General features: G+C 48.1%; 1 protein-coding gene across 2 annotated transcripts; it reads right to left on the bottom strand.

Annotated features, from left to right (window-relative positions):
* Positions 1 to 17494: 17494 nt before the first annotated feature.
* YWHAZ (tyrosine 3-monooxygenase/tryptophan 5-monooxygenase activation protein zeta) lies at positions 17495 to 49526 on the bottom strand. 2 transcript variants are annotated; one of them, XM_056107058.1, is made up of 6 exons: positions 49395 to 49526; positions 46584 to 46891; positions 24872 to 24995; positions 23970 to 24133; positions 23796 to 23891; positions 17495 to 19534 (listed from the first exon to the last, which is right to left on the bottom strand). In XM_056107058.1, exons 2-6 carry the CDS (start codon positions 46875 to 46877, stop codon positions 19475 to 19477), a joined length of 738 nt encoding a protein of 245 aa, XP_055963033.1. In that variant the 5' UTR covers positions 46878 to 46891; positions 49395 to 49526; the 3' UTR covers positions 17495 to 19474. The 2 variants fall into 2 exon arrangements, with proteins under 2 accessions (XP_055963033.1, XP_055963113.1); XM_056107138.1 differs by lacking the exon at positions 49395 to 49526 and adding an exon at positions 48991 to 49114.
* Positions 49527 to 71678: the final 22152 nt, after the last annotated feature.

Genomic DNA, 71678 nt, shown 5'->3' with positions numbered 1-71678 from the left:
GGATGGTCATGGAGAGTATCAAGCTAACTGAAATGAGTCAGAAAGAGAGGGACAAGCATAGAAGGACTGCACTCATTTGTGGGATAGAGAAAAACATAACATGAGACCGACATCCAAGGACAGTAGAGACAAGGGCCAGGAATATTGCCCCATAGTTGGAAGCCTGCCTCATGAGCTGGAGGAGAAGGCAGCTGGGGTAGAGAAGGATCACTAAGACAGTGATGGTCGGAGGAATCATCCGGGATGGGTGATGTGTGCTGAAAGTAGATAAAGGACCAAACATGATAACCTCTCAGTGTCTGTATTGCAAACCATAATGCCCCAAAGTAGAGAGAGAGTATGGGGGAACTTGTCTGCCATGGAGGCAGGGGGAGGGTTGGGATGGGGGGCGTACAGGGGACATTGGTGGTGGAGAATGTGTACTGGTGGAGGGATGGGTGTTCGATCATTGTATGACTGAAACTCAAACATGAAAACTTCGTAACTATCTCATGGTGATTCAAGGAAAGAAAGAAAGAAAGAAAGAAAGAAAGAAAGAAAGAAAGAAAGAAAGAAAGAAAGAAAATAGAAAACGCAGCTGCACCCCTCAGACCCCGTACCCTGGTCCTGGTGGCTATGATACACACTGACACATAATGCCGCCATGCCCTGCGCTTTGGTTAAAAGGACAGTTAGTGGGGGCAGGGGGAGAGACGCTCGTTAAAACACATAAGGAGGGTCAAAAGGACAGGAGTTGCCTTGCTCATGGCCACCTGGGTTTGACCGCCAGCATCCCCGGAACACTGCCGAGAGTGATTCCTGAGTGCGGAGCCCCCGTTATCCTGGAGCACCACTGGCCCCAAACACAAAACAAGGCAATGAAAAAAGGAGCCCAGATCTGCCTGTGATGGCGGAGGGTGGGGCCAGGAGGCTGGGGGGATAACAGAAGTCCAGCCAAGACCCTCACCTGCAGTGCCCACAGCAACCGCTTACTTTCAGGCTCTGAGGTGACTCTGCAGGGGAGCAGGGGGCCACAGGGGTGAAGCCTTTGTCTGCTGTGTGCAAGACCCAACCTGTGCTACTTGAGGAAGGGGATGAGCACTCCTGGCAGTGCTCAGGGGTTACTCCTGGCTTGGCTCTGTGCTCACTCCTGGTGTGCTCAGGGAGCATTCTGGGGGTTTTAGGGGATCATCGGGGGTGCCGGGGATCAAGGCAAGTGATCACTCTTCCAGCCACACCCGGCGATGCTCAGGGTTGCTCCTGGCTCTGCACTCAGGAATTACTCCTGGCGGTGCTCAGGGACCACTGGGGATGTCGGAAATAGAAACCGGATCGTCCCTGTCCACCAGGCAAACGCCCTACCCGCTGTGCCGTCGTTTCAGCCTCTATGTAACTTTCTACCCAAGGCAGTGCCCTACAAATGGAGCTTGGTCTGGGGGCTACACCCCCGCTGTGCTCTGGGGCTACTCCTGGCTCTGTGCTCAGGAATTACTCCACGCTCAGGGGAGCATATGGGATGCCAGGGATCGAACCTGGGTCAGTCGCGAGCCCGGCAAACGCCCTCCCCGCTAACCTCTCGCTGCGGCCCCACCACACCAGCCTTTTATTTCCAGGCTTGGAACACGAGCGCCCAACCTGGGCATCTACAGCAGCCAGGGGCCGAGAGGCTGGTGGCGCGGGGGCCCGGCCTGCAGTTACCCCTGCCGGCCACCAGATGTCTCTGGGCCTCACAGCAACGCCGCGTCCTAGACGCGTCTCTGCGCATCCCCGTGCACCCACGTCGCTTCCAGTTTCATAACGCTCTTATGTAAGGCTGCCTCCCTGCCACCCTCACAGCAGATGCGAGGGGCGCGGGGGTGAGCCCGGGGGTCTCACGGAAAGGGGGCTGGGCCTGTGCGAGGTCGCAGGGCCCCCTCCCCCTGCGCTCAGCCCTTGCACCTGCATGCACGCCTTGTGAAGGGAACTGCGCCAGCCAGGCTTTTCCTTGCAGTTCAGAGCCAGCAGAGGGGCTCGTGGGCTGAGCCGAGCTCCATCCCGCCCTTCCCCGAGGATGCAGGCACCACCCAGAACCCCGGTGCCTCTGTCACCTGTCCACCATTCTCCACCTCCCCGTCCCAGCCGCCTCCTCCCCCCAAAGAAAGACCCCCCAGATTCTCCTCCCCTTCAGCTGCAGCTCCTCCACATCTGTCCCCGCTGTGCTCCCAAAGACTGTCTGCCAGCTGAAACAGGGGTGTGGGGGCGCACAGAGCACCCTTTTCACCCCTCCCCCCACCCTGTTCCTATGCCGTAGGCGCAGTGAGCGCCTGCTGAAATCCATGGGTCGGCATAGAAGGCATAGGGCAAGAATCAATTTAGCCTTACAGAAAAAGAAACCACGGTGCCTCAATAAAGAGTGAAAACGAAAATCAAAGCAAACTCCTGGAGGGCCAGGGAGAGAGTCCAATGGTTAGGGCACTTGCTTCTCATGCCAGTTGACCTGGCTTTGATTCTCCCCTTCATCCCCCCTCCCATGAGCACTGAGTGATCCCTGAACACAGAGGCGGGAGTAAAGCCTGAGAAGAACCAGGCGGAGCCTAAAACCAAACCAAGTACAAAAAAATAGCTCCACACCTCCAGCAGTCAAGACCCCCCCGCCCCCAAACACACACACACACACACACACACACACACACACACACACACACACCTGCCTGCCTGCTCCCAGCACACACAGAATCTTTGGGGGCTCCTGGCACCTGTCACTGGGGTGTCTGGTTGGGGGGGGTGGAGCAGAAGCACCCAGAGTGAAAACTCTGCTTCCCTGCTTGTGAGTTCCAGGCCCGGGCAGGGCTGCAATCTTGCGCTCTCTCTCCGCCTCTACAAAGTGGACGCGGTTCCCCGGGGCATGGACACAGGGAAGGCTCTTGCTTCCGAGAGCAGCGGGGGGGGGAAGTGTTCTGGCGAAACCTGCATTCTGCCCAGGAACTGGCCCTGGGCGGGTGCATCCAGCCCCTGGGAAGACCGAGTCCCATCTCAGCCCCCACAGGTCACCCACCCACCCACCCATCCATCGGGGATCTGCCTGGGGACCCCACGCCCCGGCCAGCTTCTGTTAACACGCCTCAGTCTGGGCCTTTAGACATCACTGTTCCATCCACTGCGGGCTTGAAGAATCACGTGACAGCGGCTCCTGTGACAGCCCCCCATGGGACCTCGGCCTCCCCATGCGCCTCCCACTCACCCCCAGAACCCCAGGGGCTCCGCAAGCCCTCACCTTCTCATCGCCTCGCCCGCTCTGCCTTGGTCTCTCCTCCCAAGCCTGCACCAAAGGCGCTGCCAGAGTTTTCCCAACTTGCACGTTGCTCTTCAGCGCTGAGTAATACGCCCTGGCACGCCTTAGGCCCCTCATTTCTCCAGTCTCCCCCTGAGGACCATGTCCGTTTTGTCCCCTGAGCGCAGGAAGTGGGGGGACAGATTAGGATTCGCTTAATCAAAGGTTCCCCATTTGCCCCTTGGGTTGGGCCCAGGGCGGTTGTGCTGACCCCAACACCACCCCCCGCCACCCCCACCTCCGGCCCTCCGAGTCACAGGCAGAAAACACTGAGCTGATTTCGGCCCCTGGCAGGCTCCAGTTTGGGGGCCTCTGGGGGGGGCGGCCCTAGATCCTGTGGGTGCTGGCATCTGGGTCCTTAGCCCCCGCCCAGAGCCGCCCTTCCAGCGCCTCTTCGTCTTTAAATAGATCCTTGCTCTCAGCACCGGCTGGGCCTGGTTAGTCATTTCATTCCCAAGTGGATACAATAGTTTACCTCGACTCACCCCGGCCGTGGGTGCGCCCCACAGGGGCTGCTGGAGTCTGAGTCACCTGCGCCCCACCTGGCACTCGCGTTCCCCTGGGGGGCTGTGCCCACAGGCTGTGGGTCCCCACGGGACTGGGGAGAGGGAAAAGCGCCTTCTGAGGCGCACCCACGGCTCCCAGTCCTCACCCCGCCCCCAGAGTCAGGGCCGCCCCAACACCCCCTGCTTCTCCGATCCCCAGCGGGGCTGAGTTCTGCGGGAGTGGGGTCAGCTCCAGGAACTGCTGGGGGGCTGTGGGCTGTTCCTTCCAGGGAAGAGAAATCTAGGGTTCCAAGCACCTTGGGGCCCAGGCCCGTGTCTTCCAGATGTGCCTGCCCCCCCCCCAACCTGGGTCCCCAGGAGGTGTGTGCCCACCCCGCTCACTGTTCTACCACACACCCCTTCCTCATTCTGTCTTGGGGATCCTGAGGCAGCACCCAGCTGACAGCAACTTCCCTGCAGGCTTGGAAATGCAAAAGCGGATGCTGACTTTCCTGGAGCAGACGCTAAGCTGTCCACGTCCTTCTTTCTGGGCTGAGAAAAGCCATTCTCAGCCAAATCATGTAATCTCTGACTCTCCCAGTAGCTGGGGGAAGATAAGGCACCCCCCCCAATACACATACACATAAAAAAAATTTTTTAATTGAATCACCATGAGAGACAATTACAAAGCTTTCATGTTTGAGTTTCAGTCATGCAATGATCGAACACCCATCCCTCCACCAGTGCACATTCTCCACCACCAATGTCCCCAGTATCCCCCACATACATTCCACCCCTCCACCTACCTCTATGGCAGACACTTTCCCCCATTCTCTCTGCTTTTGGGCATTATGGTTTGCAATACAGATACTGAGAGGCCATCACGTTTGGTCCTTCATCTACGTCCAGCACACATCTCCCATCCCGAGCGATCCCTCCAACCATCACTGACTTGGTGATCCCTTCTCTTTCCCAGCTGCCTTCCCCCCCCAGCTCATGAGGCAGGCTTCCAACTATGGGGCAATATTCCTGGCCCTTTACACCCAACTTTTAATTTCTGCTTGCTTGTTTTGGGGCCATGCTTGGCACTGCTAGGGAGTAACCCCCATCTCTGTCATGGTGGTGAGGCCACTCGGACCCGGGCCTGTGGCATGCCAAGCACTCAACTCTCCAACGCTACACGTGGCTCTTTTTTTGGTTTGTTTTTTCCCACCTGTATTTTTTCATAGAGTTGTTCACAATGATTTATTACATTCAATATTCCAACCCCAATCCAATCACCATGACAACTTCTCCCCACCATTATTTTGAATTTTCCCACCACCACTCAAGCCTGCCCCAAAAGCATATCCTAAGTAATTTATTTTGTATTGCTTGTTAGGAATAATCCACTAAAAATGATCCGAAAGATTTCCGTAGAAGAAAGTGTGGGAAGGTTGTTGAATCTCACCTGGAGTCATTAAGCTCTAGGATGAGATTACTAACACGTCTACACACGGATCATAAAGAAAATCACGGTGGCCCCGGCTGCATCGAGTTCCTCCTGAGTATTGAGGAAGGGACCCCTTATTCCCCGGATAGGAGCGGCCCAGAGAGCAGACAGGGGGTGCAGGAAGAGAAAACGGACCATCGGAACCAGCCAGGAACCGGAGAGGCTGCAGCCTCCGGGACACCCCTGCTCGACCAAGTCCAGCTCCGGCCTTTGTCATAGAGAGACTCACCGTGCACTGTCTCCCCCTCTTCCTCCCAGGTTCTGAACCAAGATGCCCCCCAGATGGTTCGTCTGTGACCCCATCTGGTCTCCTTTGAGGCTCCAGGAAGATTCATTAGTTACGGCCGGAAGTATCAAGACCAAATCCAGAGATGGTCGGTGGGGAGAAACGGGGCTGGCGCGGATGTGTGGCTGAGGCGAGGGAGGGCCGGGGCTCCCCCAGAGAGCATTTGTCTCTCATCATGTGCCACTAGGTCTGCCCAGGACGCTGGTGCAAGCTGGGCCTTGGAGACGGGGGACAAATATGCCTTTCTTTTTCTTTTTGTCTTTCTTTCTTCCCTCCTTCCCTCCTTCCTTCCTTCCTTCCTTCCTTCCTTCCTCTCTCTCTCTTTTCTTTTTTGTTTTTTTTTTTTTTTTGTTTAGTTCTTGGGCCATACCCACTGATGCTCAGGGGTTTTTCCTGACTCTGTACTCAGGAATTACTCCTGGCAGTGCCCAGGGGCCCATATGGGGGGGGGGGCACATGCAAGACAATTACCCTACCCATTGTACTCTCTGGCCCCAACAGCCTTCCCACTCCTTTCTTAAGGCGCCCCCAGCCGCCCATGGCTCATCAACACTGCACAGCCTCTAAGCTGTGGTCTCGGCATCTCGCTCACTTCCTGCATTTCTTCTCCCCTCAAATGCTCCACAGGAGCCAAGGGCCCATGTGGCAGGGGAGAGGCAACGGATGGAGGGTTTCAAACCGCCACTCTGTCCTTTTGGGCGTGTCATTCAAGTGCCTCTCTCTTGAGTTTCCGAGCCCGCCAGGAGTGATCCCTGAGCACAGAGAAGGGTGTAAGTCCTGAACACTGCAGTCTGTGCCCTTCCCACATCCAAAATAATAAAAATTCGCTAAAACTGATAGGTAAATAAGGAGAAGGGGGGAAAGTCCCTTTTCACAGTTGCATGCCAGTAAAGGCTGAAAGGAAAAAATGGAATTAGAAAGTCACTGTGGGGGCTGGAGCGATAGCACAGCGGGTAGAGTAGTGTGATCGCACGCAGCTGACCTGAGTTCGACTCCCAGCATCCCATACGGTCCCCCAAGCACCGCCAGGTGCAATCCCCGAGTGTGTGACCCCCCCACCCCCCAAAAAAAAGAAAGTCATTGTGGTAAGAGATTCATCAATGGACTCATGGGTGGATGTTAAGTATCGTGGGCCAGAATGTTCGAGATGCCAGCTTCTGAGTTTTTCCAGGAAGGTCTGGACTCCACCAAACCAACCCCTCTGGACCCCAGGCAGGATGGGGCTGGCCAAAGGCCCAGTGCTCCACCCACCCACAGCCAGCTCCCTCCACTGTGAGACAAATGGTCCAGCTTCAGGACTGGTCTCAGAGAGGCCAGAGAGACGCCTGCGCTGATGGGCTCAGCCCCGAAGCCCGGACGTGAACAGCCGAGTATGTGGCTGCGTCCCACGCACCGGACTTCAGCAAGCCGACAGCCCAGTAGAAGCGCAGAAAACTAGTGGGACATTGAGTAGCAGCCCCTACGCTCAGCGAGTGAAACAAGCGCACAGAGGCCCCGCTCCCACCTAACAGCTCAGTGACCCTCAGGCTGTGACTTTTGCCCCTCCCCCCATTATGACATATGTGCTGTAATATGCAATAGGAAGTAAATTAATGAGCGCCTGCTAGGGAGGCAGGCTTTGGGGGTGGGAAACTGGGGACATCGGGGAAGAGAAGGGCCCACTGCGGGTGGGACTGGGGTTGGAATATCGAACACCCGAATAACTGTGTTGTGAACAGCTTTGTAAACCACGGTGTTTAAATCAAGTGAAAAAGAAAGAACATTGACAATCTGAAATAACTGTCTTATGAACAGCTGTGTAAACTGCAGTTGTTAAATTAAGTTTAAAAAAATTCTCAAGAACAGCATAGTGGCTGGCCTCTGCTTTTTCTCTCTGTGTGGTACTTAATGGGAAAGAAAATCACAACTTTGCGTGGCTAGAACTATCCGTCGCGATTATGAGCAAGGGCGACGTTGGGATCACCAGCGAGGGGACGAAGCATCACTGCTTGCCGCATGTCTTCTTTCCCCAGGCGAAAGCACAGCGTCCCGGGACTGGGAGGGCTCAGCCAGCAGAAGGGCATGCCTGGTGACTCCTGCTCCGCGCTCAGGGGCAACATGGGGTGCCGGGACCCCAGTTGGGGTTGGCTGTGTGCAAAACAAGAGTCTTAATGCCTGTGCCACCAAGGCTCGGAGACAAGCATTTAAAAGTGTGACTTGACTGCAGAGGAGCTGTCTGTCCGTCTCTTAGACACGGATCGCTGGTTTCCTCAGGGCTATTTCTGGGCCCTTCAATGTTTGGGGCCCGAGTTTCCTGTGACTTCGTAAGTCAACTCCTCACCACAGCCCACGTTCCCCCTAAAGCCGATCAGTTAATTAAGGAACTTATAAATGTACCGTGTAGGTGCCAGATTGTATAGCACACAAGGCACTTCCCTGACACACGGCTGACCAGCACCCATCATTGTGTTAGAGCCGCCTGAGCACCTAGGAGCCATCCCTGAGCACAGAGCCAAGAGCAAGGTCTGAGCCCTGAGCACTGCTGGTATGGTGTGAGTCTGTGTGTGTGTGTGTGTGCATGTGTAATTCAGGAGCATATAATGCATACAAGTATATTCTTTATATGTGTATATAACGTCAGAGCTGGAATCCTGCCTGTTGGCGAAGTACCTACTTTGCACGTGGGAGGTCTGGTTTCAGTTTTCCACACTGGAGGATCCTGGGAGCATCAGGCAGGAGTAGTCCCTGAGCACTGCCAGGTGTTGCCTCCAAATAAAAAATAATAGCAGCAGAAGAACAATAAAAACGGTTGTCTTGGCGCTAGACAGCTAGTACAGCTGGTGAGGGGCTTGCCTCGCACAAGACCATCCTGGGCTCAATCCCGGCATCCATATGATCCCATGGCACCATCAGGAGTGACTCCTGACTATAGAGCCAGGACGACCCTGCATATTGCCAGGTGTAGCCCCCAAATCAAAAACCAAACAAACAGGAACAGCTGTGCTCCATTAAACGTGGCCTTTTCCTCGCATCGGTAACACGGTTAGTAAAGCAGGAAATTTACTGGAGTGGTAAACTTTTGCACAAGTGGTTCCTCAGTAATCTCTTCCGGTGGTGATGCACCATGAACTTCCCTCTTCCTCACGGCAAATGGCAACGGAGGAGCAGGGCTGGGGGTGATGTGCAGCTCTGCGGATCCCAGCGGAATCTCCAGCCGCACAGGGTGTGGCAGGTGCAGAGGGGACATTCGTAAGAGGGTAAAGACAGCTGTGATGGTTTATTTTTTAATTTTTTACATTGAATCGCTGAGACAGACCCTTACAAAGCTGCTCATGGTTAGGCTTCAGTCATACAGCGTTCCAGCACCCATCCCTCCACCAGCGTATGTTGCCCAGCAACAGTGTCCCCAGGTCCCTCCCATCACCCCCACTCCCCCCACCCTCAGCCTTCCTCTATGGCAGGCACTTTTCTTCTCTCTCTCCCTCTTTCTCCCTCTCTCCCTCTCCCTCTCTCCCTTTACCTCTCTCCCTCTCCCTCTTCCTCTCTCCCTCCCTCTCCCTCCCTCCCTCTCCCTCTCTCTCCTCTCTCTCTTCCTCTCTCCCTCCCTCTCTCTCCTTCTCTTCCTCTTTTCCTCTCCCTCCCTCCCTCTCCCTCCCTCCCTCTCTCTCCTCTTTCTCCCTCTCTCTGTCTCTCTCTCTCTCTCTCCCTCTCAGCACTGAAGTTTGCAATATTGATACTGAACGGTCACTATGTGATGGTTTCTTTGACATTGTTTTGCTGGCATGTTCGCACACAGCTTCGTTGTGGTGTGGCCGGCTGAGCCTTGCCAAGATGACCTGCCCTCCCGCATGCTCTTTGCCAGGTGCTGTTATGATCCTTCCACTGGGCATCGGGGCTATTTCTCCACACTCTGGCCTGACCTGCTGTGGTCAGTATCTTAGGGCGAGGTGACCTGGCACCAGTTCTCATGACAGTCCCTGACTGAGGGGTTCTTCCTCTCCTGCCTCTCAGGAGCAGCTGCCACATAAGAAATGCAGCTACCCCGAGCCCCACCTCCTGGAGAAGGTGGGGGTCTCACGGCCCCGGAGGGTATCAGTATCTGCTCCACAGCAGAGATCCAGGGCGCTGAGCTGGCAGACATGGAGCCCTTGGGAAACGCATCTTCCCGCTGCCCCCGGTGTCCTGAGTAGAGCGGAGATGAACTATGCTGAGCCCAAAACCCATTAGCTGAATCGTCATTTCAAAGAATTAGGTATCGCAGCATTTAATTTCCTCGCTATTGATCGCCGGAAGACTAAGAAATATTTCTGTGACCAACAATTCACTTTTAATTGCCTTGGCTTTAGGAAATTAGTCAGAGGTTGCAGTCTTCTGTAGGTGGAGACCCAGAAAAGCTGGATTAAATCTGGGTCCCGAATTTCAGAGCTCAGTCTTCCCAGCTCCCAGGGTACTCCCTGAAGACGCCCCCGCCCCCGGGGAAGTTGAACTCTCTCTCTCTCTCTCTCCACTCCGTACAAGGGAGCGCTTATGCCCTGAGCCTGCCCTGTCAGCGGCAATCACCCTGGAGCCTACAAAATTCCTTCTCTACACCCCAAATCTCAGGTGTTGACCCACAGAGACTGGCATTGTCACAGATGCTGTACCAGGAGCTGTGGGGAAGACGGGTCAGCTGTCAGAGCGCCCCCTGGATCCAGAGTCTCACAAAGCCACTGGGTCAGTCCCGGCCCCCACTCACAGAGCAGGCATGCCCACACACACATGCACACAGGACTCACACATGCACACACACACAATGCATGCCTGCACAATGCATACACATGATGCACGCATGCACAGGACACACAATGCACAATGTATGACACACATATGTACAACACACGCATGCAGAGTGCATGCCCCACTCTTCTACTAGCAGCTCTGAGTCTGTGGAAACAGTGCAGTGCTTGTCTTGTGTGCTGCTGACCCAGGTTCAATCCTCTCTCGCCCATGGACCTCCAGGAATGAGCCCTGAGCACAGACCCCAGGCTCAAAGATATATGCACTGTAGCACTGTCCTCCCATTGTTCATCGATTTGCTTGAGTGGGCACCAGTAACGTCTACATTGTGAGAATTTTTGTTTCTGTTTTTGGCATATTGAATACGCCATGGGGAGCTTGCCAGGCTCTGCCATGAGGGCGGGATACTCTCGTTAGCTTGCCGGGCTCTCCGAGAGGGACAGAGGAATCAAACCCGGGTCAGCTGTGTGCAAGGCAAATGCCCTACCTGCTGTGCTATCGCTCCAGCCCCAAAGTAGTGCCAAGCTGTGGTTGTATGAAGTCATTGGAAGCAAGGGAAAAATAAGCAACCAGCACCCCACCTTAGGTGCAAGCCCTCGTGCCTGCTGACAGCCCTCTGAAGCGTAGTGGGGACCTAGAAGCACCCCCAGATCTGCCTTTCCTTAGCCTTCCGCAGCTACGCTCGAGGCAGGAGGCAGGATGGAGGCGTGGGGAACTACCAGACAGCCCTGGAAATGAGCACCTCCCGAACGGCCAGCGAGCAGCCCCCAAGAACTAGCAGAAAGAGAAGGAATGAAGAGCAGAGACTGGAAGGTGCCCAGCCCAGGCGCCGGGCCCAAGAGTCCTCAATAGTGGATGGAGCCTCTTCCTGAGGGCTGAATTATTAGCAGCAAATATACGACCTGCCCTACAGCCGACAAGCAAGCCAGCAGCAATTTCAATGGACTCTGCTCCCCCAAAGCAGGGGCCACGTTCTGATGGCAGAGATAGTGAAGACCCCTGTGGGCAGGCTGGGGGTCCACAGGGTTCCTACAAGATCTGGAAGCCATGGGAGGAGAGTACGGGCAAAATTCTTGCATGGTAACAGGGTTTTGGGTCTTGCTCTTTGCTGGTGGGAGAGGGGGTCATGCCCAGGATGTGGGGGCTACTCTTGGCTCTGTGATCCTGGATCACTCCCTGCAGTGTCCGGGGAGCGCTATGCAGGGACCGGCGGTCCAGTCAGGGTCCACATAATTCTTGATACAATTTTGCAAACTGTCAATCTGAACAAACTTTATCGTGGTAGCACTGGCTTGTAACATACAGTATTAACGATTAGGTTTTTGGGGTCACACATGGCAGTGTTCAGGGGCTACTCCTGGTCTGTGCCCAGTGGTCACTTCTGGGGTTGCCCAGGGATCGGGTGGGGTGCCAGGGCTTGAAGCCAGGCCTCCTATACGCAAAGGATGTTTTCCATCTCTTGAGATACATATACAGAACTTTTAAAAATAAATTTTACTTTGTAATTATTATTATTATTTTGGTTTGGGGGCCACACCTGTTGTGCTTAGGGTTTACTACTGGCTCTGAGCTCAGGGATCACTCTAGGCAGGTTGGGGGGCCCCATAAGTTGCCAGGGAGAACCCAGGTTAGCTGTGCAAGGCAAATGCCTCATCCACTCCAGCTCCTATGATTTTTTTTTAAGGAAAACAAATGTTTGCTACTATAGTTACCATAAAGGCAAAAGGGCTGTAACCCCCTAAATGACCTGCAACCTCTTGCAACATGAAACATACTTCTTGCTAAGTGATGCAAGCAAGATTTGCAAAATAGATACACCGGCCATGTAGGTATCTTGACGGAGGATTCCAGGGGTGGAGGGAACTTCCTACCGAGCTGGAGCACTAGCTTTGCATGCAGGAGACTCGGGTTTGATGACTGATCCCCAGCACAGCTGGGAGTGCGCCCCTAAGCACTGAGCACCTCTGGGTGTGTCCTCTCCTCCACCCCAAGAAGAGTAATTACTAGACTTGATTCTCAGGGCGGAGAATATAATTGTTGTTCTGAGTCATCAGGTTTTATTTCCCGGGGAAAGTGAGTGTTTCATGGTTCGTGTTTTGCTTTAACGTTCCTTGAAAGAAACAAAAATTTAAAATCAAATGGAGAGTGGGAATTTTTGCTTTATTGCGCTGGGTTTTCGCTCCAAATTAGATTAACTGCTCCATTATTGCATTACCTTGTCGTTTCATTCTTTCCAGTGCCTTCCCTCCGCCCCCTCCCCCACATCAGCTTTCAAGTCTTTCTTTCATCTCAATGCCATTAGATGCATTACATCCAATGTTTCCAGCATGGCTCGTTCCCATGTCCGTGCTCAGCCTTCTTGGGGGGGGGGGGCAGCCATCCCTCTTGTTCCCTGAATCACGCCCAGCGTGCTCAGGGTTCACTCCTGGAGGTGATCAGGGGACCAGACGTGGTGCCAGGGATGGAATCCTGGTTAGCCGCATGCAGCGCAAGTGCCCTACCTGCTGTACTATCATTACGACCTGTGGGACTGTATTTGATATTCAATTCAATCCCATTCATCGTCACTGAGTTACAGGTTCCTTTTCATTCAAGACTTTGTCAGAGGCCAGAGTGGTAGTACAGAGGGTAAGGCGCTTCCCGTGTACTCGCCCAACCCACGTTTGATCCCCGGCATCCCATATGGTCCCTAGAGCACTGCCAGGAGTAACTCCTGAACATCGCCAGGTGTGACCAAAACAACAACAAAAAATTTTTTTTTCATTAAGTAAATAACCAGCCTTTTTTTGCGGGGGAGTGGGTGGGTTTGACACCCAGGAATGCTCAGGAGTTACTCCTGGCTCTGCATTCAGGGACCACTCCTGGTGGTACTTGGGGGCCCATATGTGGTGCTGGGGGCTGAAACTGGGTCAGTCATATGCAAGGCAAGCCCCCACTCACTGTACTCTTTAGGGCTCTAGCCCCTAACCTAAACATTCAGGGTTGCTCCTAGGTTTGGGTTTTTATGGGGGGCGGGGGAGGAAGTCATGTTGCAGGGAGCAAACCCAGGACTCATACGTGTGATGCTTGGATCCCACCACTAAGTCACCCGCATCTCTCCCCGGCTCAGTTGGTTTTGTTTTTTGCTAATTCAGACTGTGCAGCTGTGAACTTTTTAATGATTTGTCGATGCAAGGATGCAAATGTTTGATGAAACACACACCCAGGATAGGAAAAGCGAATGTTGACCTTCCGAAGATGGCATTACACCTCAGAGGCAGGTACTATACTACAGAACTGTCACAATGAGTCCATCCCAACCCATACTAGTCCCACCACTCGCTAATTTTCAAGTCGGCACTTGGAAACTAGGATCAAGATCAGCAACGAATCAAATGGAGGTAAAATCCTGGAAATCTTGTGATCTGACATATTTCCCTGGTTAAGACTCACACATTCATGCTCGTGATTTTTCCTCCTTTAGGAAAAGCCCCTAAGCGTTTCCCCACTTTGTGTGGTATTTTGTGGGTAGGGGGTGGGTCAAGCCTTCCTGGAGGCTACTCCCTGCAGTGCTCAGGGGATTCAGGGACTGACCTGCTGCGACTGAACTTTGCAAACAAGAGTCTTAACGCCTGTGCTCTCTTTGGCAAATCACAGTTCCTCCTACATGTTTACTATTTCTGTCTTGTCTCAGTTGCTTCCCACTTTTTAAATATCCTCATTTTGGGGGTAGGGGTGGGGATGCAGTGGTTTGAGCCGCACCCAGCGGTGCTCAGGGCTTGTTCTTGGTCCTATGCTCAGGGATCACTCCTGGCCGGGCTCAAGGAACGATACGGAGCACAGAGGATTGAGCCAGAGTTGGCCGCATGCAAGGCAAGTGCCCTACCATGTACTCTCTCTCCAGTCCCTAGATATGCTAACTTTCATGCAGTTGTACTTTGACTCGTTAAGACTTTGAATTTATATAAAATTCTTGTTTCCTACATCTTATGAACATTATCTGAGGTTGGCTATTGATTTCCTCATTCGCTTGAACTTTATTTTTGGTTAGGACACAGATTAGTAACATATAAATAGCATTTTCCTAAATTCAAAAAGTCACCTTGCTTTTTGCCACTTGACACAGAAGTTAGTTATCTGCTCCCAAAGCAAGCAGGGTCAGTCATGTGAAAAAACCCACCTTTAACCCTTACATCTCCTCTGGGAAGCAAAACCAGCTGGGTGGATCCCAATTTTCATTTTCTGGCCTTTGCAGACTCGTTCTTGTCACGCTTCCTGGACTAGAAATGGGCTGCGGTGTTGCAGCCTGTCCCCCACCTCCCCCCCCACTGCCCGTCTTTTTTTTTTTTTTGGCATATTTTTTTTTGCATTTTTTGCAGGTTGCTCCTGGCTCTGCAAAGAAGCTGCGTCAGCTCTTTATTTTTATTTATTTTTTGCTTTTTGGGTCACACCCGGCGATGCTCACGGGTTACTACTCATGGCTCATGCACTCAGGAATTGCTCCTGGCAGTGTTCCGGGGGACCATATGGGATGCTGGGAATCGAACCCGGGTCGGCCGCGTGCAAGGCAAACGTCCTCCTTGCTGTGCTCTCTCTCCAGCCCCCGCCACTGCCTGTCTTAGCTACGTTGGATGGATGTTTTCAAACTCATGTTTCCTGGGTTCCAACAGAACTGTCTTCTGACAGTGCTGGGAATGCCCGGGCAGACCTTGTGTTCCTCATAAGCAAGTGACTCATGTGACTATGACTCCTTCAGGACCTGCTCCTGCTGTCTCCCAGAGCACACTGCGAAGGTGCATGTGTACAGGAGTGGAAGGTCCCAGTGGGGGCTCCTCAGCTCCACATCAACATCTTTGTAGCTGACATACTAAGGCTGGATCGATCGCACAGCGGGTAGGGCGCTTGCCTTGCATGCGACTTGGCTGACCCGAGCTGGATTCTCCTGTCCCTCTCGGAGAGCCCGGCAAACTACCGAGAGTATCTCGCCTGCACGGCAAAGCCTGGCAAGCTCCCCGTGACGTATTCGATATGCCAAACGCAGTCACAAGTCTCACAATATTACTGGGTCCGCTCAAGCAAATTGATGAATGGGCGGACAGCGACGATGACGAATGTCCTACCTGGACCCCAATGATTCTCCGAGTCTTGACTCAAACATTAAAACACTGAGAAGTCTCTAAAAAATCTGAATGTAACCAACATAGAGCATTAAATATTAAGCATCTCAGGGTTTTTTTTTGCCACTCAGCAGTGTTCAGGGCTTAGTCCTGGCTCTGTAGTTAGGAATGACTCCTGGTGGTGCCAGGGGAACTGAATGTGGGTGCAGGGGACCAAACTAGGTCTGCCACGTGTTTAAGACCAGTGTCTTAGTCTTAGATCCTTTATTCCCGGATCCCACCAATACATGCTTAAGTTCTCGAAGTGTAAAGTGGTACTAAAAGGTCTTCAATTGGATATTGGTCATTCACAAAGGGTTCCACTCTCCAGGTCTCTGGCATCACCATCGTGGATAGCAGCTATGCTGGAACACTTCCATGGGGGGCAGTTTGACCACACCTGGCAATGCTCAGGGATCACTACTAGTGGTGCTTGGGAAGACTATGTGGGATACAGGGACCAAACCTCTGGGCCAGCTGTGTGCAAGATCAACCCTATATAAGATCTCTCCAGCCCGAGATACATTTTCTTAACCAAATTTTATGCACCCATGCAGAGCTGGAGTTCATTGGGAGGGCACATGCTGGTCCAGTCCCCTGCACAAAAAGATAAAAGACGGTTTTGCTTAGTTCAGCCTGGTTGTTCAATACCAACAAACTGAGCGGAGTAACATTAGCAGAGGGTTAAGTACAATCTCTCTCCAGTAACCCGTTACTGGAGTTTCGAAGGTGTTAAGACTTTAAAGCATCAAGTAGCATCATGAGGCTTTACACATATATGCAGCCGTTTTCAAGACAAGTTTCCAGAGTTCGTTGAAGTCAGGTCTGCTGAGTTCTCGTGTTCCATTTTATCATGTTAAGGCTTAGCAGTTTCCTCAGAGGACCATTTTGAAGTTTCTGAATAAGCCCTAGCAAACTCTTATTACCTGGCCTCTTATTTTAAAATTCAGTGTTACTTTTAGGATCTCTGAGACAGAACTAGATTATGACTGCTACAGTTGCAAGAAAGAATTCTCCTGTTCAGAAAAAAAAAATCTAGTCATTTTCTAAATGCCCAGTCTTAGCCACCAATTTAAGGTTTTGGTGTTCCTACTCCCCCAGTGTCATTTACTCTGTGCTATTGAAGCAACTTGTGATTTCTTGACTGCGATTCCCCTACAGGGAGGTGCAAGACTGAGCACAAGGAACCCTTTACAGAGGTTCCAAGAGGAAGAACTCTTAACAAAGATTATAAAAATCCTATCAAGATGGATCAATATCCTACCCTCGCTGACCCATTTCTACTGGCAAAGGCAGGGGTTTACCAACCTTGCAGCTGCCACTGTACTTGCATTCTTGGATTCTCTCCTCCATCTCCTTTTCTAGAGTGCTAACAACCGGAAAAGCCAGGCCCACAGATGACAACCGCAGCCTCGCCATCCTTTGAATTAAACACAATGCTGCTCCAACCACAAAGGCCAACTCTAAAGGGGAAATGTAAATTTGAGCACAAGATGCACTGCCTAAATTCTCTAAATTTCCCTACCACACTCTACTGACAAAGCAGACATGAAGCCTGGATTGGGAACCATTAAGGGTACTTTAAAAATTATTCTATGTTGGAATCTACTATTGGACACTAAAGGAAACATGTTTAACAGCTACTATTAATGAAGTATCACAATTTATTTCAAAATCAAATTGATTTAGTGGACAAAGCAAATGTGACAATCTTTAGATTTTATTTATAATTTACTTGAATGTGATCCGCCTCCTCAAACTTAATGTAATTCTTCTTAGCTATAAATTGGTAACTTCATGTTCTGGCCGGGGGGTCAGGAGAAATCAATACAAGAAGAGTGAAGATGCAGTATACTCCCCAAAGCGTTAAGAGATCTCTTCTCCTTCAAAGACCCCAAAGCCTCCATTGCACTTTTATTCGAACGTAATTATTTGGGACAATCATCCCCGAGGGCTGATATTTCCCACTTTAATCTGAGGTCAGAAGCAAACAAGCAACAAAACAGTGTTCGGGATTTCAGTTCCTCCCCCTTATCACCAAGACTCACTGCCTCCCATCATCAATATTTATTGAGCATTTACAGTGTACTAGGCACAATAGAACATACAGAAAACGATGTCCCTGCTCTTGAGGAGCTTACATTCTAAACAAAAAAAAATACACCTCTTTAAAATGGTATTTTTGTTTGGTGTTTTCTGCAAGGTACTAAGGAAACAGTGGGTAGGGTGAGCTTTGGGAATAACTTAGCCCCATCATTATTTAAAGAGGAGGGGTGGGGGAGTTAAGGGCAGACAATGACAGACCATTCGGGATCGGGGGAGTTTCCAGGGAGATCAACACAATCTCGTCAACCAAGGAGAGATCTGCTGCAGTAATAGGATGAGGGAAATCGTTTGTGGGATGCAAGCAAAGGAAAGCGGGGTGTCCTTAGACATCGAGTGGAGCCAGAAAGATCATGCGGCCTCTTCTCCGAGTACACGGCCACCAAACAGGAATGGTTGGCGACAAGACAAAGGCTGAAAAAGGTAATCCTGTGCACCCAACGAATAAAGGGAATAAAGGATCAAAATTGAAGGCAGGCTTGTAAGAATATCAAGAAATTCTTAAAAACAAAAGTGATTGGAAGCACAAAACTTCGCTGATGCTACCCAATATCACGGTGGGCCAGAACATTGCGGCTTCTAGGTTAGAAAATCCCATGCCAAAAATTGTAAATAGAACCCATTGTTTTTCCAATCAATCCCTCTGCCCCTGAAAAAAAAAAAACCAAAGAAAAACCTTTTTTTCCCTCAGAGAAAGAGGGGAAGAGTATTATGGGACATAGTTGGGAACAGTAGTAGCAATATTAGTAGTATTGTTATGATAAACTTTGTATTTAAACTTGGTAAAAGCCCATTAGCTGCCAAAAGGGAATAGGAATAAATTTCCAAAAATGTACAATTTCCTTTAGAGAAGTTTCAGAACCGAAAGACTAATTTACATGAAAAGCTTGTAGAGAAAGTAGTTGAAAAGTCCATTCATAAAACTTTTATTCCACTTAATACACTTGAACTTAATACACGTGTTCTTAACAATTATGCTTGGATTGTTCATGAAAATTTCATAAGACATTAAACAAAGCTAGCCATCATCTCAAGTTATTTCCCTGTTAACTATTTTTACAGCACATGCATGTTAGGCAAGTATCAAAAAAAAAAAAAAATCACAAAAGCAAAAAAAAGAAAAAAAAGAAAAACCCTAAAAAAGTTAAATACATGAGTTTTGTTTGACTGCTGTGCTTGACATACATGAAGTTATGGATATCAAGCAATTCATTTTTACTGCATCTTTACTTGTACATTTGTTCTTAGGTTGCCTATAACATTTAAATACAAATAAAATGTGTGTAGCAAAAATAATGAAAGCGAACAGCAGGTAACTTTACAAATAATGGAATGTGAACCGTTTCCGCCCTTCTCCAGAGTAACTTGGGTCACAGCTCTGTCTAGAGACACTTGTGCAGCTGCAGCGCAGGTGTGCACGAGCTTCAGTAATTCAGACACACACAGGTCAACATGCAACATCCATGAGATAATCAAGTTCCACTACAGCCCGCTAAGTGCTCCAAACCTTACAGTACCCACAGGAACTACACTTGTGACTGGAACCAATTCTCCCTTTTAATCCCCCACCAGGACAAACCAATATGAAGGCAGTTTCCTTGCTTACACATGGAAGCAGTTTTAACCCTGGCCCTTGTGAAGCCACAATGTACCAAAAGTACTATGCCAAACATTTATGACTTGTATAAAAATGCCACATCCCCATATTGGCCACCTTAAGATGAAAAAACAGAGAACTCCCTAAATGTTAACTGGCTCTACTCCCCTAATATTAAACGTAAAAACCACATGGGAAATATAGAAATTCAAATAGAAGTAACATAAACCTGTCATAAATCGTAAACAAAAAACTATTTGTGGGACAGCATGGATGACAAATGGTCTACTCTGTAAATTTTAGAATGAGGCAGACAAAAGTTGGAAGGCCGGTTAATTTTCCCCTCCTTCTCCTGCTTCAGCTTCATCTCCTTGGGTGTCCGATGTCCACAACTGGTGAAAGAAAGAAAAGATTTCTCAGCATGCGTCCGTAGGGAAAAAATCCCAGTAAATCAAGACTCCAGACTGTAAAATAGGGCCACTTTTCCTCCACTGAAAGGCTTTAAAAACATTAACAGCACTGGTCAGAAATGTAGGTCAGTGGCAGTGCTTATGCTCTGGCACGCATGTGGCGCTGGGCCAGATCCCTGCACCCTCCTCTGACCCACCCCCACAAGCTCACAGGACTGCAAGCTGTGAGATCCCAGCAGACACATTCATGCCCAACTCTTTGCTCCAACTTCTCACTGGCACAGCAGTCTCTAAATCACAAAGTCAGATACAGGAAGCCTTATTCATACGCGTCAAGAAAAAGGAAGGAACCATAGGAGGCGACCTGTGCTATTATTATCAATACCTCTCAGAATAATAATAGTAGTAATATTGTCCTGAATAGCTAAGTAGCCCCAATGAGAAAGATGTTCAAGTTCAAACCGAATGTTTTTATACCCTCACTCCTAGAGAACCCAACATCCCATGACATCTAAGACACAGGATCAAGTCCAATTTACAAATCAAGCTTTTTTCCCCCCTCTTCGTATCTGGGGCCACACCCAGCAGTGCTCCTACTCTGAACTACACTCAGGGATCATTCCTGGTGGAGTTGGAAAAACCCGACATGCCAGGGATTGCACGCAGGTCGATGGCATGCAAGGTAAACGCCCTACCCGCAATACTTTTCTGGTCCCCAAAATTAAGATTTTCTGCCACTGGTACCTTCATGAATTTGTATGCATAAACAGCATGAAAGGAACCTCCCAAGAGGTGAAAGAGAAGATTACAGTCCCAGATTAACAGGACTATTTATTAATTTTAAAAATTAATCTAATTTTTAAATTTGTAATTGAATCGTCTAATTTGTTATAATTTCAACAAATTAGAAATTTCAAAATTATCCCTGCTGTTTCAGTTGTTTTTTCTTTTTTGGGTCACACCCAGCGATGCACAGGGGTTACTCCTGGCTCTGCACTCAGGAATCACTCCTGGCGTTGCTCAGGGGACTATATGGGATGCTGGGAATCGAACCCGGGTTGGCCGCGTGCAAGGCAAACAAACACCCTACCCGCTGTGCTATCGCTCCAGCCCCATGTTTCATAGTATTTTTATACCTTTATTACTAATTATTTTTAGAGAGAAGTTATAGAAAGAGGAGTAATTATTCAAAATAACCTTGCAAGCAACCATTAGTTTTATTTAAATAAATCTCTGTCTAATCTGAAAAAGAAGGAAACTTCCAAGGTAGTACAATTAAATCACTAAGCGGAAGGCTGTGCTTGCCTTTCACGCAAGAGATTTGGCTTTGGCTTTATTTCTTTTGGCAGGTTGGGCAACACAGGCAATGCTCAGCGTTACTTCTGGCTCTGCACTCAGGAAGCAGTCCTGGTGCTCCCCCAGGGACCCTGTGGGAAGCCAAGAATCAAACCTGGGTTGGCTGCATGCAAGGCAACCTACTGTACTACCTCTCTGGCCCCTACATTAAGAATAAAAGACTTGTAAGGTTTGATGAATTTGTCTCTAACTTGTATTTCGAGGTCTAACTTTCAAGCACTCTGAGTTTTCCACACACAAATGGAGACAAATGACATCTCTCTCTTCCTAGAGTTAAATGTCAACATTGGCCACCCTATCAACATACTGGTCAACAAGTTATATTTACTTCATGGACAAATCAACCTGATGAACCTGTAGTGAGACACAACAAAGGCTCAGAGAAGACACCAAGAAAGCAGTGACAATCAGAATCTTGATTTTCTTCTTTTTACACCTCTGGGCCACAAACAGTGTTGTTCGGGGCTTACTCCCAGAGGAGGTTGGCATCCAGGGAGAGCGCCATGAGGTGTGGGAATCCAGCCCAGGCTCTGGCCTGTAAGGCATGTGCTTAGCCTGTTGCGCGCTCTCTCCAGACTCCGGATTTTCTTCTTAACTTCAACGCTGCCGGTGTTCTTCACGCTACACAGGCCCCAGAAAGTCAACTGCAAGTACGACCCAGGTCTGCTAACCAGTGATGGCCAACAGCAGCCTCAGGGTTCAGGGTCTTCCTTTAGAATGTCAACTATACCTCCTCACGTCAAACATCAGAAAACACGTTCTTAAAAATTAAAACCTGATGTTTTCATTTGAGAATATTCATTTACGGTATCATGGCATATTCTCAGGAGTAAAGTATCTTTTCCCCCTTCCCTGAGGTACCCGCAAACAAAGCACAGGTGCCAGTTCTGAGTCACTTCCCTGACATCCTATAATTCTTTAAGCGGCTCACAAACTGTACTTTGTAAAATCATTTCAAATGCTTAATAAAAAATCTCGTTGAGAATATTCTAGAACGTAGAACTGGTTTACAGAAAATGAACAGTAAACAATTAAAAAAACGGGAAAGGGAACAATGTAGTAGGAGCCCCATGAGAAATGAGTCTATTGGGGCTCAAGAGATAAGCACAGTAGGTCAGGCATGCGGCAGGGCTAGGTTTGCTTTTCAGCACCCCGTATGTAATTCCCTAGCGCCACCAGGTGTGGCCTCAAAACCAAAAAAGGAGGGGGGGGGGAGAGAGGAGAGAAAGGGGGAGGGAGAAAGAGAACTATAAAGTTAATAAAAACAGCACTAGATCAAAATCTTCCTTCTCAGTCAGTTCTTTAAAGGGCACAAAGCTGACAACTTAAGCCTCAAAACTTATTTAACGGCCAACCCAGTTCAATCTTTGGTACCACATATGGTCCCCTGGGACCCTGGCAGGCATCATGGTCCCTAAACCAAACCAGATTTCAAAAAAAGACAATTTTAAGCACTATAAGGTGGCCCAATGATGAAAAGATGCTTGAGGACTTACTGTCACTTTTTGGTATGAAATGTTATTATATAGACTAGGCTGGAGCGATAGCACAGCGGTAGGGCGTTTGCCTTGCATGCAGCCAACATGGCCGACCCAAGTTCGATTCCTCCGCCCCTCCCGGAGAGCCCGGCAAGCTACTGAGAGTATCTCGCCCGCACGGCAGGGCCTGGCAAGCTCCCCACGACGTATTCGATATGCCAGACACAGTAACAACAAAGTCTCCAATGGAGACGTTACAGGGCCCGCTCGAGCAAATCGATGATCAACGGGAGGGCCTTTACCTTTTGGCAAAATAAGATTCCCATAGCACAAACAGCGGGTAGGGAGTTTGCCTTGCCAACCTGGGTTCGATTCTTCCATCCCTCTCAGAGAGCCTGGCAAGCTCCCCGCGGCATATTCAATATGCCAATAACAAGTTCCACAACGGAGATGTTGGTGCTTGCTGGTGCCTGCTCGAGCAAATCGCTGAACAACAGGACAGTGCGACAGTGCTACATACGTTCTAGAGATCACTAGTTTTCTGCAGGCAGGAAGTAAACACTTACCGCTGGAAGAGTGTCTGAGAGTTCAAGTTACCAACACCCTAGCATTTCTCTATCAATATGGAGGCATTTTTATGGACGATCAATTTCCTGGCCTTGCACTCAGGAATTACCCTGGTGGTGCTTGGGGTACCATATGGGATGCCGGGAACTGAGCCCGGGTTGGCCACATGCAAGGAAAACGCCCCACCTGTTGTACGCTCCAGGCCCTGAACAATCAGTTTCTTGTTGGGGGGGCCACACCCAGCAGTGCTCAGGGGTTACTCAGGAATCACTCCTGAAGGGGCTCTTGTGACCACAGGTGATGCCAGGGATCAAACCCAGGTCGGCTGCGCGCAAGACAAGCACCCCACCTGCAATACTATGACTCTTGGCCCCAACGGATTGTTTCAACAGGATTCAAACATAGAAGAGATTCAAACTCTTCTTTAACTAAAACAGCAGAAGAATTACTCAAACTGAAATGGAAAATGGTAGATGTGATTACAAGTCCAAAATCACAGATAATCAAACAAGAACTCTGTAATTTCCAATTTGTGTCTGGTGCTTTTCTTCACGGTTTTAAGAGCAAAAAGTCTCTCTTTCGTTTGGTCCTGCTCCATTCTGCTCTCTGGGCTCTGGAGCCATTCTTGCTATCCCTGTCTCTGTGGCTCAGGGCTCTTTCCCAGCAGGACTGGGGGAAGTGACACCCAGGATGTGGGTTCCCTTTGAACAAGGAAAGCTCCTTAGCCCCTGTCTGGCTCACACACAGGATACTTATTAAGACTGGAAAGATGTCTTATGTTCTATTATTCTGTAAGATCGCTCCAGCTTTCTCAAGCATTAATGATGGTGTAATGTACTTACTGTCAAGTTGTCTCTCAGTAACTGCATTATTAGCGTGCTGTCTTTGTACGATTCTTCACTTAATGTATCAAGTTCAGCAATGGCTTCATCAAAAGCCTAGAATAAAAAAAGGACATTTCAATGCTCAAACAACATGTGTGTCTACGTTCAAAAACTGAGTGGTGATATACATACTGTCTTTGCAAGAGAGCAGGCTTTCTCCGGGGAGTTCAGAATCTCATAATAGAACACGGAGAAGTTAAGGGCCAGCCCCAATCTGATAGGATGTGTTGGCTGCATTTCCTTTTTGCTGATTTCAAAAGCTTCTTGGTAAGCTTGTTGTGACTGATCCACAATCCCTGGATAACGAGACATAGCAAAATATACCTATAAAGTCTGCACTTCATTCTAACCCCGTGAACCCTTTAAATCAAAACAAGTTTGTGTTGGGGTGGGGACGGGTTGGGGGAGGACCACACCTGGCCGTGCTCAGGGCTTACTCCGGCTCTGCATTCAGGAGCCACTCTTGACAGGATCAGGAGACCAAGCAGAATGCCGTGGATTAAATCTGGTTTGGCCACTTGGGAGGCAAATGCCTTCCACACTGTATTATCACTCTGGCCCCTGAATCAAATATTTTATGTGCAGTATCATTCTCCGAAGAATTAAGCTGTGGCACCCTTAACTGAATGAGAGGCTAACAAGAAAATTCAGGATTCTCCTGGACTATCACACTAGCCACTAGTCATAACCACGCATTTTAAATTTTATTATTCATGCTATTATTCTTTGTTGTTGTTGTTGTTGGGGCACACGCAGCTGTGCTCAAGAGGACCATACATTTGCAGTGCTGGGGATGGAATCAGGTTGGCCACATGCAAGGTAATAGCAGCTGTACTGCGCCTCCGGTCCATCTTGTATTTTTATGACTAGCTTGCACTGCTGGTGACTGGGAAGGTTCCTCCTGATGCTCAACGGCTTCCCAGCAAGCGCGTCTGAAGCACCCGAATCGGGCGGCAGGTACAATTTGCCACTGCTCACTTTGGAAAGACATTCACTTCCACGCCACAGTACTCCAAACCAGCATATCCACATACCTTTCTTGTCATCACCAGCAGCAACCTCCGCCAAGTAACGGTAGTAGTCTCCTTTCATTTTCAAATAGAAGACTTTGCTCTCAGCTTGCGAAGCATTGGGGATCAAAAACTTTTCCAAAAGAGACTTGAAAAAAAAAGTAAATAAAAAGAAAGTCTAATAAGAACACAATATTGTGCAAAACAACCGGCATTTCTTGGAAGTTCATTAATCCTAATTTCTAAAACTTTTAATACACAAGCCTTGCCAGAAATACATGCTCAATGAGTCATGAATATGAAAGAGAATGATCTCTAAACTTTTTTTTGGGGGGTGGGGACCACACACAGTGATGAACAGGGGTCACTACCGGTGATACTCAGGGGACCATTTAAGATGCCAGAAATTGAACCGGGATTGGCCATGTGCAAGGCAAGTGCCCTCCCCGCTGTAGTATTGCTCCCGGGACTCTGAACATTTCTAACAAGCTGGCAAACTTTCCATTTTCAAGGTAGTCAAGACAAGAAGACGGAAAAGAGGGATGAAATCATGTTCTGGGTCATGGTGGAGGAACAGGACTGAACCATGAACTAGGGGACACTACCAGTGCCCATGTCAGAGAAAGTGGATAAAAAACAATTTCATTAGGGCCAAGAGTGCAGCTCAGTGGTAGAGGGCGTGCCTTGCGTGGCCAGAACCTGGGTTTGATCCCTGGTAGAGAAAATAAGCACACATGAACACATATAACTTCATGTATTAAAACACACGAAACATCTCACAAAAGGTAGAAACTGTTCAAAGTTTTATTTTTCCTAAGTAATCTAAGATAATGGGAAAGAACATGTCCAGGGTACTTCAGACAACAGATAACACTTCATTGTCCACAGCAATAAACATTAAATGACACTAAAATATTTTGCAATACAATTAAACTGACACTGATCATCATATGAGGAGGAGAAAATGCAATAAACAGGCGGCTCTTTTCTTAAAAGGAAGACATTAATTCCAGAAGCAGAATTAGGTAATGCTAAATTTTTTTTTTTTGCTTTTTGGGTCACACCCGGTGATGCACAGGGGTTACTCCTGGCTCTGCACTCAGGAATCACTCCTGGCATTGCTCAGAGGACCATATGGATGCTGGGAATCGAACCCGGGTAGGCCGCATGCAAGGCAAACGCCCTACCTGCTGTGCTACTGCTCCAGTCCCAATGCTAAAATTTTTTTAAGTACAAAACTGACTGGCCATACCTACTTCCTCAATCTTGCAATATACTGAGCAGCAAAGGAAAGTTCATTTCAACTGGACTGAACACTGAGTCAAAAGGGGTACAGGGCTTAAGGGCCACACCCAGGTTCCCACCGGACCCACACCTACGCCCACTGCATGTGCTCCTCCCCTGAGCTCTCTCCTGCTCCCAAGTGAGTCGGAGTTTCTACTCTTCCAGTAGTCAAATCTCGTAGGCCATCCACTAATATGAAAATGTTTGAAATCTATTTTAACATAGTTAACAAACCATGTTAAAGAACATTTCACCCAACCTCTGCCTGGGTGTCTCTGGAGCTCCACATGTGCTCACCGCTGGCCTCCTGCCCACACCCCCTGTGCCCTTGGTTTTGCCAGACGAGGACTGTATTACAGAAAGGGGTAACAACTGGCATTAATCTCCATATTCAAGACCCTCTGCTTATAAGTAAATGTTAGCCCGGCAAGCTACCAAGAGTATCTCGCCCGCACAGCAAAGCCTGGCAAGCTACCCGTGTGGTATTTGATATGCCAAACACAGTAACAAGTCTCACAATGGAGTCGTTACTGGGCCTGCCAATCGATGAACAATGGGAGGACAGTGCTACAGTTCTTTTTAGTGCCTATGGCTGCTTTTGGGGGGAATCTGTAGTTCCAACTGAAGTAATAAGTGGCTAAAATAGTAAATGCCCTTCTCCCTACATGACCGGACCTTTTAAAGTTGTGTATCTTCAAACAAAAAGGCATTGATTCACTATGGCAAACGATGTGCTTGTGAACACATAGTTTCCATACCTCTGTCAAGTCTAGATTTTAATGGTGGTAGTCCATGCTTTAGGGTCAATTTTATTTCCAATCAGTTAGGCAAAAGGTTAGAGTTGTCTAAGAAAAGATGTGATGTGGTTGATGAGGAAAAGCTAACTTCAAATTAAATGAGACAAAAAGTATTTTTAAAAGATCCCGTATACAATTCAATTGTGAACTCTGGTACACTGAATATATTTTAAAAGAGCATTTTAAAATAAACGAGAACTAACTATAACCAAGTTCAGCCATTAGGCATTCCTATTTTATATTTGATGATCTCTGCCAATTTCTATGTTCACTTAATCTCCAAATACTCCCTTGCTACTAGTAAAGTAGGCAACGAGAATACAGTGCTGAACAACATAGTCTAAGTCTCTAGGCAAGTGCTCTAGTAAGGAAACAGCTGGTCATGCAGCTGACTTCTCAGTGACTGATTAATCCCAGTCTATGTGAAAAAGGCCAAACATACAGCAGGGGAACTCACTGATATAACATTCAAGTATGCATCAGGTAATTCTGCATAATGAGCACTGGATCTTAATTAGAGCGGTAGGTGACTTCTGTCTCACTGATCTCCACCAGTTTCCCTGCTATCCTTGTTCACAAAAGCCACCGCTCCTCTGTCAAGAGGTAAGAATTGACCTCCTTTCTCTCAAGCACACTTTGTTGATTTGTTCTGACAGTACCTGGCAGAAGCAAATGTGGCTCCAGGCTTTAAGAAGACTGAATTCCCCTTTCATTCTCTTGGAGCCTTCAGCCAGCATGTTAAAAGCTAACACTCCACTAAGAAGAACCTTCAGCCCCCCAGACGCCTTACAACTTGCTGGAAAGGTCAAGTTAACCCCAACTTGAAGGCAGCAATGAAAGATCTACGCAGTGGATTCCAGCCAACCTGCAGAATCCCAAGATGTGGGGCCTGCTTCTGGGAGGCGATACCGAGGTGCGCTGGAGGTTGAATCTGAGCCTCCCACATGCAAAGCCTGTCCCAGCCCGCGACTGCTCTCTGACCTAAGGTAGGATTGGAGGGGGACCTCCAAGCAGGGGGACCCCAGGCTCAATGCAAGGCCCAAGGAAATGGTGCTGGGAGGACTGGGGACACACTACACTGCAGGGGAGCAAACTCGGGGCAATCTCATGTACAAGGCATGTTCTTTAACCCCTGCACTACCTATATTCCAGTCCAACAATATTGTTCTTCAATCAGTATGGTTTGACTGGCTTGTCAGGCAGCAGTAAGTGAGAAAAATCATCATAACATTTCAATAAATGTAACTTTTTGACATTTAAATTATAGCAATCAGTATATTTATCCCTAGCAGAGTACATTCATTGTTTTTAACAGCCTCTAATCCAAAAATCGGCCTATGAAATACCAAAGCTCTGATTTAGAAGTGGGCGAAGATGAAGGCAGTACTTAAACAGTTCATCCAATCCTGATTACCTTCTTGGGGTACAAACAACCTGCTTCCATTAAAAATGATTTAATAGTTAGTTTTAAAAATTATTATTTTAAATAAAAATAATTTAAGCAAATATTCTGTGGTCAAATATTTCTAATGAAACATTTACAAAACAAAAATATACCTCTATGCTAACCTAAGACCTCTCTTATGGATTCTTTAGTTTTTAAAACTGAAATGAAGAGGAAACATCAATCCTCAGCAACCAGATGGAGAACTAGAATGTGGTGGAAAAAACTTTAAATAAATATTTTTTTTCTAATACTTAAGAGCTGCAGGGTCAGGAACCCCAAAAGCTCATCCGTAGGGCTTTAGCAGCAAACTACGCGTGAGCGGTCCCAGGGGGCACATGAGCAATGTTTTAGACTCACCCCTCCCACAGACGAAGACAAGGCAAGAATATTTTCCTTCGCTATTTTTACTGTTAGTTGGCTAAAGGGACCATGTAAACTAGACTACTTATTGTCTAAGCTATACCTCATGAGGCTCACTGCTTACAGCTGGGTCACCTCTACATGGCTCTGAAATCTCTTTGTACCCCACTTCCTCACCTATGAAACAGGGGCACAGAAGCAGTCAAACGCACAAGGCTGTTGTGAGAACTACACAGGCTTCAATGCACAGAAAAGTAAAAGTGAGAGAATGAAACGGTGAAACCTGAACTCCACGGCCTAACCATTTTCTTTCCATCAAGTACTGACACCTAAGCAAATCAATCCAATCATCTAACACAAAATATCTGTACTAGAGCAAACTTTTAAAACGATGCCTAATCAATTCACACAACACACGGTTCTACTAGAAACCTTAGTTTTGCTCTTTTCTTTCATACTAACAAATTACCTTACATTTAAAAATGTTATTCTTTCAACCATGGGCACTTACTTAGAAAAAAGCACACCTTCTAAACAGAAGACTACGAACAGCAAACAATCCATTTCGAAGCCTTTTTGATTTTTGGGGGAAGGCTGGCAGTGCTTGGGAGACAATATGTAGGTGCCAGGGACAGAACCCGCATGGGTCATGTGCAAAGCAAGCACCTTAACCCTTGTACCAGCTCCTCCAAGCTCCAGCACTGTGTTTAAGTCTGAAGACTCCTCCCACTCAGTTAGGTCCAGGTCAGTTTATAATCACAACGCTTTCCCTAGGAACAACTGGCATACATCCCACTTTTGCCTCAAAGATTATTAACACACCAACATATGGAATATTAAAATTGTTTTACCACTTTAAGAGCTAATTTTATTATTCTGGCTGTTGGGTCATGCTGAGGGGTTACTCCTGGTGGTGCTAAGGGACCATATGGGATACTGGGAATCAAACCAAACCCACACATGGAAGACAAGCACCCTACCTGCAGTAGTATGGCTCTCAGGACGAGTATCAAGGTACTCCTTAAGGACGAGTATCAAGCTAAACTTTTGGGGGGTTGGGGCAGTCCCCGTAAGTGCCGAGGGGGCTTAAAGGCCAGTCCCCAGAATGCCAGGCTAACTGGGATGGATGGTTCAGTGACAGGCATTTGCCAATGCCACCCTGGTAAGGCCCAGGGTGGGGGGAGGAGACAACAGTATGTAATCTAGGGGAATCAATCAAACCAGGGTGGACGACAATCCTGTGCTATTCCCTAGCCACTAAATCTTTACAGAACTTGAGTGCTTGGCGATGAAGAAAATACCAGTTTACTACTCCTCATATGCACTAAGGAACCAACAACTTCGGTCGCCACTGCTTCTCTGGCAGCACGACCGTCTACCTGCACCCCCCTCCCCTACAGTGACAAATCATCCCATGACTAGTTAGTGCTAGGAAATAGTTGCGATCTTACGGACTATCCTCCCCTACCCAATGATCTCTTAGGGGTCTGCAAATACTTTTAAGAACCTGATTTATTATTTTGCTTTTGTTTGGGGGCCATACCAGTGGTGCTCGGGACACCAATATGGGATGCCAGGGATCAAACCCATGTCAGCGTATGCAAGGCAAGCATCCTAGCTGCTGTACTATATCCTTCTGGCCCAAGAACTTAATAATTTGTGCTAAATAAATATCATTCTCTCAATATTTATCTCTAACTATAGGTTTTAGCTATAATGCTATTATCAGCGCCCTGCCACAGAGGCAGGGTGGGGTGAGGGGGATGAGGGGGTGGGAGGGCTACTGGGATCACTGGTGGTGGAGAATGGGCACTGGTGGAGGGATGGGTACTCGAGCATTGTAGAACTGATACCCAAGCATAAAAGTTTGTAAGTCTACAACTGTACCTCATGGTGTTTCACTAATAAAAATTAAATAATAATAATAAAAAACCTCTCTTAATTTGGCATATTCAATATGCCAAAAACCAGCAACAATTATGGGTCTCATTCTCCTGACCCTGAAAGAGCCTCGAATGTGACGCTTTTTAAAATCTCAGGGCTAGGATGAAGGAGACATTACTGGGGCCTGCTAGAGGCAACCAACAACGGGAAGACAGTGATACAGTGAATTTGTCAACAAACTAGCTGGGGTGAGGAGGCAATCCAAGTGGTAGAGCCTGTACCTCGAGTAAGGAAGGCCTCAGGGAGTAAGGAAGACCGCACTGCCTTGGAGGCCTGGTCAGGTTCAAACAGCACTGGCAAATGGTCCTTTCTGAAGGACTGGGGTGCCACCCGTAGTACAGCACTTGCGCCCGAGTGTGTGAGGCCCTGGGTTTAATCCTTAGCACCACAAAAACCAACAAACCAGCTAAATAAAGACAATGACCTTGTGCTACACTTTTGTGTGGCTATACAAATGTAAAAACTGGTCTGTGTATGATCTTAGCCTGTGTTCTTCAAAGACAGACCTATTTACATAGGTACAGCAAATCCCAAGAATCCAAAAAGGACAAATCAAAATCACCTCTGATGAGGTGAGAGGAGGTCAGAATGGAATAACCCTTTCCTTATATCCTATATGCTACAGCACCTAATTATCCAAAGCAATTTAAAAATTAAATCATGATTTTGCACCTTTAACTGTCCACTTATATATGTATTCCTAATGTACTTTGAAACTCTTTGGACTTGTTTCACTTTCAAATATTAAATCCTCAGAATGAATACTATAAACAATAGTTTTGAACAGCTTTCTTTAAACGTAAAGGAAATGTAGATTATCTGTCTGTCTTTTCGGGCTACATCCAACAGTGTTCAGGGCATACTCCTGGCTCTATGTAGTGATCACTACTACCGAGTTCAGGGATGTCCTACATACAGGGTGCCAGGGACTGAACCCAAGACAACCATGTGCAAGGCAAGTGCCTTTCCCACTGTACTATTGCTCTGGCTCTAAAAAGCAGATTATCTTCAGAGTGTAAAGGAGGAAATTTTAGCTCTGCCTCCTAAAGACTATTAAAAATTCTCCACCCCACCCCACCCCAAATTTTAAGTCAAAAGATACCCAAGACATCAAAGCAGTTGACACAGTAAAACAATATTCAGCTTCTCTGAAGAGCTAAGAAAACTGCCCCAAAAAGTGAGCTGATATTGGTCTAAGTACACTCAGACAGCGGTCAATGGATGAAGGGATGGGAGGCTGGCACATGCGTACCTTGGTTCCAGCCCTCCCCACTGCCCCTAATGTTATCAGTCTGTCAGTATAAAAGGCTAAAAAATCACTGTTGATCCCAATGTGCACCCAGGATCCGGCTAAGCTCCAGGTTTCTAAGTAATGACCCTGAAAGGCAACAGCTAAGAGACAGGGGTTCGGAGAGAGGGGACAGGAGAGGGCACTGAGAGAAGTGACAGGGACTGAAGATACCAAAGCAATGGCCACATTTCTTCATTGGATTTTGTGTTTCATACAGCATTAGTTTCAAAAGCACCTTCCAACTTTATCCCTGGAAAGCTACAAAATAGCGCATAAGAAACTCCCAAAATTGTGAAAAAGCCGTCTAAAAAGCTGATCCAAATTAAGGTTAAGCATACATGACAATTAAGTGCAAAGCCAAAGTCTGATTTGAATTTTAGTACAGAAATAGATTACGGTGACAAAATTTATAAGTCAGTTTCATAGATTAAAAAAAAAGCGACTGTAGGATAACACTGTCTTGTCCTTCCTCAGGTAATCTTGCTTAGGGTCCGGCAGGTCACCCCCATCCCAATGCTCCCCAGTCACTCCCATTCCTCCAGTTGCATTCCTCTGTAAACTCTTCTGCTCTCCTCCCCAGCCAGTTAATCACCTTTTCTCCCTAATCAGAACCTGTTAGCTTGTAAGATCAGATCCTTCTAAGGACACTGAACTTGTATTGGAAGTTATGTCTTTTGCATAGCTTACCTTAAAGCAATGTCCTGTCTGTATGGACACAGGAAATCGGTTAATATTATGCTTTGTAACTTGAAAACCGTCCATTTTCCTGACACCAATAATTACACTATTGGGGACTGGAGAGTAAATACAGGCGTGTGTCTTGCATGTGGCCAGCCCCAGTTTCTCTTTTTCTTTCTTTCTCTCTTTCCCTTTTTTTTTTTTAAATTTTTATTAGTGAAACACCATGAGGTACAGTTGTAGACTTACAAATTTTTGTGCTTGGGTTTCAGTTATACAATGAATGATCGAGTACCCATCCCTCCACCAGTGCCCATTCTTCACCATCACTGATCTCAGCATCCCTCCCACCTTCCACACCCCCCCCCACCCCGCCTCGCCTCTGTGGCAGGGCATTCCCTTTTGTTCTCTCTCTCTCTCCTTTTGGGTGCTGTGGTTTGCAAAAGAGGTATTGAGTGGCAATCATGTTCAGTCTAGAGTCTACTTTCAGCATGCATCTCTATCCTGGGAGGATCCTCCCAACACCCTTTAAATTTGGTGCTCCCTTCTCTATCTGAGCTGCCTTTCCCCCTAGTGTGTGCAAGCTGGCCTCCAAGCCATGGAGTGAACCTCCTGGTACTTATCTCGGCTATTCTTGGGTGTCAGTCTACTATTTTGTTACTTTATGTTTCCCAGATGAATGCAATCTTCCTATGTCTGTCTCTTTCTGACTCATTTCACTTAGCATGATACTTTCCATGTAGTACCACTTGTATGTAAATTTCATGACTTCATCTTTTCTAACAGCTACATAGTACTCCATTGTGTACCATCTGTTCTCGAAGTCCCAGTTTCATCCCCGGTAATGCCTCTGGTTTCCGGAACACTACCCGGAGTTACGCCCACAGCACAGAGCCAGAAATAGCCCCTGTGTAGCCCAAAGACCACCCTCTTCCCTCCAAAAAATATTACACTATGCTTATCATGTATCACTAACATGTGGGGACCAGGTGAAGGGATATATGAAACATTTCTTGTATTTCCCCTTCCATTTTGAAATTAAAAGATGCTTAAGTTAAAAATAACTGTCTAGAAAGTATACAGTTATTTTCTCTTTATCACAATTATCATATGTAATACTACCTCCCACCCATTTCTGGAAAATGGCATTACCGGTGAGTTCTGCTTTCCATCACCAAACCCTTTTTGCACTCATCTGTTTTCCAAATTTCCTTAGTAGTAAATATTTCAAGTAATGACACAAATACAAGCAACACATTTGTAAATAAAAACACAAGAAGTGACAGGCCACTTCAAAGGGCTGGTGAGCAAGTCTTTCATGCTTCAGCACCTGCAGAAGCCCAGCCTCACAGGATCCCCTTAGCACCAGCAGGATTCTACAACTGAGCTCAGTATGACTGCAAATGGTCTGAAAAAACATGAAGGGGGGAAGACATTTCCCCATTTTGTCCTAACAGAACACTCCACTGTTGTTTTTTTTTTTTTTGAGCCAACTATCAAATTTAAGTAAACAGCCCAGAATATCAAAGCAAAAGCAGTAAATCTCTACTAAATATAGACTAAAATTTGAAAATATAGATAGCTGTTCAAGATTTCTTCCAGTTGCATTACTTCTCAGTCTGTAGAGAGCCTGAGAGCCTTAACAGTGTATCAAAATGACTCCCTAGCCACTTGACTTGGAAAATAAAAAAATGAAGCATGGCAAACCAAAAGGTACAAACCCTCATGTTCACTTTAAGGACACTAGTGAAAATGCACAAGCCATCTAGGGATATGCATATTGGAACTTCAACTATCTAAGGTGGTCTCTCTCCAGAGCAAGGCGCGCCATTCCTTCATTCTGGATGAAGCTGGCAGAAGTACAGGTCAAAAAGTGAGGCTAGACACAGGGTCACTGGAGTAGCCAAAAAACGTGTGTGGAAATTTTACTGCACATGCTTAAAAATGCACAGTAACGCTGACCTTAGGGTTTAGATGAACATTCTTAGACAACTGAGCGTCTCCAGGAATATCCAGGAACCCCTGCAGAACTTAAGAGAGCTCAGGGCTGGATTCACCCTTCATGAGTCCTCTCCATGGACCGGATCGTTACAAGAAAGAGCAGACTGTTCTACAACTGAGGGGAGCTGTTGTCTGCAAAGCATACAATCATACAATCCAGCCCTTTTAGAGGTTTATGTCCTCACCCCCACACAAATTTTTCAGATAAACTGTTCTGCACAATTTCTTTGGTCAGGGAGGATTTCTTCAGAACTGATACCTTGTTAGGCAGACCCACTGCACAGAAGAAAATGGTAATCACAGAAGAAAACAAACAGCAAAGACTGACTGACCAAGAACAAACAAGGCATAAAATAAAGACAAATATTAAGTGAAAGGGAAAAAACCAAAGAGTACATGGGTTAAGGTATTTGTGTTGCATGCAGCTGACCCTGACTCAATTCCCAGCACTGCAAATGGTTCCCCAAACAAAAAAGCAAACAGTGGCAAAGACCAAGCTTTCATGATCCATTTCCTTTTTTGGGTTTATAGTAACAAGGACTCATAAATACAGCAAAATGAAGACTGAAGTTAGGATATAGATTCTCTTCCATACAAAACATGCACAAAATACCAATGAGGCACAGGACACCAAAATGTTGTTCTTTGTTTTTAGGGCTTTTGGGGGGGTTGGGGTGGGGTTGGGGATAGGCTCTGGGCCATTCCGGAGAAGCTCAGTGCTTTCCCTGGCTCAGTGCTCAAGGATCATTCCTGGTGGATTCCAGGGACCAAACTGAGCTTAGCTACAGGCAAGGCAAGTTCTCCACTCCATATCCCTGTATTGTCAGTACCGTCTCTCTAATTTCTGGCTATTTTTTGAAAAGTAGCATTTCTCACCACCGCCTGTCAATATTTCAACAAGTCCATCCTTCCTAAAATATATACAATTTGTTTTCGTTTTTACAGCCAAAACCTTGCAGTGCTTAGGGTTTACTCCTGGTAGGGCCGGGGCTAGAGACCATATGCAGAGGGGAAAAGACTGTATGTGGTACCAGTAAGTAATCAAACCTGACTCCGCTACATGCCAAGGTAAACACCCTACATACTGTAGGCTCCATCCCCTAACTCATACACCTTTATAGCAAACATAGCTATTAGTAAGGTGATACGACAAAAGGGACAGCAAATATTAAAGCTTATCATCTGACCTAATTTATGTCAGTAAACAGCTGACTTTATCCAACAGCTTCAGTAAACAGTGAGACCCAGGTTGGAAAATCCTTAAAGCCTAAAATTCAATAGTTCTAGAAAACTCAACCCGAACTATTTTATTCAAATAAAGAAATTAAAAATACCCACGGGTATCTTACTTTTGGGGTGCAACTAGGCCACAATGGAAGTGCTGGGGATTGAACCGAGGGCTCCTGTTATCTGCAAAGCATACAATCCAGCCCTTTTAGAGGTTTATGTCCTCACCCCCACACAAATTTTTCAGATAAACTGTTCTGCACAATTTCTTTGGTCAGGGAGGATTTCTTCAGAACTGATACCTTGTTAGGCAGACCCACTGCACCATGTCATTTCTTGGTATGCATACCAAGAATGTTCTAGAAAGGTGGCAACGCAGCTTTTTGATGGAAAAAGGGCCCGTAGATTTGGAAATGAATCTCATACTCCCCCTTGTGGCTGGAGTGCCTTTTTCTTTTCAATTAAAACTTCATCAGTTGCTTCCAACCAACCAATTAGGAAAAAACTGTTCTCACCAGGTGAGGTCCTGATCTAATGTAGCAGTATTTGCACAGCATTGGCATAAGGAAGCAAAGGTTCATAAGTTCTATAATTAAATAAGGTCAGAGAGATATGAAGAAACAAACTTCTTACCTGAAGGATGGAAATCAAGAGAATTCTGAGCACTCACGCAACAATGCATTTTCTATTACGTGACAAATTTCATGTGATTTTATTTTTTCCATCTTACTTTATGTGACAGGGATCAAACCCAGGGCCTCACATACATGCTTGCTTCTATTGCTTTATTCCTGGCAACACATCATCTCCTTTTAACTCTTAAAAACCAACAAGAGGGGCTGGAGCGATAGCACAGTGGGTAGGGCGTTTGCCTTGCACGCGGCCAACCCAGGTTCGATTCCCAGCATCCCACATGGTCCCCTGAGCACAGCCCTCCAAATCACATTTTAATATGGCACAGGTAGGATTTTTAACAAGTGTCCCTGAATTAAAGGTAGTTCAAGTGAGTGCACCTAAACCGGGCAATACCGATAGTATGTTTTCTGTCCATTAGTGCTAGGGCACAGGGAGGGTACCAGGCTCATGCCAGCAGTCACATTCTAAGCGTCTTAAGCCTTTATACTCCCCAGCCCCTACAGTGTTATTTTGTTCTCCAGGGTCTTGGACCACACACTATTACACTCAGGGCTTACTTCTGACTCTCAGCTCAGGGACCACTCCAGTCCTCCTGGGGTTCAAACCAGGGGCAAGGCACATGCCTTGCCAGTATCACTTCATCACTATTCTCTCCATCTCCAGCCTTCCTACTGTATAAGGGGTGGGGAAAAAAAAGCCAACAGTCTAGGAATCTTGGACCAATAATCGAAGTAGGTGACTCTTGGAAAAGTATTTACTTATATCAAATCACCAAGCAGAGAAATAATCAGCTTACAATTGGTAATACTGCTAATCTGAAAAAAACCTTAAGACCCCAAACTCTTTTGTAAATGATTTAAAAAACACGTCTCCTTTAATTATAACTAGCCCATTAAAAACTCATTCCTTATAAATCAAATGCAATGACAGCTTTCCTAGGTTTTTTAAACTAAAAAGGGATACAGGTCAACCCAGTGGCAAAGTCTCAAAGTCTCATACTTAAAAAAATCAAGTAAATCCTTGACTGATATTGGGGGTGGGGGGTTGGCATTCTCAGCAGAACTGGGGACTGCAGTGCCAGGGATTCCAAGAGTGCACTCAGGCCACTGTGCATCTCTCTCCAGTTCCTTAGGCTTATCTCTGGACTATCCTTGCCTTACCTAGCATACAATTATGGTCAGTACTAGTCATTTTTAAATTCATTTTTATCTAGGCTTCGAGAAGGAAGAGAAAGTTCACACTGCCATACCGATGTCTTGGTTATTAGGAAACTATCTCCCAAACAAAACATTTACACTTGTTTAAACAAATTCTGTTTCAATAAACAAAAAAAAATGTGAAGAACTGAAAAAAATTAACAAAGTATAAATTGTATTTCAGCGTGCTATGCAAGAAGTTGACAGTAAATCAGCTTTACTCACCCAGTTCTGCTTCCACACTCTCACAGAACTATCAATAGAAATAAAAGTGAAGGGTTAAGAAGAAAGCTCTGGGCTGAAGCAAACAGTCTTCCTGTGGGAAGTCCAGCTTCATTCTCAGGCACATGGTCCTCAGAGTACCACCAGACTGACACCAAGTACCGAGCCAGGAGAAAAGAGATCTCACCGAACACCACTACACACCTCCTGACATCATGACACATGCCTTCCCAGAACACTGCAATACCACAGAGAAGACGAGACAACTACTCTCGCACAGCAATTTCCACTGAGATCAGTTGTTCATAATTCAAGGGAATCAGAGAACAAATGGAGATAGCCCGCTGCAGATATATACCTAGTACAGGGGGTACTATGATATACTGAGTCGTTAAAAATGTGCTCCCCTTCCCAGGCCAAGTTCAAATCTGTGTCACCGGGTATTAAGCGTAGCTATTATTCCGCTGTAATTTGTATGAGAGATAAACATCACCAACACCAATGGTCCTGTTTTCAAGAAGGAAGGAATGCAGTCAATCTTCTAGAGCTGAAGAACTGAAGGTAAACCAAGCTAGATCAAAGGTGGTATCCTGGACTGCCTTAACTTTAAGCGAAGCAAAGTGTATCAAAGCAGCTTCTAAAATGTTTTGTTCAACACTAATCGGGACTAATTTTTTTCAACGTTGCAATAAAACATTCTTTCAGAACCTACAAAATATGCACGATCAAGCAGATGTCCAGAACAGAAGCAGAGTTTTCAAAGGAAAAGACGGGGCTGGAGAAACAGTACAGCCAGCTGGGCTCTTGCCTTCATATGGCTCATCTAGCTTCGATCCCCAGCACACCAGATGATCTCCCAGGCTTCCCGGGAGTGATCTCTGAGTGCCAAGTCAGGAGTAAGCCCTGAGCACTGCCCTTTGTGGTCCCAACTTTTTTAAACAGCAAAGACTAAGTTGCTGGGGGATGTGCACGAGGGAATAATGGAACAGTAAAGTAGTATACTGTACATAATGGAATAGTAAAGGTAGCAAAACTGTGTAAATGACCACAAGGAGCAATAAAGGTTTGTAAGTTGGCATTTGTATATTAATATGAGATCAAGTTTCTCCTTACACTATCACTTTCTTGTCATGTGTTTCAGAATAGAAAAGGAATAGAACTGGTACAAACGATCCTAGATACTATCCTTGGGTACCGCTACATACGAATTAAGTATTCGACATTAAAGTCAAGGTTGAGGACACAGATGGAGAGGACAAGAAAGCAACTAACAACTAGCAGGCAGAAAAAAATAGCCAAAGATGCCATGTTGTTCGAGCACAGAACATGCCAAAGTAGGTTGTTAGTAGAAGAGGCAGCTTCAAAATGATGAACTCTGGCATTGGGAAGATTAAAAGTGTCAATTCCCAATCACCTAAAAGACTGTTTAATTCTCAAATTAAAATCATCACAATGAAGCAAGAGTTATATGGTAACCAGGACAAAGTCATAAAACTTCTCCGATTCCGGGGGGGGGGGGGGGGGGGGGAGGAAAGGAGGAGAATGCATTCTAAAATTATACTTTTAAACATTTTTTTTTGCTTTTTGGGTCACACCTGACGATGCACAGGGGTTACTCCTGGCTCTGCACTCAGGAATTACCCCAGGCGGTGCTCAGGGGACCATATGGGATGCTGAGAATCGAACCCGGGTCAGCCGCATGCAAGGCAAATGCCCTACCCACTGTGCTATTGCTCCAGCCCCTAAAAATCCTTTTAAAACCAACATTAGAACACTCACAGTTTTGAGTTATTTCTCTCAGGCTAGGATGTAGCTCAGTGGGAGAGTACCTGCCTTTCATGCGTGAAGCCATGGGCTAAATCCCCAAAACCATCAAAACTTCCTCTGTGCCAAGGTTCACTAATTAAGACAATCTCAAAATGTATGGTCAAATTAAATACACCAAGATATTTAATTTATAAAAACAGCACTAATTCCTAATCTTGGTTCCCTTTACAAGCTAGAACCACTTAATAGATGTGAAACAGGTATTATATTCATCCCTAGGTCATTAACAGGTTCAAAATACCAAAACCCCAAAAAAGATAGCAAGACAATATAATATACAAATGATAAACTCTGATATAGGGTACCGAAGATCTATCCTAACAGTGATAAACAGGAAATTACTCCAGAGACTAGAACTGAAACAGAAGTCAAACCTTACTTAAAAAAATTGATAATCATGTCCATGAAAAACTATTAATATTGTAAACCAAAAAATAAACAATTTTAATTGACAATCATAAAAGTTGGTTCCTTTAGGAAACTTTTGCATTTCTATCAACTGACCTTCAGTGAGAAAAATCTAACATCACTTCCTCTGCTGTGTTTTTCATAACTCAGAGCAGGCATTTGGCTCCTAATCGAATCAATATCCTCGACTGGTCGCATCTTTCGCAAAATTCCTGGAGAAGTGTTTTACAGGTAGCAATGTTCTCTCCACCCAAGGCGCTGAGAGATCCATAAAGAACCCAACAATTAGTAGAGAACTTCCACTTAACTTGTTGGAGGTCAAAGGTTGCTTTTAGGCCACACCGGGTGGCGCTCAGGGATCACCCCTGATGGTTTCCGGGGGACCAAATGGGGCACCAGGAATCAAACCTGGGTAGGGTGCATGCCAAGGCCAACGCCATAATCACTGTACTACTGGCTCAATTGGAGGAATTAACCAGATTCCTCCTGAGTCTGAGTTATACCAGATTCTTTACTCCTGAGTAAATAACATCCACTGACCTAATCCAAATGATGGAGGATGGTAGGTTTTCAGATTATCAGGAATCCTCCCAACAACTTTTCAACAGTTTCATTTGGTAATAAAATATGCCCTTGTACTGTCTGTAATCACTTCAAATGCTGCTTAAACGTTATGAAATGCAACTATGTGCTCTGATGAAAACTGAACAGAATGCTTTTTTATACCAATCTGTTTTGGGAGGGTAGGGCACACCCAGTTGTGCCAGGGAGGACCATTCCCCACTGGATTATCTCTCTGGCACTCCCCGTCCCTTATTCCCATGGGGTTTGTCTTTTTGTTTTTTATTAAGCAAGTTTTTTAAGTCTCTCTCACACTTGCTGGATAACTCAAAAATTAGGTATACAATCTCCATCTCTAGGACTCTGAATTGCACCTGGGATGGCTGCATCCAAGGCAAATGCTGTACCCACTGAACTATGGCTCCAGTCCCTATGACAACGTTTACATCTTATATTTAAAACAAGTATGATCATACATACTAGAACAATTGTGCAGTTAACAAGGATACCCTTACTGTATTCCTACTTAAGTCTTAGATCTCTGGTAACACTGGCTGGTCTTTAAAGAGAAAATGGAAAATAAAACTACTCACTCTGAGCAAATGGAACTACGGGTGAAATGTTTTTCACTAAGTAAAATGCTTCGGCTACAACTAAATACTATTTCCTTCCTCTTTTAAGAGTTGAGTCATTGGGCAGGTTGAGATGGAGATAGCTCACAGGGCTGGTGTGCATACCTCCTCAAGGTGGATGGATTCCCTCTCTGCATTCCTGTCCTTTCCTATCCCTCTTCAGCACAGCAGGGAGCAGCCTTCGGGCACCACTCCAGACCCAAAAGTTGTTACACTGAATCTCAAGGTAGTTTTTAAGACATTCAGATTTCCCTCCCCCCCCCACTTCAACTTCAAATCACTCATTCTTTTCTCTATTTCATATAATTTTGTTTAATTTAACTGAAAAAAAAAAAAGGTCACTCCCACACTAATAAGGATTTCACTGATTAATCTTCCACTAAACAAAAAAGGATCACGGGTAATAGTCAACCAGGTGACTGTGCCCTTCCACACACTTTCCCACTCTCACTCGTTACTGTTCACACTTTGCATCTCCCTAACTTTCCAAATGTACAATATTACCAACACTACCTCACTAGGCACAATTTTTTGGCAGGGATCAGGGATCACTCCTGACAGAGTTGCAAGACCTGGGATCCAACCTGGGTCAGTTCCGTGCAAGGCAAGCATCCTAACTGCTGTACTAGCTCTCTGGTACAGCGATCTCTAAAAATGACCACCGAAACATCACCACTGATACAGATTACACCACATACTCCTTTTTTTAAAGAGGCTACAACTGTCTGTCACAGAAATTCTAGTTCCTTTATGATGGTAATTTTGTGCTGCCCAGCAAGACCCCCAAAATTGCCTTAAGCAAATAGAAACATGGAACCCCGTTAGTTTAAAGAGCCATTATTCCTCAACCACTGCTGCCAATGCTGAACTTGCAACTTTTACTACTGCTTACCACCAGAAGAGTTGAATAGGGCTTTAGTGGGTATGAATGCCCTCTCTCCCCAATAAGTTCTAAGTCTTCTTGAAGCTTTTGTATTTCACTCAGGGACTGAGATCCCCCTGCCCCATGACCAGGCAGGCTTGTCCAGTTCTTACTACTTTAAAACTGTAAGAACAGAAATTACCGGAAAGTGAAATAAACACGACACAGGTAGTAGTCAAGTTCCTTTAAAGGATTCTCTTTCTCCACAACAATTTAGGTGAGCTCAGTCTGTCCAGAAAAACCGAGTGATTTCCTTAAGCCAGGCAATTATTAAAAGGCAAAAGTTGGTTTGACTCAACTCTTAAGAACTCTTTATACACCATTACATTTTTGAGTTTGAATCTCTAAATTTCCACTTCATGTTCAAGAAAAGGCTATCCTGGGGGCTAGAGCAATAGCACAGCGGTAGGGCGTTTACCTTGCGAGCAGGCAGCTGGCGGAGCCGGGTTCGATTCCTCCACCCCTCTCGGAGAGCCTGGCAAGCTACCCGTGAGGTATTCAATATGCCTAACACAGTAACAAGTCTCATGAAGGAGACATTACTGGGCCCGCTCGAGCAAAGCGATGAACAACGGGAGGACAGTGCTACAGTGCCCATTTTTAATTCCAGTTGGTAGGGATCAAAGGTACTGAGACCCCAGCCCTGTAACACCAGGAGATTTGGGTGTAAGATCTGCCAGGTCAGGCTACCGTATTAGTTTTACAATTTCAAGTTAACAGTGCAAGGATGAGAATTCTCAAGTTCTTTCTTAAAATAACCAAGCTCAATATGTGAATTTGCTTCCAACTAATAATGCTCTTCAGCGCTGATCTCTGGTGCTCTGGTGTACCAGTAAATGGCAATAACCCTTGAAAACTGGAGCCAGAGAGTACAGCAGGTTAGGCGCGTGCCTGCACCTTCAGGTTCTGTCCCTAGCACCAATTAGGACTCCCCCAGGCATCGCCAGAAGGATCCCTAAACAAAAAAAGCTAGAAATGATTTGGGCGTGGCCCCCAAACTCACACTTAAAGATTAGCAATAAGGATTTAAAAATATGCTAAAGAGTTCTTTAGAAAAACTGAATCTTAGCGGTTAGCCACCTATATTTATAGGGAGCATGTTTTCTTAAGCAGTAGCCAAATAGTAAGTCTGGCTCATGACTGATACTATATTCTTAAAGGAGATAACCCGCTTATTTTTCCTAAAGATAAAAAAATTTTAAAAAATTAAAAAAAAAAAAGAGCTGGAGAGATAGTACAGAGGGCAAAAAACTTGTCTGGGGGCCATACCTGGCTCTGTGTTTAGGAATTATGCCTGGTAGTATGCTTGGGGAACCATATAGGATGCTGGGGATTAAATCTAGGTGGGCTGTGTGCAAGGCAGGTGCCCTACCCACTGTAATAAAGCCCAGAAAAAAACTGAATATTTAAGTTAGCATTTATATGGTAAAATAAAGCTAAAGCAATGTGACTAACCAAATACACACCAAATAATATTTTCCTAATTTAGAAATACCAGTTCTACTCTCATTCATTTTACTGAAAAGTTAAAAAGTTTATGCAATGTCATTTCAAAATCAACTACTGCTCTGGAAAAAAAAAAAGAGGGTACTTGATCCAACCACACCACCATATATGGTTCCTAGAGCACTGCCAGGGGCCACAGAACAGTGCCAGGAAGAGCCCCTGAGCACTGCTGGGTGTGGCCATAAAATGAAAGGAATGAAGAGGGAGGAGGAAAAAAAGAGGAGAGGAGGGTTGGGGGAAGAAACCTGCTTGAAAAGAATCACGGTATCTATAAATATCTTCCCAAGTCGAACAGAGACGGCCTTGGAAAGTTAGCAGTGCTGACCTAATTTTATTACCCTTCCCCCCCACCCCCCAGAAGCCCTTTTGCTCAAAGTAGCTAATACTTGGTATCCACTACGTTTTAGGGGGCAAGAGTCAAACAAAGATCACTAACAGAACTTTTCATTCTTGAAGACACAAACACTGAACGCAAAACCTTGTTTAGGATTTACTGAATTTATATACATGGTAAAGAAACCAAACTCTCATTTACATGTGCTTTTAAAGCAGAAAACCCACTTAGACTCAGTAAAAAGGCAGTGCAACTCTGAACATGGGCAGTGACCAACAACTCCCACTGAAAATCTACACAGCCACTCAGGTTAACTGAGGCATAATCATCCACTGATTTATGCAGCATTTCGTTCCTTGATAAGGATGGGTATCAAAGAAGCAACACTGCTATTTTTATCCTAGGAAAATGACCATGATGACCCGAGTTCATGCTGTGTTGAAAACATGCAATACCCACCTGAACAGTAACAAAGCTAGTAAAGGGGAAATACTACAACCGCCTTCCTTTTTAATCCCTAAACCTGACTTTTTTTCCCCTTTTTGGGTCAAACCCAGCGATGCACAGGGGGTACTCCTCGCTCCACACTCAGGAGTTACTCCTGTCAGTGCTCAGAGGAACAATATGGGATGCTGAGGATTGAACCTGTCAGCTGCGTGCAAGGCAAACAAACGCCCTACCCACTGTTCTATCACTCCAGTCCTAAACTTGACTTCTGATTAAAGGAATCTATAACTTACAATATGGGACTAATAAAAAAAAATTCTAACCAATAGATGTCAAAATTGGTGGGAAAAATCATTATGAACAAAATCCATTAGCATGTAGAAGGTGAAGTAAGCAAAGAAAAAATCACCTCTTTTATTATAGGAAAAAAATGTTTTCTTCGCGTTCTAACAGTTATTACCTTAGCAACCACAAGATAACCATTTGCCATTTAGCATAAACAAACATATAGATATAGAAATCCTTTCTCATTTTAGGAAATGAGTTGCCAAAATTCTAAGCATGTAAAAAGAAAAAAAAACCCAAAAACCAAAAAAACACCCAGGACACATACATAAAACTATGATCACATTAGAAGATATTACTGTACTGCAAAAGACAGCATAAAGAGTATCAACTGAGAAAAATACAACTTAAGAATTAAAGTCACCTTATTCACAATTCTAATGTAAAGGAATTTATCGGGTCCTTTCACAGTACCCAAACTCACTACAACAGAAATAATCCATCAGCATTCAGTACAAGTTCTTCCACGAATGAGGTTCAAATAGTAGGTGTATGTGTGGATTTCCATCCTGAATGGCACTCAATGACCTGTCCAGAGAAACTGATCTACTACCTCTTTCTAACCGGAGTCCTGCCATTCTGAAATGGAACCTGTAACCTGAATCTTGTGATCTCAAGGTAGTCACTTTTTATTTGGGTGTGTGGGGGGGAGGAAGGGGTTCTCTGGGCTTCACCCAGCAGTACTCAGGATCATTTGGGGTGCCACAAGCAAGGTAAGTGCATTACCGGCTCTTCAAAACTCCAGGTTTCGTTGAAAAGTAACAGCATTAAAGTATACAGGACAGAATATAACATGGATTGGATCAGTCCACGTACCCTGATTCACATTCTCCTGAATCAGAAAGTTACCACTTGACAGACAGTAGCCCAAATGTACTGCACTTAGTTCACTTTTTTTTGCTTTTTGGGTCACACCCGGCGGCGATGCACAGGGGCTACTCCTGGCTCTGCACTCAGCAGTTACTCCTGGCGGTGCTCAGGGGACCATATGGGATGCCGGGAACCGAACCTGGGTCGGCCGCGTGCAAGGCAAACGCCCTCCCCGCTGGGCTATCTCTCCAGCCCCTTAGTTCACATTTTTAAGAAAAAACAAAAACCAGCATTTTAACATGGAAAGTAATGAATACCTACAATGCATTCTGAGTCTATAAATCAAGCTTGAGTTATTCATAACCTCTTATTGGGGCTGTCTGTTCAAAACTGACTTCTTCAACGCTTAAATACAGAAGAGGCAATGATTACCTGTGAAGTCAGTTTCCTGGTTGGTTGACTCACTACAGCGGCCAAGTCAGGGAAGGGAACCTTGTCTACTAAAGTCTCCTCCTATTACAGCTCTTACATAAAACAACCTCTGTAGATATTTCTGTATCCACACATGTACATTTCAGAGGCTTAACCCTAGAACAGCAGTCTAACCATAAGGAATCTGTAATCCTAGTCATTTATCTTTCAAAATATACTACCAGCCTGTCTACCTGAACCGATAACCCACTGATTTACTTCATGAGCTTTGAGTCCACTAGAGGGTCTCTTCATGATGACACTCAAAGCACATTACAACTTAAGCTCAGTTTCTAAAAGGGCAGGAAAAAACAAAGAAAAGATGGAAAAGAGAGCCGATATTTATGAATAGAAAGTCTAGGTTCTGTAAAACTCGATGATGATTCTCACCAGCACATCATTGCAGATATCTCTCAGCTCCGTCTCAATTTTCTCTCTGTATTCTCGAGCCATCTGCTGCTTTTTCTCAGCACCTTCCGTCTTCTGCTCAATACTCGACACGACCCTCCAGGATGACCTACGGGCTCCTACAACATTTTTATAAGCAACGGAAAGAAGATTCCTCTCCTCATTGGATAACTCGGCCCCTTGCTCAGTTACAGACTTCATGCAGGCTGCCATGTCATCATACCGCTCAGCCTGCTCTGCCAGTTTGGCCTTCTGCACCAGCTCATTTTTATCCATGACTGGATGTTGTTCTGCAGAGGAAAAAGAGACAGCTTTTAGCCATTTCCACTGAACTAGACGCAGTATGTCTGGTGTAAATAAGCTACTGATACCTCAAACCTCCACACCTTTAAGCATCATTCCCGCGAAACCATAACGAACAATTTCACAAAAGGATCAGAAAAACCAAAATCGGCAAACTTGGCAAGCAAAAGATAAATTCCAAGTCCCCAACATCAGTTCAGCAAAGCCAAAACTACATATTTCCTATCTATTCAAGATCCTAATTTTACACGATGTCAAAATGTATGTGGTCAAGAGGCTGCTTTAAAAATCAAGCCTTATCTGATATCACTAAAGCCTATCTCTAAAGGAATAAAAATGTTGCAAGTGTGATTTAGATTACATTTTCCAGAACCACCGTTATCAATTTAATGGCACCCCCCTTCTTGCTCTTATCGGCAATATCAAATTCAGTTGTGCTACCACACCCCAAATTCACTGGAGCTCTGCTTCGTATGCCAGCAGATGACAGCTAATGGCTTCCCAACAAAAGCGACCAGGAATGCTTGTTCTACGGTATTTTTACTGCAACACAACTGCCCACTCAGGGTCAATATGCGACCATCGGGCCTCCTTTGTCCACAGCCTTGCCGTGCGCACCCCAAGTCTAAACGTTTCAGTGAGCACCACGAGGCACTGAGTGCTTGCAGGGCGACAAGGGTCTCTAAGGTCACCCCATTTCTCACGCAGGATGCCTGCGTTCTAGTTCCCCTGGCCAAAGCCGCCTCCAACAATATTCCCACTCAAGCTGCCTTGGGCACGAGGTCCCAGCGAATTATTTCGTGACACAAAATCTCACCTCGGCTCCCTACACCTAAAATCGGTTTTGTGAGGTACGGCGGAAAAGAGCAACAAAAACGAGACGGAACGCGATTCCCTCCACGTTTCCTTTCCCCTCCGGCAGCGCGTCTTTCCAGGGAGGCCCCGGGGTGCCGGAGCCCCACGGAGCCCAGAGGAGGGGGCGCACCGGGCAGCCTCGCGCGGCGATCGCCCCCTGCCCGGGGAGGGGGGCCCCACAGCGATTTCCCCCTTCCGACCAGGGCCGGACGCCCAGCCTGGGGGGCTCCAGCAGGGGAAGCCGCTTCCCCGCCAAGGCCGGAGCGCGATCGCCCGCCCCCGCCCCCCCCGGGCGCCCCCCAAAGCGCTCTCCGGCCACGGCCCTGCCCACGTCGGGGGGGGGGGAAGGATCGAAGACCCGCACAAAGGTGCCCGGCCGCCGCGCCGCTCCACTGCGGAGGCCGCGCCGCGCCCAGTTAACCCTTCCCGGGACCGCGCCGCGCCCCGCGCCCGGCTCCGCCCCAGCCCGGCTCCGCGCCGCCCGCCCGCCCGCCCGCCCGCCCGCCCGCCCCGCTCTTTGTCATGGCGGCCCGGGCCGAGGGAGGAGCGCCCGCCCCCGCCCGCCCGCCCGCCGCCGCCGCCGCACCTCGGGGCCCCGAGCCGGCCCGCGGTCCCTCGCGCCGCGACAGCTGCAGCCCGGGGCGGGGGGGGGCGAGGGGCCGGGAGCCGAGGCCGGGCCACACCCGGCGCGCCGGCCCCGCCGTCTGGGAGGGCGCGGGCCCCGGCCCGGTCCCCGCGGGAGAAAGGCCGCCCCTCCCCCGAGCCCTCCCCGCGCAGCGCGCCTCCCGCCCCGGCCTGGAAGCCGCGAACCGGGGCCCGGCGGCCGCCCACGGCGCGGGGGCGCGAGCTGCGGGTGCGGGCGGGGGTCCCGGCGGGCCGCGGAGGGGGCGGCCTCACCTGCGCCGCCGCCCGAGGCCCCTCCCGGCGCGCGCGGGCGGAAACGGGGCGCGGGCGGGTCGGCGCGGGCGGGCGGGGGCCGGGGGCGCCGGGCCCCGCTTCCCGCACACGCACGTCCCACCCCCGTCGGCCGGGGGCCCGCGAGGGGCGCCCGCGCCCGGCCCCCGCCCGCCTGCCCGCCCGAGCCCGGCGGAAGCGCGGCCGCCGCCCGTCCCCGCCCGCGGAGACGCCGCCTCGGCCCGGCACCGCTCGGCGCCCGCGCCCGCGCCCGCCGCGGCCCCGCGCCCCGGCCTCGGGGGCCCGGCCCGGGCGGCGGCGGCGGCGGGCGCCTCACCTGGGTCCCGAGGGGGCGGCGGCGGCGGCGGCGGCGGCGGCGGCGGCGGCGGACGGGCCGGGCGCGGCGGGCTCTGGGCGGCGGCGGCGGCGGCGAGGCTGAGACTCTGTCCCGGGTCTCGCTGCTCACAGGCTAGAACCGCGCCGCAGACACGGGGTTTCCTCCAATCACCAGCCCCGGCAGCAGGGGCACCACTCGCACGCTGACGTCAAGCGCTGCTATGGCAACCGTTGATTGGTGCCCACACTCGGGTGGGGGCGGGGTGGGCGCCCGCCCAGCGCAACCGCCGCTCCCCGGCGCGCGCGTCCGGCCCGCCCGCCCGCCCGCGCCCCAGGCGCGCGCCCGCCTCTCCGCCCCGAGGCCCGGAGCCCGGGGCCCGCCCGCCGCCGCCCGCGACCCCCTACCTCGGCTCGCCCCGCCGCCCCAGCAGCTCCCGCGCCCCCGGAAACCGGCGCCGAGCCGCGCTCTCCCCGCCCCCACCGCGGCGCCGCCCGCCCTCCGCGCCTGCGCCGGTCACGCCCGCGGCCACATCCGGGACCTTCGCGGGCGGCCGCCCCCTCCCGCGGCCGCGCGCCCCGCCCTCCGCGCCCGGCGCCGCCGCCTGCCCGGTGACGAGAGCGCTCGGCGGCGCGGGCATTGTGAGGGGGACGGGGGCACCGCGAGGACCCGGCCCCTCCCCCCGCCCGCGCCGCCGCCGCCGGTACCGGCCGGCCCCGGGCGCGGCGGACCCGAGACCCGTTACGGCGCGGCCGGGCGCCGAGTGACGGGCCCGCCTGCCAATCAGGCGCCGCGACGGCTGCCGAGGGGCGGGGGCCAGAGGGTGGGCGCGGAGCGGGCGTGCGGGAGACCCCCGCGGCCTTCCGGGCGGCCGGAAGCCCCCGTCCACCCCGGGGAACGGGCCGGCGCCTCGGGGCGCGGGAGGGTGTGGGGGGTGCGGGAGGCTTCTCGGGGCGAGGCCCCTGCGGGAGGCGCGAAGCCAGCGTGCCCCCCCCCCCCCGCGCACGTCTTGTGCCGCAGTGACTGCGAGGAAGGACGGTCGTGGACCCCACCCCACCCTTTTCCCCGCCCGGAAGCGGAGCTCGGGGGAGCCACCGGGCCGGGGGGCCGGAGGATGGGGAAGGGCCAGGCGGAAATCGCAGGTGCCGCCCCAACGTGCCACCTGGGCGCCCGGCCGCCGCCCAGCCCGTTCCGGGAAGCGCCTTCCCTCCGCGCCCGCCCGGCCCGCGCCCCCGGCCCCGCTCCCCGGGCCCCCGCGCGTTGAAGCGGAGGAAGGACGGGTTGGTGCTGCCGGGCTGGCGCCGAGCCGCTGGCAGAGCTCACGGGGAGTCGCGCGCTGGCTGGGAGGGCGCCGCTCTCGGGTCGGCGTGACTTCTAGGGCCGCCTGCACTCACCCCCACCCCACCCCCGTTCACTGAGCCCGGGTCCAGCTTCAAGTTCCCGGAGAGAAAGCGCCTGGAGCCTCGAGGCCTCAGGTTCTGCAGGGGGGTCTGCGTATCCCCCCCCCACCCCCCGCGGCAGGCACAGAAAAGTCACACGAAGACTGCTTGCCCTTGGAACCCCCGTTCCTTCTGTCTGCTGGATCGGGTCAAATTAAATTTGCAGGGCTGACTCCCGGCATTTCCATCGTGCGATGTAAATCAGCTAGAGTGATCTTCCCGAGATGGTCACACTGCAGATTCACAGGCTGAACGGATGAACAAATCGATCGGGGTGGTTATTTTTTGGTTTGCAGGCCACATCCCGGAAGTGGTCAGGGCTTAATTCTGGCTCTGTGCTCAGGGGTCACTCCTGGCGGGGCTGGGGTGGTGGGGAGACTTCGGTGCTCGTGCCTGGGAACCCAGGCTGAGCGGAAAGCAAGTACCTTATCCGCTGTACTCTCTCTCCGGTGCTGGGTTTTTGGGTTGCTTTTGGGGCTTAGACCACACCCAGCAGTGGGCAGTGGTCACTCTTGCCTGTGTTTGGGGGACCGTATGCGGTGCCCAGGATTGAGCCTGGGCCCCCGCCGGTATGCTAAGCTTTCTCCCTGCGCCAGATCCCGGTTTTTATTTGTGAGATTAAAGTCACCTTTCTCTGACTCCCAAGTAAATTCAGGGAGTGACTCACTTAAAATGACTAATATTTCAAAACTTTCTCCTTAAAAAAAAGTCTCCAGTTCTGTGCATCAGAAACTTGACAGATGAAGTAACTTCTCTGGAAATGGTAATAGATGTTTCCTTGGTATATGAAATTTGTTTTGGTTGACTATGTGCATTTTAGAGGAAATTAAGGGATATCTGCATAAAATGAGTTATGAATTGACTTGAAGAAACAACTAAATTAGCTTTTTGTCTCATGCTGTCTTGAGCAGGACACATATTTGTAGAGACAATAGGAAGTAAGCTTTCATATACTCAACGTGTTCTTGAAATAAAGGTGTAATGAGGTTGCCAGAAGCAAGAATAAAAAATGTTACGAGGGCCCAAGAGAATGTAGCAGGTCAGGTGTTTACCTTGTACACTGCTGACCCAGGTTTGTTTGTGGTACCACATACGATGTCCTGAGCACCGCCAGGAGTGATCGGAGCACACAGCCAGGAGTAAGCCCTGAACGCAGCCAGGTCTGGCCCAGAATCAAACAAAAAATCATGAAAATCCCAAGCAGTAAATATCTTGAAGGACAGAATACTACAGAGCAAAGGAAATGTCCAAAGAATAAATGGGACCTATGAACTTGAACTCGGAAATTTGCTGAACAACTTTCACCCATGAGCCTGAACTTCTCTTCACTTGACTGTTGCTTCAGTTCAGTTTCTTAATCTCCGGGCCTTGGTTTCTACATAAATTAAAATGCTGGTAAGAAGAAAACTCATTTGGTAGTAATATGGATTAAGTAAAGTAATACACTGCAATGTGTAATGCAGCTATATGCAATTGGATACATTATAATGCAGAAGCACGATTTCTTGCATGAACATTATTTGTAAATAGCTGTATCTGATATCTCTTCTGTCCAAAGGGTTGTGAATATAATATGTATGGTACTTTAAAAATGTCCTTTTCAAATATGTGAGCCAGAAAGATAGTACAGGGATTAAAGCACTTCCCTTGCACACGGCCAACCTTAGTTCCAGGCACCGTGTGGTTCCTTGGCATCACCAGGAGTGACTGCTGAGCGCCTCTGGGTGTGGCTCAAAAACCCAAAATCAAGGAGAAGTGGGAGGTAGAAGATGCTCATTCTAGAAAGCCAAACATGCATTGTCTTTTAGCTCAGAGGAGACAGGAGCAAGCAAAGACCACTCCGCTGCTGTACTGGACCACATTCTGCATTGCGCACTCGAATGGGAAAGAGTTCACTGAATTAAAAGAAGCTCATCATTCCAACAAACCGTGGACTCCTGATGAGTTGGCAGTCAAATGTCTTTGACATTTCATCACCAATCGATCAGGCCATCCTCTCACTTCCCGAGTATGATGTAATGGGAGAACTAGCTGAACACAGCAGGCTTTGGAGGCAGAATTGGGTCATATTTGGTTTGTGGTTCTGAGCTGTGTGACCATGAGCTACTAAACTGGATGTTCTAGTAACCAACCCCATCTGAAGATTACGTGTAAGATTAGGTAGGACAATGAGAGGATCGCACAGAGGCTTCTAAGGATGGTCCTCTGTTGGATTTTGTAGCAGGTAGACTGAGAGGCCACTACACTCCACTTTTCCTCTGCCACACCCACTATTACCATGTCCCCTTTTATAGCTGGCTGAGGTCATGTGCCCGGGTGCCAGCTGATGGAAAGTGACCAGGCAGGTGGTCCCTCCAACCAACCTGCTTAAAACTTTGCCACCATTCCCTCCATTGCCTACCCTTCCCCCCCCAACTCCCCCCCCCCCCCCCGCCACCCCCAGCCCCATGGATTTCTACCTGCCAGCTCATTGAAGAGGATTCTGTCACCTTAAAGGAGGAGGAACTTAATTTGCAAGGAGCTTGAGTGTCCAAAAGCCTGCCTGTCATTTTGGACTTGATTGAGGGATTATTTCTATTTTTGAAGCCATGAAGGTGTAGAACTGTAAGACACACTGAACAGTCCATAAAAATAACATTGTCAAGTCCAAAGCATGATAAGGTTCTTTTTAAAGGGGAAAAGATGAAAATGAAAAAGCAAGAAAATAGGCAAAGGATACTGATCTGGTAATAAAACGCAGATGGGGTATTCTCTGCTCCCTTTTGATTCAGCAATAACCTTAGGAAAGTAACATCTCTTCTAAATCAGCTGAATAGCCTTACTACTTGTTTCCCTTTTTTGTTTCTGTTATTTTGAGGCCATACCTGGCAGGGCTCGGGTTGCTTCTGGCTTTGCACTCAGGAATCACGCCAGGTGTGGTCGGGACCAGATGGGATGACGGGGATAGAACCTAGGCCGGCCTTGTGTTAGGCAAGTGCCCTTTCCTGCTGTACTATTGCTCCGACCCTTTTATCACTTTTTCCCAATAACCCTTGACTGCCTATCATCCTCATTCCTTTATCCAACAGCTTCATTTCCCTAAAAATAAACATTTTTCCCCCGACCTACACGTCATCACTGCTCACACACCCTGTGCGTGACCCCACTGTAAGCTTCCTTCACAGGTGGGGTTTTTGTACATACTGATGAACAGAACAAACATGTCAAAACCAAGACAGCCCTCCCCAATCCCCCCAAACCCCAGCTAACAACTCTCCTTCCATACATGCCCCGAGCTTGTGATGAAGCCTTCCCACTCTGGGACAATTATGCTTTTTGGGTAGAGATGGGTAGGTCCTGGGGCCTACCTGAAGACTGCGAACAGACACACACACACAATGCAGTTCTTCAAGCACAGTAAATAGGAGCTACTAATGATGAACACACTGTTCAGACAACTGAGCCAAAAGCACTGTCCGTGGAGAAATAGGAGTCTTGAAAAACCTATTCAGAAGCCGAAGAGATAGTCTGGAGGCCCGGCCCTGGCCTTGTGTCACCACCTGTGTTCCCCAAAACCCTGCAGGAATGAGCCCTGAGCACAGAACCAGGAGTAAGGCCTAAGCACCAGCAGGTATGGCCCAATCCCCTCTCCCCCAATAACCCCTTCATATTCATCCTATACATGTGACTGTTTGGACGAGCAAGAGTCCATTTGGTTTTTTTGCTTTCCATAACAATCTTCATTCCACACGGAAGTGCTTGTTATTCTTCCATTCCTCCTTACCTCATTGCGCGACAGGCCATAGGCCCGTGTGCTATTGGAAGGACACGAGCATTTGCTCAAGGTTTTCTTTGCTGGAGCGAATCATCTTTGGGTCTAATCTCTCTGGAAGTTCTCCTGATTGCAATTTTCTCCTCTCCCACCAAATTTTGGGTCACTCTGTGGTGCTGAGGACCACCTTCCTAGAACGCAGTGGGAGGGAATTCGCTCCCAGTATCGGAGCAGGGCCCCCGACAGATGCAATTTCCTCTGCTTCATCCTCTCGAAATCTGACAGCTCAAACACGCTGTGGAGGGGCCAATGCACTCTGCCTGCCCCACATGCTCCTATGGAGCCGACTGTGACATTTATCACCTGTTGAACAGTTGCCCTGACAAGATTCCCTTGCCCATTGTCCGTTGTCTGCAATAAGGAGAATTGATACTGTCACGAGGCAGAGGCTATCTGTGAGTCCTCTTTAATCTTCGGTGATGAATGGAAACACGACAAACTTGAAAACAGAGGGCTGTCCCCAGGCTTCCGCCCGCTGCTTTATCTGCACCTCCTGATTCCCTGGCTCTATCCATCACACTTTATGACCAGTCTCCCCTACCTCCTGGGCCCCTCTGGACTTCCTCTGGGGCTTTGTCAGTTCTGATTTAATAACAGTTGAGAGACTCAAAACGTCTCCCTGCCAACTTCGCTCTCCTCTTACAGAGGATAAAGAATCCAAAGGAAAGGTTCTCCGTTTGGCATCTTTACTTCACTGTCGTGAAGCTTTTGCAAGTTTTCCCCAGACTCTGGCAAATGTTGACTCTTAGTTTTCAAACAACTCTTTCATAATATTTTGATGGGAAGATGAGAAAATGTATAGCCAGAATCTTTGTTGGGCACTATCTTTACATTTTAATTCTACAGACCCAACTGGTTATTTGCCATCCCTGCAGGACCTATTCTAGTAAATACTTATCGCCCTCAAATACAGTAGGGGTCAGAGATATAGTGCAGCAGGTAAGGTGCTTGCCTTGCAAACGGCCGATTTAGGTTCAATCCCTAACACCACATATGGTTCCTGGGGCACCACCAGGAGTGATCCCTGAGCACAGAGCTAGGAATAAGCCCTGAGCACTGTTGAGTATGGCCCTCAAACCAAACAAACAAGCAAAACCATAGTTTAAAGTAGGCTCATGCACCCTTTTGTACCTTCAATGGGTTTGGACAAATATGTCCACCATCACTTAATCACTTGATCACTTAATCCCCGTTATTCATTGATTTACTTGAGCGGGTGCCAGTAACGTCTCCATTCATCCCAGTTGCGTGCTAGCGTAGCCCAATGGTATCTGTTCGTTCTAGGAACATGCAGAGCCTCAAACCGATCATTCAGGGTCTTGACGAAGAAGTCTGACCATCTTGTAGGTGGGCGTCCACGTGATCTTTTGATGTCCTGAGGAATCCAATCAGTAATGGCTCTAAACCTCATTATGTGTCCAGCCCATCTGATTTTTTTTTTTTTTTTTGCTTTTTGGGTCACACCCAGCGATGCTCAGGGGTTACTCCTGGCTCATGCACTCAGGAATTGCTCCTGGCAGTGCTCGGGGAACCATATGGGATGGTGGGAATCAAACCTGTGTCGGCTATGTTGGCTGCGTGCAAGGCAAACGCCCTACCTGCTGTGCTATCACTCCAGCCCCGCCCATCTGATTTTTGATGTCTTGGCAAATGAGACAGCGTCCCTGATTCTTGAGCGTTGATGAAGATCAGAACTCCAGATTCTATCTCTCATTTGAGTGAATCGTGATATTCCAAGCATAGCTCTTTCGATTCCTCTTTGAGAGACCCGAATAGCGTTCTCATCCTGTTTTCGTAGGGTCCAGGTCTCTGAGGCATATGTTAATACAGGAAGAACAGTGGAATCAAAGAGATGTGCTCGTAGCTGGAGGTTCTTTGTCCTTTTAGTTATTTCTTCAATGCTCTTGAAGGCATTCCAAGCCGCTCTCTTCCTCCTGTGCAACTCAGGTGCCAGGTCATTCATCATGTTGATTTCTCGACCTAGGTATATATAACTGTTGCATTCAGAGATGGTGGTTCCGTTGAGAGCGAATGGAGCGTCAGGAACAAGGCTGTTTCTCATAAACATTGTCTTCGTAAGATTCAGCTGTAGTCCGACCTTTCCACATTCACGGTCAAAGTCGTTCAGCATTTGTGCCGCTTGGCTGATGTTTGGTGTTATTAGAACGATGTCATCAGCAGAGCGAAGGTGGTGTAGTTGCCGACCATCTATCTTCACTACCATGCTTTCCCATTCCAGTCATCGCATGATGTTCTCGAGGGTGGCACTGAAGAGTTTTGGTGAAATGGTATCACCCTGCCGAACCCCTCTCTTGATATGGATGATTACTTCTTTGTAGAATGGTGAGATCTTGGTAGTGAATCCACAATAGAGCTCACAAAGGATCCTGATGTATTGAGTTTGTATGCCCTGATTGGCTAGGGCTTCCATGACCGCTTCCGTCTCAATAGAATCAAAGGCCTTCTTTAAATCAATGAACGTTAGACAGAGCGGCATCTTGAACTCCCGAGAAACCTCAATGAGCTTAGTAGTCGAGTGGATATGGTCGATGGTACTGAATCCTTTTCGGAATCCGGCTTGTTCACATGGTTGTCCTTCATCTAGTGTTTTGCTAATCCTATTCAGGATGACTCGAGTGAACAGTTTGTAGACGACAGACAATAGGCAGATTGGGCGATAGTTGCCAATGTCCTGGATGTCTCCTTACTTGTATAGTAGTACAGTCCTGCTGGTTTTCCATTGGGATGGAACCTTGCATTCAGACAGGTAGCGTGTGAAGAGCCGAGCCAATGTATTGATGAGTACTGATGGTAAGTTCTTCAGGTGTTCAGGTCTGATCTTGTCTGGGCCAGGTTCTCTTTGTTTCTTTACCGACGAGATGGCATGTTGGATTTCGGAAGGGAGAACATTGGGAACAACATATCCATCATGTGGTATGTGGGCAAGTGGACGTGGCTATTAAAGAGATCTGAGTAGAAGTCATGAATAATCTTCTCCATTGCCCTTCTGGAAGATGTGATAGATCCATCATGATGTCGGAGGGCAGTCATCTTGGTTTTGTAGTTGGTGAAGGACAGGCGGGCATTACGAATGCTTTTCCCAGCTTCTGCCGCATCTACCAGTACTGCTGTTCTCCTGTTTTTGAGGTCATCCTTGATGGCTTCTCTGCACTGTTTTGCCAGTTCGGATGTTCGCTTGTGGTTGCCTGAGGCATGTGCCAAGCCACGTTGGCGAATAAGTTCAAGAGTATTCGAAGAAAGGCGGTTTTTTGTGGTTATCTCTCTCTTGGCATTCCTCGCACAATCATGGAGGTGCTGAATCATTCGATCGTATTCCTCATCAATGTTGTCAATGACGGCATCTTCCCATGTTGCCGCAACAGAGCCAAAGAGCTCCCAGTTGGTGGTCGTTCTGGGAGTCCTCTTCTTAAACCTTGCATTCTTTTCTCCTCGTTCTGTGAGGTAGAATTTTGCATGAAGAAGACGGTGGTCTGATCCCGTTTGGAATTTTGGGACAACAGCAACATCGGTTAGGCAAAACCGCTGATTGAATATGATGTGGTCTATTTCATTGTGGAACCGTCCATCGGGAGACTCCCATGTCCAACGTTTAGATTCAGCCTTTTGGAACTGTGAGTTACCATGGAAGGTTTTGGTTGACATGATGAACTCAAACAGTCTGTCACCCTGTTCGTTCCATTCTAGGCCATGGGTCCCGATGTGGAGTTCATCGACTGATCTTCTTGGTCCTATGTTGGCATTAAAATCACCGACAATGATCTTGTAGAAGGTGTGATCTTCTTTATAGAACTTCTCCAGCTCCATGTAGAACTTCTCAGTTTCTCTTTCACCATAACTGGATGTTGGTCCATAGACAACAAAGATAGAAACTGCCGGTAGTGAGCCACATCTATTCAAGTGTAATCGTCCGATTCGGGTTGTTAGGCATTCAAATGAATCAATGCTCGTGGCTAAGTTTGTGTTGACAAGGACACCGACACCATCGACGCCTCTTTTATCACATGTTCCAAGGAACAGTTCTTCTCCAGTGTCGAAAACGGCATGATGTGATTGATGTCTTCTTGTTTCAGTCAGGCCAATGATGTCGTACTTGATCTTTCGCGCTTGTACCATAAGGTCTTCAATGGATGCAGCAGATGCCAGCGTACGAGCATTAAAAGTACAGACAATCATTTTTGTTTTTCTTCGTTTTGGCAGCCTATTTCTGCCTTGGTATTTTATCAGTCTTTCCTTCCATATCCTTCTCGACTCTGCCATATTCAGGGTTAGGGGAATGAGATCCATTTATTACTGGATTTGGCATATCAATTTGGTCTATTTGGCATAGACCACGGATAGCTTGCCAGGCTCTGCCATGCGGGTGGGATATTTAAAGGTACCCTGAAAACTTAGAGAAAAGTAAATAGTCCCGGGAAAATAAAATAAATAAATAAATAAAAACTCCCGGGAGCTTGTTGTGATAATCTCTGGATCCTGGCCTTTGTTGGGGTTACACGGCAGTTGGAGGGTGTAACTGTCTAGCTACTGACAGGTCCAGTCCCAAACCGTGCAGGCTTGGAGATCTCAGCCCCGGGTCCCACACACCTGGGTTCCTCTGCCAGTTCTGTTATGTCTGAGGCTTATCCAAGTGTGTGGAGAGTGGCCCCAGTAAGGCCTTGGTTGGGGCCTGGAGGTCTTCAGCTGTTGGGCCCTGGCGAGGATAGTCAGGCACAGGGTAGGAGACTCTGCCTTGTGCTCTCCCGGGAGCTTGTTGTGATCATCTCTGGATCCTGGCCGTTGTTGGGGTTACACGGCAGTTGGAGGGTGTAACTGTCTAGCTACTGACAGGTCCAGTCCCAAACCGTGCAGGCTTGGAGATCTCAGCCCCGGGTCCCACACACCTGGGTTCCTCTGCCAGTTCTGTTATGTCTGAGGCTTATCCAAGTGTGTGGAGAGTGGCCCCAGTAAGGCCTTGGTTGGGGCCTGGAGGTCTTCAGCTGTTGGGCCCTGGCGAGGATAGTCAGGCACAGGGTAGGAGACTCTGCCTTGTGCTCTCCCGGGAGCTTGTTGTGATCATCTCTGGATCCTGGCCGTTGTTGGGGTTACACGGCAGTTGGAGGGTGTAACTGTCTAGCTACTGACAGGTCCAGTCCCAAACCGTGCAGGCTTGGAGATCTCAGCCCCGGGTCCCACACACCTGGGTTCCTCTGCCAGTTCTGTTATGTCTGAGGCTTATCCAAGTGTGTGGAGAGTGGCCCCAGTAAGGCCTTGGTTGGGGCCTGGAGGTCTTCAGCTGTTGGGCCCTGGCGAGGATAGTCAGGCACAGGGTAGGAGACTCTGCCTTGTGCTCTCCCGGGAGCTTGTTGTGATCATCTCTGGATCCTGGCCGTTGTTGGGGTTACACGGCAGTTGGAGGGTGTAACTGTCTAGCTACTGACAGGTCCAGTCCCAAACCGTGCAGGCTTGGAGATCTCAGCCCCGGGTCCCACACACCTGGGTTCCTCTGCCAGTTCTGTTATGTCTGAGGCTTATCCAAGTGTGTGGAGAGTGGCCCCAGTAAGGCCTTGGTTGGGGCCTGGAGGTCTTCAGCTGTTGGGCCCTGGCGAGGATAGTCAGGCACAGGGTAGGAGACTCTGCCTTGTGCTCTCCCGGGAGCTTGTTGTGATCATCTCTGGATCCTGGCCGTTGTCCACCATAGAAGTTCCAATTGAGTCATTTCACGGTCCCCCAGGCCCTCTGTTCCTTGCTTATTCTCCCACTCCCTTATCGCTGTCCTTGAAGGACAGTTTATTCCTGTCTCCTTAGCGTTGTCTTTCCAGAATGTCATTTGTTGGACTTGATACACTCTGACACTATTTTCAGGTTGGCCTCTTTCCCTTCCTAATTTGCATTCAAGTTTTCCCCGTGGCTTTCCCCCATGATCTCCATTTCCTTTTAGCACTGCATAATACTCCATGGCCTGCATGCTCCACACTTCACTGGTTCACTCACCTCCGGAAGGAACCCTTCAGGCATTGGCAATTGTGAAAAAAGCTGCTATGAATTATGCCTGATCAGGGGCCCCGAGCAATAGCATAGCTGGTAGGGCACTTGCCTTGCACACAGCTGACTCGAATTTGATCCCCCGCATCTCATACGGTTCCCCAAGCACCACCTGGAGCTACTCCTGAGTACAAAGCCAGTAGTAACCTCTGAGCATCACTGGGTGTGGCCAAAAAACAAAGATATATATATATATGTATATTTATGCCTGCCGATGCCTGTGCAGGGTTTAGTATGCACATGGGTTGCGTTTCTTTGGGGTTAGCCAACACCATGGAACGTTGTTGTAGGACTGAGAGGAAGCACCAAACTGTCTTCCGGCATGAGTGCCCCACGTGGCTGACCCCCAGCAGCGAATGAATGAAAGTGCCCATGGCTCTGTGTGCTCCCCAGGATGCAGTGCTGCTGGTGCTATGGCTTCCGCCAATTCCTGTAGGCATCTCAGTGCCAACATGCATCTTCTCTGGTAGCATGTCCTGTACATCTTCCCTATGTGTATTTGCCTTGTGTATATTTTTGCTGCTGTATCTGTTAAGGTCTTTGGGTCTGGTTTTTGTGTTGTCTGTGTGTGGGGGCCACCCCTGATGGTGCTTGGTGTGTGGGAGGGGGAGGGGGGTCCCTGAAGTTTCAGAGCAAACCTCTTAAGATCAAGCCTGGAGCACAAGCACAAGTCCACTTTCAAATCCAGATGGAACCGACCTTTGTTTAGCCGTTCCTGATGTTATTTTTCACAAACACCAGGGTGGTCCAGAGTCTCTCCCAGGAGGCTCAGCCCAGTTGCATGAGCCTGACAGTTCTGTGCTCTGGCCCAGTACTGCTGGAGGTCCATGTAGTGCCAGAGGCTGAGCTCAGGCTAGGCATGTGTCTCACCACTTGAGCCATACCTCTAGCCCTCTGCTAGGTTTTTTAAAATAAACGAATTTTTTCCCTCCCTCTTCTCTTTGTAGTTGCAACATTCAAGGCTCGGAATGGAATTCAAGCCCTCATGTCTGCAGGTGGGTGCTCCATACCTGGTCACATGTACGGGTCCCTCATTAAGTTGTAATAGTTCTTTAATATGTTTTAGATGTACAAAGACTTTTTAAAATTTTGGATCAGGGCTTACTCCTGGCTCTGCACTCAGAAATCCCTCCTGGTGGGGCCCATGGGATCATATGTGGCGTTGAAGAATAAACCTGGGCTGGTCGCATGCAGGACAAGTACCTTACCTGCTGTTTTGTTGCTTCAGCCCCAGACAGATTCAATTTTTGTACACGTTTGTAAGCCATGCCTTTGGCAGGTATTTTTTCCCTGTTTGTGATTTGTCTTCTTATTCTCTTGATCAATGACATATGTCTACTGTATATTTATATATATTATGAATATATCATTTACATTATCAGCATTTTTAACATTAGAGAGAATGAGTTTGTATATGACTCAGAGCCTCATACATTCAAAACATGCTCACTGCTACTGAGTTACATCCCTGACCCAATTAGATTTTAAAACATATCATCTTTTTTCATTTGGGAAGCAAAGGTAAAGACTTTAAAATTTGATGCCATGCAGTAGTCTAGCTTTCAGAAATTGCCATTGACCTCGGTTGTGCAAAAATGCAGGTGCTGGTTTATAATTCCAGACATTTTCTCCGATGTCAGGAGTCATGGTTACAGAGGAGAACTCCCAAGAACAAAGTGAAAATGAGGAGTGGCTCAAGTACCATCACATCTGTTGACCCAAAGTACCTGTCCACATTGAGATAGTGGCCAGCCCAGGTAAAGGCGACAGTTTCAAAACATTTATCATTTACAATTCATAAGAGATTGTGGACCACTGTGTGGAGAAAGATCAGAAGAATTTGTCCCTTTCTGGTTGGTATTTTCATCTTGAGTACCCACGAATAAGCCAGGGGAACATTTGGAATTCATTAAAGGCACCCAGATACAATGAGAATGCATATAGCAAAAGAAACCCTCCTGTTTTTGGAAAACAGGCATCTGGAAAAGGAATCAAGCACAAATGCGAATTTCTGACAGTTTTTTTCTGGGACCTGATCTAATCTAACATCTATTCCCGGACCAAAGAGCAGAATTTCTGTATTCTCTGCCATGTTTTTTCTCCAGGGCCTAACCCTCAAGATAACTTTTTCTTTTTAATAAAAAGGAATTCCTACACATTCTATACCATGAAATCCTCAGGAGTCCTTGAAAAACCATCACTCTTTAGGGACTTGATAGAAAAATGGAAGCAAAACCCCCAAACATGAGATGGTGACTCTGGGTAAACCCAACGTGCATTATTGGTGTGATTAACTTTCATGCAGTTAATGCTTCACTTGGCGGTTAAACATTGATTTTTCCATCGGCTAATACAATCAGCATGCTTCGGGCTGGGACAATTTAAGCATGAATAAGGAACAACTGGAGGAACATTTTAATTGGTAAGTGACCAGTGGAAAAAAGAAGGCATGTGTTGAAGTATTTCTCACAACCACGATTAATCAAAAGATCTACCTAAGCAATTTGCAGGATGAAGTCACCTTCTTTCGGAGAGTTTGCCATCACAGCAGCACCCAGCAAGTGACAGTTTATGCATGCACATGGCAGAAGTAAGTTAAACTCTATCAAAGAAGCAGCAGTCGTAGATAAAAGAGGGTAGGGATTTGAAACAGTGCGAAGGTCAAGCTTGAGAAAGAACAATTAACCCTGAGCTGCTGACAAAGAAGGCTTGATTGTTTTATTGGAGTACAGAGAGTCGAGGTCAGGGAGAAGTTGGGGGTTGGACTTGACTGACACCAAAGCTTAGGAAATACTAAATCCAGGGGAAACACCTGACATCGATGTACAGATACAGAACCAAGAACTCCCTCACTGACACTGCGCTGGTTTGGACACCCGTATGCTATCCTATTGTTCTTTGCTAAAACATCTGTATCCCCTGTCTAGAAGGACAAATGAATAGCAAGACCAGGGGATTCTAGATGTCCACGAAACAGTTAACTTCTGCATGGAGTGCTTTCATTGTGTTTAGAAAAACAGAACATCACCCGTGGATTAATCAAGCCCATGGTTCTAGGAAGACAGCGTTAATTTTTTTTTCCATTTGTGCTTAAATGATTGAATGGCTCTTTTAATACCAGATGGAAACAGGTTCGGACATGAATGATAGAAACAGACATGTAGGGACCATGATATAACTACACAGGTGTGGGAGAAAATTAGATTAGCTAAATAATTACCTGGGACCAGTAATTGGGAAAGTGGAAGGCTAATGAATAAAAAAGCGCTTTTCTTAAAATATGGGGACCACACCTGGCACAGCAGGGGTTACTCCTGGTTCCATGCTTAGGGATAGCTTGTGGCAGGGCTCCAGGGTTTCATATGTGGTACTGGAGATCAAACATGGGTCATGTGAAAGGCATGTGCAAGGCAAATGTTTCACCCACTGCACTACCTCTTCAGCCCCAACAAATGGATTTTTCAAAGAATAGAATAGCATTTTGGAAATTGCGAGTGATATATATATTAGCAATAATACAGATAAGTGCAAACATATTTTCAGGACTTATTTAATTTATTTATTTTTGCTCTTTAGTGACAGTTTTTATTGATAATTTCCCAAAAGCATCGGTAAACATGGGTACAAATTCAGGACTTATTCAAACCTAGAAACAAGAAATGTTTATTTAAAAAAATTGAGTAAATTTTCTTTATCCTCATTTTTTCACACAGGATTCATGTACATTAAGTGAGGAAATGAGACAGGGAATAAGAGGAGAAGAGAAATAAGATCTGGGTAACCCAATTATGTGTAAATAGCGCTATAGCACTGTCCTCCCATTGTTCACCAATTTGCTTGAGCGGGCACCAGTAACGTCTCCATTGTGAGACTTGTTGGACTATACCACAGGGAGATTGCCAGGTTCTGCTGTGCGGGCAGGATACTCTCGGTAGCTTGCCGGGCTCTCAGAGAGAGACGGAGGAATCGAACCTGGGTCGGCCGTGTGCAAGGCAAACGCCCTACACGCTGTGCTATTGCTCCAGTTCCCTGAATATGATATATGTAAAGAGTGAAAATAAATGGGACACTGTGTTCTTTGAAAGATTGACTTGATTTAGGGGACAGATGGCAGATATACTATTTCTTGGAGGTAGGGGGCCCACACCTGGCCGTGCTCAGAAGTTACTGCTGGCTCTGTACTAAGGAATTACTTCTTGTGGGCTTGGGAGACCACAGGGGTCTCAGGGATCAAACCAGGGTCAGCTGTATGCAAGTAAGAGCTTTAACCACTTGTGCTACCTCTCTGACCCAGAACCTAATAATTTTTTAAAAGCTGAGTTTGAATTGTCACCACATTGTTTATTTTATGGAAGTTGGGTCACAGTCTTGATTTGTGGTGCTCACAATTGGGTTTCACCCCCCACCTTCTAGTTTCTTGTTTTCACCTTGAAGCTTCTTAAAGTTTTCTTTCCTAACTCTAGTTTTTATGACTGTTTCAGAACTGAAACTCCCTCCAACCTTTTTCAGGTCATGGAGCTTCTCCCAAGGCCAGATGAAGGAAATAGGAGTCTCACCCTAGGAGCTGGAGGGGCAAGAATCCGAACCTGAAGGGCCAGAGAAGAGCCTCCAGCCCCTAAGCAGGCTCTCCCGCGTCCTCTCTCTCCTATCCCTAGCTCTCCTTCTCTCTACTACCTCTCCCCCTCTCCCTGCTCTCCCTCCCTCTCTGGCCTCTTTCTCTCTCCCTCTTTCTCTACCTTTCTCTCTCTCTCTCTCTCTCCTCTCTACTTATCTCTGCATCCCTCACCCTCTCTTTCTCCCTCTCTCCCTCTCTCCTCTCTGCCTTCCTCTCCCTCTCCCTTTGTCTCTCTCCCTCTCCCTCTCTCTCTCTCTCTCTCTCTCTCTCTCTCTCTCTCTCTCAGCTCAAATCTATATTTTTTCAATTTCGGACCACAGCCTGCAGTGCTTAGGACCTATTTCTGGCTTTGTACTCTGTACAGGAGTAGCCCCTGGCAGTGCCTGGGGAACTGTATGTGGTGCCTGGGACTAACTCAGGGTCAGCTGCAAGCACTTAAGTCTGGACTATCCCTCCAGCTCTCAAGCTTAGATCTTAAGTGAGCTTTTAAGACCCCACCATACTAGAAAAATACACTGAAATTTGGTATCAAGTAGAGAGATTATGAAGTTATTTGTGCAGGATGACTTTAAATCGACTTTCTTTTATTGTATTACCTGCATTAAGTAATGAATGTTGAATTCTCAATGGAGTCACAGAATCTTAGAATTAATGTGGCCCAATACTTTAAATGAATCTAGCCTTTTTTTTTTTATATCCCTGCAAACTCATAGCTCGCTTGCTTGTCCCTGTATTTCTTTGCTTGGTTACTTCCATTCTGGAGAAAGCTGTGTTTTCTTCTCTCTCTCTCTCTCTCTCTCTCTCTCTCTCTCTCTCTCTCTCTCTCTCTCCTCCCTCCCTCCCTGCCTACACCTGATAACGATCAGGAGTTACTTCCAGATCTGCACTCAGGAATCACTTCTAGTGATGCCTGGGGAACTATACGGGATCCCAGGGATCAAACCCTGGTCAGCAGCGTGCAAGGCAATTTCCTCACCCACTATACAATCTCTCCGGTCCCAGCGTCTGTTCTCTTATAAACACATTTTCTCTTTCCTCTCACATTTTTCCAAGCATGTTTTGTTCAATTTAAAAAAAAAACCTTGCTTCACTAAAAAACATAAATAATTAAATATATAGAGGGGGTCTGCACCAGGGAAGCAAGGTGGCAGGGATGATGTGGGCTTGAAGAGCAAGGAGACGAACATGTGACAGCTCACTTGCTCTTTCTCAGACCACGTGCTGGCCAGGAGCTGGGCAGGCAGAGGAGTCCAGGCATGAGGAACCTGAGGTCACTTGCAAACAGCCTACACTACCCTGCGGCTATAGGAGCTGGCCCTCACCCCCACCCCAAGCAGGGCCTCGGGCCCAGTCGGGCCTTCAAGGGGAGTTTCCCTTGACTGCCACCTGGATTCCACTCCACCGGGCAACTCCACCTGGCACCACCCTGCTGGATCCCTTCCAAATTCCCCATCAACAGCAACTGTCAGAACAGTCGGGTTTACTCTGAAGCTACTACGGATTGAAACAACCTCACACCCCCCGTTAAACAAATAGCAATACTCCGTAATGACTGGGGGGACAAATTAATGACCAGAGGAGCAGGGAGAGGGGAAGGGCAACGGAAGACACCGAGGCACAGTTTCAACCTGATCAGGCCTTAATGGAAGCACGAGCTTCCTCTGCTCGCCTCAAGTATTAGCTGGAGCATTTGCTCTTCAGAGCAACTTTTTCTGACCTTGGTGCTCTTGCAATTTGAAGCACGGTGACTTTTCCTTGGGCCCGGGTGGGAGAGCTTCTGCTTTGGATTCTTAGCAACCTTTCTAGTTTCCACTCACTAGACCAGAAGCAAATTGTTCCCTTCAATGCAGTTATCGGTTGGCAGCCTACCTCACGAGCTGGGGGGAGAAGGCAGCTGGGAAAGAGAAGGGATCACCAAGTCAGTGATGGTTGGAGGGATCGCCTGGGATGGGAGATGTGTGCTGAAAGTTGATAAAGGACCAGATATGTTAGCCTCTCAGTATCTGCATTGCAATCCATAGTGCCCAAAGTAGAGAGAAAGAGGGAAATTGTCTACCATAGAAGCAGGGGGAGGGATACTGGGGAAATTGGTGGTGGGAAATGTACGCTGGTGGAGGGATGGGTGGAGGGATGGGTGTTGGAACATTGTGTGGCTGAAACTCAGTCATGAAAGCTTTGTAACTGGCGAGAAAGCAAGGTGGTGCACTGATAAGTGCCCAGATATGGGGGGTCATTTTGGGTGGGCTCAGGGAAGGTCTCTGTGTGGGGGTCCTGGAACTGATCCTGGGAAGGCTGGAGAGCCCCGCGTTTCATGCAGGGGAGCCTCAGATACTAGGTATGGGCACAAGTCGTGGACCGGAAACTTTTTTTTTTTATGTAGGAGTACTGCTATATATTCAGCCACTGATTAGCTGATTAAATTGGGCATGAACTCAACCTTACTTTTTTTTTCATTTTTTATAATTTTATTTATTGAATCACCGTGAGAGCAGTTACAAAGCTTTCAGGTTTAAATCTCAGTCATACAATGAAACACGCGTCCCTTCACCAGTGCCCATTCTCCACCATCAAAAACCCCAGTGTACCCCATCAAACACCTTCCCTCTACCTGTGGGGCAAACTATTTCCACATTACTCTCTTTCTACTTTGATTACATTCAATATTTTGACACCAGACCCACCATTATTATTTGGGATTTTACCCCAACACTCAGATCTGCCGAAAAGGCAACAGTAGACAATTTGTTTTCTATTGCTGGTTATGAATAACATGTGATGTTGTGTGTCTGCAGTAGTGGCCATGCGATTTTGAAATTCTGAAATTTTAACAATTAAATCTGGAGGGATTTCTGCCAAAACCTGCTGGGTTCCGAGATTTGTTCCTGAGTTTCTGGGATCATGGCCATTAAGCAGCCATTCATGGGCAGTGACTTAGAGTCTTGTTGGGACAGGAAGGAAAGGGCCGGTTCCACCCCCATCCCATTTCACAGCTTATCTTGTCGCCGAGGGCCCAAACCTGACTGTCCAATGGCCTCTGGAGGATAGCAGCCACCAAACTGCCAAGGGGGAGCAGGCGGAGGGACAGCACCCTTTACCCCCTGGGGTGGCCCGGCAACCGTAACCTACTGTGGGGTCCGGACACATTTCTGCCAAAAGCCGCTGGGTTCCAAGATTTGTTTCTGAGTCTCTGGGATCATGGCCGTTAAGCAGCTTGATCAGGAGCCAGAGACACCATTCGTGGGCAGTGACTCAGGGTCTCATTGGGACGGGGAGGAAAGGGCCGGTTCCACCCCCATCCTGTGAGGCCCTGCGTGTCTTGTCATTGCAGGCCCAAAGCTGACTGTCCAGTGGCCTCTGAAGGATGGCAGCCACCGGGTCACCAGGGGGAACAGACCAAGGTACGAAACCTATTCCCAGCGCCAGTAACCTACTACAGGGACCAGACGCATTTGTGCCAAAAGCCGCTGGGTTCCAAGATTTGTTTCTGAGTCTCTGGGATCATGGCCATTAAGTGACGATCAGGAGTCAGAGAGGCCGTTCGTGGGTGGCGAGTCAGGGTCTCGTTGGGATGGGGAGGAAAGGGCTGGCTCCACCCCCATCCTGTGAGGCCCCACATGTCTCATCACTGCAGGCCCAAAGCTGATTGTCCAATGGCCTCTGGCGGCTGGTGGCCACCGAACCACCAAGGGGGAGCAGATGGAGGGACAGCACCCTTTCCCCCCTGAGTTGGCCCGGCGACAGTAACATACTGCGGGGTCCGGATGCATTTCTGCCAAAAGCTATTGGGTTTAGAGATTTGTTGCTGAGTCTCTGGGATCATGGCCATTAAGCAGCTTGATCAGGAACCAGAGACGCCGTTTGTGGGCAGCGACTCGGGGTCTCGTTGGGATCGGGAGGAAAGGGCCAGCTCCACCCCCATCTGGTGAGGCCCCACATGTCTCGTCACTGTGGGCCCAATCCTGACTGTCCAATGGCCTTTGGAGGATGGTGGCCATGGACTGGAGTCTTGATGGGGACAAAAGTGCCAAAAAGGTGAAGGCACCAAAAGCCTGATTGGTAAGAGTGACCCCTTCTCCTGGTGAGACCAGAAATAGTTTAGGGCAATGCCGTCCTTGTAAAAGGGCAGGTGACATTTTGAAAGCCTGTTATCCCACAGAATCTGCTCCAGGCTATATGGATGTGTCTCCTTCAGGACCTCCTCTGAGGACCACCCCTCCACCCCCCACCACCACTGGGGAAGGGGCACCAAGGTCCAAACCCACAAACATGGGGATGAAGATGCAACAGCTTCCCCCTGAGCCCTTGCTGGGAAACAAAAATGTGGACAGAGCCTTTGGTGTGACAGCCCCACTGTGGAACGCTGGACCCTGATCAGACCATGGAAACTGCTACCATCCAGCTCATCGTGCAGAGCTCACAGACCTAAGGCTGAAGGGGAAAAAGCAGCCGAGCGGGCATGAGCAGTGGCCCTGTGGCTCCATGCAGGAAGCGCCCAGCTTGACAAAGTTCTCAGATGGGGATAGAAATCAAATCATGGTTTCCTGGGCCACATGGGGGTTCTGGCTTGGAAGGGGCTTCCAGGCACCTTCTGGAGGAATGGTGACGCTCTGCATCTTCACCAAGCTTGATTGCAGCCACGTCTCCAAATAAAAAGACCCCTGCTACGTAGCAACACACAGCTCTAACTCTGCTTGAATAGTTTGGTTTATTCTTGGTCCACACCCAGTTATGCTCAGGACCTGCTCCTGGCGGTCTTCGGGGGACCATACGGGGCGCAGGGATGGAAGCTGTCTGTGTCCTGTGCTCTCCGTGCTGCTGTTCCCATTGTACTCTCTCCAGCCCCATCACTCTGATAACAGCAAGACCGAGAGCAGCTTCCTAGATAATATCAGATTAACCAAAAGATTCACAAAGAACACAGTTGGGGTCCTCAGGTGGACCTGAGACCCCCAAATGTCATCTAGCACCCACACTGGCCTAGCGGGGATGGCTCTGGGACCCCATTGCTTTCAGAGGTCCATCTGCCTTGCTCACTAGAACCCCAGAAACTCAGCCGCCCCCCAGGACTAGCCAGGTCCTGCCAGCCCTCAGTGATTCTCTTGCTTCTGCTTCTTGATGTCCCTCCCGTCCTCCTTTCTCTTCCCCTGGCTTCCTTCCCACCCCTTCCTCCTCCCTAGAGCAGAGAGGTGTTTTCTTCACGATATTACAAAATATGTTTGCGTGCATTCAGGAAAGAACAAAAATATTTTTAAGAGATGGCTATCGCAGCTTACAAAATTGTGGATCAAGATTTCTGCTAAAAGCTTTTTCAGCAGAAGCAGGGGGTGGGGGACAAGAAAGGCGAGTGGGGAGAGGAGGGAGGATGGGTTAAAGATGCAGTCTCCCAGGTAACCAGATTGGGAGTGGAAGGAGCCGCTCAGGAGGGCTGGGGTGGAGGGCGGGGGGGGGCGGGTGGCACACGCAGGAATGTTTCACTTGCAAGCTCCTGGGAGGGCATGTTGGGATCGGGGATATTCGTATTGATGAGGGCCTAATTGATGTCACCTTCAGTGCTGCTTTGGAATCAAGGCAGGAATTGGTTTTCCCCTTACCATAAACCAGGGACCCCAGCAGTGTGTGTCTCCCCGCTCAATGCCACGGCAATATGCCGGCACTAGCATATGGGAACTGGTTCTCTCTCTCTCTCTCTCTGTCTCTCTCTGTCTCTCTCTTTCCCGGACCCATGCCCCCCCCCCCCCCCGGGTGTGTGTGTGTGTGTATGTGTGTGTTGGGGACGGGGATTTAACAGACAGGTGCTGGGTTAACACTATATTCGTCATCTCATACAAGGTCTATTTTATTAGTCTGGGGGGGGGGTGGCGAAATGGGGCTCATACGGGGCTGGAGACATGCTCACACTCACCCAGCAGAGCCCGGAAGGCCTCCTCATAGCTTTCTCACACCTCTCATGCAAGCTCTAGAAAGCTCTCCACTCCCACCCCCCTGCAGACAAAACGGAGGCATCTGGAACAGCAGCAAGTGCGGGAGAGCTGCAGGAAAGCTGGCAGGCAGAGCCCCACCCACCCCCAGCAGCCCAAGCCTCTGAGCCCTTCGTTGTTGTACCTACTCCCTTCCCCAAGCATCCAATTTCTCCTGCGCTCGGAATGTTTCCCACACACGCAGTTTTGTTTCGTGTGGATTCCACTAATTCCGTAGTACTGTCCCTGCAGCCACTCACTCGTTCAGCCCCCGAGACAGACCCCATCCTAGAGATTCAGCTCTAGGGTCCCTGTGTCGCAGAGCCTGCACCACCCAGCTGGAGGGCAGGGTGGGGGGTGGGGACTGATGACGAAAGGGGAAAACAAATAAATAGTCCCTCTCCGTGGCCGGCAATCCATACACAGAGTAAAGACAGGCAGTGGGCCTCTTCATCGTTCTTGGTCGCTGGTTTTCTCAAGGACAAACACCGCCTGCCGGTCCGGGTGTCCTAAATGCATCCTCTTTCTCACTGCCTGTCCCCATGAGGCTCCAGAAATATTTGTTGATTGGCCCCAGGAGGCCAGTTTTGCAGCTCGTTCGGTATGGAAAGAGTTTGCCTTTCACAGCTCTTGACAGAGTCAGTTGTGTGGCTGCGGCCTGTCCAAGAAGGAAATGACTTGTTTATTTTCGGGGTGGGTTCTCCACCACCGCTGTTTTTATCTGGGCGCGTGGCCTTGGTGGAGCAGCATTGGCAGAACTGTGAGACTACGACGACGACGCTGGACAGGTTTCGTCAGTCCAATGCCATGGAGTCCTTTTATGGGAG

Source organism: Sorex fumeus, unplaced genomic scaffold, assembly GCF_029834395.1.
Source record: "Sorex fumeus unplaced genomic scaffold, SorFum_2.1 ptg000002l, whole genome shotgun sequence".
In the NCBI taxonomy this organism is placed as follows: domain Eukaryota; kingdom Metazoa; phylum Chordata; class Mammalia; order Eulipotyphla; family Soricidae; genus Sorex; species Sorex fumeus.
Note: the sequence above shows the minus strand (reverse complement) of the source record. Positions and strands in the feature narration are given on the sequence as shown.

Bases quoted from the DNA above. Each gene is read 5' to 3' on its own strand.
- YWHAZ (XM_056107058.1), bottom strand. From the start codon at position 46,877: ATGGATAAAAATGAGCTGGTGCAGAAGGCCAAACTGGCAGAGCAGGCT. The intron at 24,134-24,871 runs GTATGTGGATAT...CTCGTTATCCAG, and splicing joins TGCTGGTGATGACAAGAAAG to GGATTGTGGATCAGTCACAA. The intron at 19,535-23,795 runs GTAAGTACATTA...TTCTTTCACCAG, and splicing joins TACTGAGAGACAACTTGACA to TTGTGGACATCGGACACCCA.